General features: G+C 36.5%; 1 pseudogene; it reads left to right on the top strand.

Moving 5' to 3' along the window:
- Positions 1-1611: 1611 nt before the first annotated feature.
- LOC119877892 lies at positions 1612-33919 on the top strand (annotated as a pseudogene).
- The last annotated feature ends 38170 nt before the right edge of the window (positions 33920-72089 follow it).

Below are 72089 nucleotides of genomic sequence, written 5' to 3' on the forward strand. Positions count from 1 at the left end.
GCGTAAGTAAAGAGTTAGGATCAAGCTAATACTAGAGACTGGCTAGGTTTTTCCCCCCTTTGTTGTGGGTGGAAAAAGTCAATTCATCATTTAGGACCAGGTGGCCTAATTTGTAGTAGTATTTTTTTGCCTCTGACTTGAGATACAAATCATTGTGAAAGTTACCAGCAGGGAAGAGAGGACAGCAGAAATTTTAACGGGAACTCAGAGAACAGCAGTCATTAATTATAGAATATCATGTTTAAGAGAGGGGAACAATCAAGTTAGAATGTGATTTCCACACTTTTCTCCCGCCCCTCTAGCTGATCCCAAAGGTGTTCATTTTTCCAAGCTAGAATTGTAATTTTGAATCATGTGATAGAATCTGGGTTATAAAAAGACTTTGCTTAATAAGTTCATTAAAGTGTAAAACTGCTTGTTTGCTGGCGTCTTCTCCAGTTTTCATGTGGGAAGTCTAAAGGGCAAGATCCTACCCTAAGAAAAATGAGTAAGTTACTGATTGAAATTTGGGCACATGGTTCCTGGACAGAGGAGGAGTCTGTAGATGGCATCCAAATGAGCACAAAATGCCTACACTAGGGCTCTTTATCACCTACCCTTCTGACCTATGCCATTCTCTCGCTCCTTCCAGTGCTTTTTGCACGTAACAGTTGTGTTCAAGTTGAGGCATAACCTTAGAGAACGTTCTACTATGAGAAAGTTATGATTCTATAAAGAGCTTAGATACGTTGGCAGAAAGACCTAACAAGGAATTGTAATTTAGTCAGGCCTCCGGATAGTCCTTTGACAAATGTAGATTCTTATGTCATCTCTACATTTCATGATTTGTAAATAATGTTTTTTACTGCTTATGGAGGTCCTGCCCAAGTACGTCAGACACTATTCCAAGTGCCCTGTATTGAATCATTTACTCAATGCTCACAGTCCTTCTGCAAGTACAATGATATTACTTTCCCTCCTTGTACCAATAATGAATATTTCTGAGGCACAGAAATGTTAAATAGTTTCCAGGGAGCACAGAATTAGTACGTGGCGGGGCAGAGATTCAAGGGACAGCCTGTGGCAGCTGGCTGTAGGCCCTGCGGCCGTGACCACTTGGACGATACAAGGAAACGCAAGGAAGCAACCCCCAAAGGGACAATCAAAAAAGTTCCAAGCATTTTTAATTGGTAGTTATTTATAAGTATGACCATCGGCTTTTAGTCGTTGTAAAATTCAAGGCAGTAAGTTGGGGAACTAAATGTTTGCAGGTGCAAAAATCTATAGCTTTGTTTCAGTTTTGGTGGGGATAGTGGTGGGTTTTGTTTTGGGATTTATTTTATTTATTTTTAAATTTTTTTTTATTTATGATAGTCACACACAGAGAGAGAGGAAGAGACATAGGCAGAGGGAGAAGCAGGCTCCATGCACAGGAGCCCGACGTGGGATTCGATCCCGGGTCTCCAGGATCGCGCCCTGGGCCAAAGGCAGGCGCCAAACCGCTGTGCCACCCAGGGATCCCTGTTTTAGGATTTATAGGAGCTGATTAAACACCAGCACCACCAGCACTAGAATCCCAACCAGGCGGGGTAGAGTCTGGTCATTGGAGAGAAGACGGGGGGGCTGGGCCCCATGGAATCCTACCGTGGACCGGGCCTCGCGTATCCCCGGGGGTGTGGGGTCTGGGGCTCTTGTCTGGGGCACGTCCTGTTGCTGACGGACTTCTCCAGATGTCACTGGCTTAATAGAGCGGCAGGTGCCCTGCAGGTCACCGGCTGTGAACCCCAGGTCTGGGCCGAGCCCAGCTGCTCCCCACTCCTTGGGCAGCAGGTGGGGGTGCGTGGCTGTGCTGCTGGGGCAGGTGCAGGAGGACGGGGCCACAGCCCGGGGCCCTGCCAGCGAGGCCGCAAGGTGATGGCCCGCACGTGGCTGCTGAACGCCGGGGACCAGGCGCCGGACCAGGCGGTGCAGGTTGCCAGTGCCTTAGGCTTGGGCTCAAGAGGGGACGAGCATCCCTGTGCAGCCCCGGTGGGTCCCCTCCTAGGATGCCCCCTCTGTTCCCCTCAGGCTGAGGGAGCGGGGTTGGTGGCCCACTGCCCTGCCCCGGTGGGTCCCCTCCTAGGATCTCCTTTTGCTTTTGTTCCCATCACCCAAAAACGACCCTCCCTCGGATCTTTATCTCAGCATCAGCTCTAGGCCAAAACCCCGCTTGAGGAAAGGATTTCATATGTGACCAAAAGAAGAATTTTACAGACAATATTTCTTTTGGTTATTGAAATCCCGTGGTGGGTTTTCTCTTCTGGCCCCTTTCTCGCTGCACAGGTCACGAGTGAGGGATGGTAGCTGGTTGGGCCTAAGGAACGGCGGGGACTCCAATGGGGTTTTGTTTTTCCACCTGTGAGGCTTTTGCCCCTATACTGAAGAATGAAATAAGGAGAATAAACCTAAATAATGAGATTTAAGTAAAAGTAAGACACAACTAGAATGAATGAAATAAGAAAAATAAAATAAGGAAAATAAGGAAATGAAATAAGAAAAATAAACCTAAAATGAAATAAGGAAAATAAACCTAAAAATGAGATTTAAGTAAAAGTAAGACACAACTAGAATGAATAAGAAAAATAAAATAAGGAAAATAAGGAAATGAAATAAGAAAAATAAACCTAAAATGAAATAAGGAAAATAAACCTAAAAATGAGATTTAAGTAAAAGTAAGACACAACTAGAATGAATAAGAAAAATAAAATAAGGAAAATAAGGAAATGAAATAAGAAAAATAAACCTAAAATGAAATAAGGAAAATAAACCTAAAAATGAGATTTAAGTAAAAGTAAGACGGAACTAGAACTGCTTAGCATTTAGAAACAAAAAGAAGACGTCAGCCCCATTACCAAGCCCTGCATTTCTGATGTTTTGTCAGATGACTCCGTCGAGCGACTTGCTAACTGGCTCACTCACCTGCAAGGCAAGGTGGGTAGAGCATCCTTGATGCCCGGGCAGGAGGGAAGGGGGGCGACTTTGGGGACACGGCTCTCCCCTTCCAGGCACGGTGCCATTGATTTTCCCTGCGCTTTTATTTAATTCTCACAACGTAGATCGGGTCTAAGGTTTTAGATGGGGAAAGTGAGGCCGGGAGCAATCGGGGCTCTGATGCCATCTGTGTGGTCCCAGCCGGGCAGGTTCGGCTGCACCTCGCTTCTCCGGGCAGACGAAAGTGTCTAGAGGCTTTCCCCGGGGTGGGGTGGGGGGAGTGGGCTGCAGCCCGGGGGCCCTGAGATTCTTTTATTTTTCCTGGTTTAATTTTTTTTAATACATTTTTTATTGGTGTCCAACTTGTCAACATACAGAATAACACCCAGTGCTCATCCCATCAAGTGCCCCCATCAGTGCCCGTCACCCAGTCACCCCCACCCCCTGCCCTCCTCCCCTTCCACCATCCCTAGTTCGTTTCCCAGAGTTAGGAGTCTCTCACGTTCTGTCTCCCTTTCTGATATTTCCCACTTATTTTTTCTCCTTTCCCCTTTATTCCCTTTCACTATTTTTTATATTCCCCAAATGAATGAGGCCATATAATGTTTGTCCTTCTCCAATTGACTTACTTCACTCAGCATCATACCCTCCAGGTCCCTCCACGTTGAAGCACATGGTGGGTATTTGTCGTTTCTAATGGCTGAGGAACATCCCACTGTATCCATAGACCTCAGCTTCTCTATCCATCATCTGTCGATGGACACCAAGGCTCCTTCCCCAGTGTGGCTATTGTGGACATTGCTGCTAGAAACATCGGGGTGCAGGTGTCCCAGCGTTTCACTGCATCTGCATCTTTGGGGCAAATCCCCAGCAGTGCAATTCCCCCCGGGCAGCTAGCACCTGCCGCGCCCTACCGGGACGCGTGGTGGGTCCCTGCATCTTATTATTATTTTTAAACAGCTGCTATTGAGGCCAAGTGTGACCCGCTCCCGCTGTGATTGCTCCTCTGCTCCGTTGTCCTTTCTGCCTTTATTCTTGCTGGTCTCGTGAACCCCTGGTTTGTGTTTTCTAGTCACTTAAGATCTAGCTGCCCTCGCTGTGCTCCCCAGTTTATTTTCCTTCAGGTGCCACTTGTGACCCTTCACCTTCCACGTGGGTACGGCTGATGAAAGACACTTGTAAGCAGTCGTGCTCACATGATTTTATCCATTTTTGAAATTTGCCAATATTTTGGACCAGAAGTATATCATGGTTTTAAATGCCATTTACTTGGCCCCTGGTGAAACTAAACAACTTTCTTATTTGTTGAAAATTCCCCTTTTGAATCGCATCATTATATTAGTATTCCAGAATTACTTTACCAGCTGTGTATATTAGAGGTCTGTATTTTGTCTGAGACGTATTAGAAATCTTTTCTCATAATTGTAACTTGTCTTTAGCGGATGGCTTAAGATATATTTTATCATTGAGTGATTTAAAATTTGTATACAGTCTGGTTTATCAACATTTTCCTTTATGAGTTTTGGCTTTTCTATATTGTTTAAGAATAACACAATGTAATACAAATATTCTTTTAAAATATTACTGAACTTAAATACCTATATGATAGTATACATATTTTTCCTAACTCATAGCTCTTGTAGGCCATATATATATAATATATATATTTAATTATTTTTTCCTAATAAAATCAAACTTTATTTTAAAGTTCTACCCCTAATTGCCTTGTGTTCATGGGTATATTTCCATATCCATCATTGTATTTCTGATTGTTAGTCTGTCCTACTTATTTGCTTATTCTAATAAGTGTGTGTGTGTGTGTGTGTGTGTGTAGTATGGTAAAGACAGTGGTCTTGTAATATGTTCTTCTTTCTTAAATCTTTTTTTTTTAATTTTTTTATTTATTTATGATAGTCACACAGAGAGAGAGGAAGAGACATAGGCAGAGGGAGAAGCAGGCTCCATGCACAGGAGCCCGACGTGGGATTCGATCCCGGGTCTCCAGGATTGCGCCCTGGGCCAAAGGCAGGCGCCAAACCGCTGCGCCACCCAGGGATCCCTGTTCTTCTTTCTTAAAGGAGATTTTGCAGCTCTAAATCCCACCAGTTATGGCATTTTGTATTTTCATTGTAATTTGGTTCCAAACAGTTAAAAATTTAATTTCTGAATTCTATTGAGTCTATTTGACCAGAGAAATTATTTTGCATGATTTTAATACACTGGTTCTAAGTTGTGTTGCTTGGCATGGACAATGATCTAATCGTAGGTGAAAAGCTGTTAACAACTTCACTTCTCCAGTGTCTTGTAAGACCTGTAATAGCTGGTAGGTGTAGCATCTCTCTTATGTCTGAAAAATTTGACACTTTTCCTATATCATTCCATACAATATTTCAATCATTTAAATCAGTTAATCATTTTAAGCATAACACATTAGATTCAGATAAAAATTGTCTTAATGAAAAATATTATTTGAAGATGGATGTATTTCTGTTTCATGTCAGAGCATGATATCTTCAATCCGTTTTTAAATCTTTGGTATAATTACGTTAATTTAATTTTTTTTTCTTCATATAAGTCCTACCTTAATTGTAAAATTAAATCTTAGATATTTTCATATTTCTGGTTTGCATTGTGAATTTGGGTTTTTGTTTTCTCTTTCTTTTCTTTAGAGTGAGAGAAAGCCCACATAAGCGATAGAGGGTAAGTAGCAGAGAGGGAGAGAGAGAATCTTAGGCTTCACGCCCCTGGAACCCCATGTGGGGGCTCCATCTCAGGACCCTGAGATCATGACTTTCACTGCAATCAAGAGTTGAGAGCTTAACTGACTGAGCCACCCAGAGACCCCATAAATGTTTTTTTTTTTTCTTTTTTTTTCTTTTTATTTATTTTTATTTTTTATTTTATTTTTTATTTTTTATTTTTGGGTTATTTTTTCAATACCATTTTCAATTGGCTTTTGTTAGTGTAATGAAAAATAGCTTATTTTTCCATATTCACTTTATATGCAAACACATTGGCAATTCAGTCAGTCATTCTAATGTTTTTAATAGAATCTCTTGGGGTTGCTAACTATGTAAACTGATGTAATAATATTAAATATTAAAATATTACTTAATCATTTATAGTAATTTATTCTTTTGATGTATTTATTTTGTTGCCTTATTATAATATCTATATCTATCTAATATGTTGAGTATTACTCGAACAAAAAGTGGACATTATATATGGTAATGGTAAAATATCTCATTTTTACAAACATTTAGAAAATATTTGACAATATTTACCAATAATTTTCTTAAACATGTGTATCCTTTGACCCAGAGATTTCACCTTTGAAAATCTTAGAGATCTAAGTATCCTACCACTTAGGTGTGTTTATTGCTGCATTTTTAATGCTAAAAAGATCCACTGGTGAATAATATGAATGTTTATAAATAGGGGAACAATAAAAAAATATGTGATTTAGCCATAGTATAGAAGTATTTTCAGTCATTAAAACAATAGATTGGATCTTTATTTATTGATTATATGGGCAGATTAGATCAGATCTATATTTACCTGGAGTGATGTGCATTTTAAATGCAAAAGCAGCAAGTGGCAGAGCTATGTGTATGTTTTATCTGTGTAGGAAAATATAAAATATATGCATACAGGGCACCTGGGTGGCTCAGTCAGTTAAGCATCTGACTCTTTATCTCAGTGAAGGTATTGATCTCAGGGTCCTTAGTTCTGGCCCTCTGTTGGGTTCCATGCTGGGCTTGGAGCCTACTTAAAAAAAATACACACATATTTTCAAATGTTTATATGTATAGAGAGAAATATACAGAATGTATACCAAACTGTGATGATGGTTACCTTTGATAGGTTACGGAATTTGAAAGGAAGGAAAGAAAATTTATTTTTGTTCCTTAGTGCTGTTGTATTATCTGATCTAAATGTATTATTTTGGTAGTTCGCATGTCAATAAAGCAAGTATAAACATTATAGTTTATTATAGTTATAAAAATTCAATAAATAAAAGCAACCTTATAGTTAGATTGCATCCTTTTTTTTTTATTTTCAGAGTTCCCTTTTTGTGGCTTTTACAAATATGTGTTTCTAATTTAGCTCTGGGTAAAACCCATAATATCCATTTTATTTAAAGGTTAATGTGGATAATATGAATTTTTAAGAACAATAACGAATCTGTAGAAGACCATATTACATTAAAGTGGACTGCATTGGTAAAAAAATTTACATAGGCATACATAAATAGTGTTATTTATTGATTTTTGAGCTTTTGAACGATTAGCTGCTGTTAACTTCACAGATATTTTAATATCTGTCCATAGTATTTGTGAAAAACATTTACAGTCGCCCACAACTCAATGCAAGATTAATTTTGAAACATTTCTTGCAGATGTACAAATGTTCATTATACTTGACTGTTAATTTTGAATATTACTCAGCCAACACTGGCCTTCCCGCTGCTTTTGCAATTAACCTTCAGCCTATTGACAGCAGCACTTTTAATTATTATGCACCATATTTATGAAATAGAGTATGTCCTCTGAAATAATAGGCTATTGATTTGAATAGTCCTTTTTAATGCAATTGAAAATCCAATCATTTTTTATACAGATACTGAATATTCATTTACTATACTTTTGTGTTCCATCCATATAGATCTTGCTTTATTGCAGAAGAGTTTAACAATATTTTATACGATATCCTTTAGGCAACAAACACTTGAGCTTACTGTTTTATTATTTTCAGAGTTGAAAGAGACTACCTTTCTGGAATATTTGATGCATATGGCTTATGTTTCTTTTGGTATAGTGCATCAAATTATATTTAAAAGTGACATTTGGTGGCAGATATATGTCTGCTTAATGACCTAGACTCTCTATACTACTTTAATTCAATAGAGGGCTAGACATTGGTATATTAGAATTATTTCATGTGCTGTATTAAAGATATTTGGATAATTTAGAGAGTGACTGTTTGAAGATAAGTGGTTTCTTGTACATCTCCTCTTTGTTATTGAACTTTAAAAGCAAGCCCTATGATCACATTTTACTTAAAAATAATATGCCTAAATTCAATTAATACTTTAAGAAATTAAAGTTTTTTATGTATCCTTTTTAAATTAAAAAAAAAATTTTATTTATTTATGATAGTCACAGAGAGAGAGAGAGAGAGAGAGAGAGGCAGAGACAAGGCAGAGGGAGAAGCAGGCTCCATGCACTGGGAGCCCAACGTGGGATTCGATCCCGGGTCTCCAGGATCGTGCCCTGGGCCAAAGGCAGGCGCCAAACCGCTGTGCCACCCAGGGATCCCAGTTTTTTATGTATCCTTTTAGATAATTGATATTATCCAACTACATTTGTTTTTAAAGATTCTATTTATATGAAATAGAGAGAGAAAGAGAGAACAAGCAGGGGGAGAGGTAGAAGGAGAAGCAGACTCCCTGATGAGCAGAGAGCGCAATGCAGGGCTCTATCTCAGGACCTCTGGATCGTGACCTTGAGCCTAAGGCAGATACTGAACTGACTAAGCTACCCAGGCACCCCAACTCAGCTACATTTTTTGATAGCTTATTGTGTGCCTGACTTGGTGTCATTATAATAGATTATTTAATCATAATTTATATGTTGATGCTATTTGAATAGACATATTCAATGTTTTTTTACCTAGAATAATTTAAGGAATATACAGTAAAATTAAAATAAAACTCATTATTAAAGACAAGTATTATTTTAAAAAGTGGGAAACAAAATACATTTATATTTATTTATGACAGTGGAACTGACACAGATTCAATTTCTTCCTGCCTATATGTTGAAGTCCAGAACAAATGACACTTCCCTTCCATTCAGTCATCCATTTATTTATGCAATAAATATTTATTGTGTGTTTATTATGGCATTTGTAGGCACAGCCTAAAATAAAGATGAATCTCAGTCCGTGCTTGGAAGGAAGTTTATATCTAGTAACATAAAATAAGAACATTATTACAATTCATTTTGAGAAATGATATAACAGTGATATGTGTAATGGTCATGAAAGAAAGAATATGGAATGTCCGTATGTGATTATGGTCCCTTGTAATGAATGCATTCCTAGGTAAAGAAAAGGACAAAAAAAAACCTTAGATATATGCAACAGTGCATGCAAAGACACTGAATACAGAGAATTTCAAGCAATCCAGTGTGAATGAAGTATCGGATTCAGGGGCAGGAGTGTCAGGCAAGGAATTATGCTAAATGAGTAATAAAGATGAGATCCAGAAATGCTCTGTCTGACAAACCTAGGAACTTAATAGCTTGTAGTTCTTAAGGAACTTCAGTGTTTTGCAGTAGTTAAATGACTAAGATGTGAGTTTGATATTACTCCTTAATATATATTAGAGAGGACAAAGAATGGGCATGAGAGGAAAACTTGGGGCACAATTTTAGTCACCCAAGTGAGATATATTGAAGACTTCTACTAAATCTATCTTAAGTCACTGAAAAAGATGGAAAAGGAGATATTGGGATGTAGTATCAAGGGAGTTTGGTTGTAAACTGGGGGCGAATTTGTAAACTCCAAGATGATTCCTATGTTTCCAGGCTGGGTGTAATTATCACATAGATTGACAGGTGTTACTATCCCATCAGTGACATAGGAAAGCCGAGAGATAGTTGGAGGGATGCAACAAGTTCAGACGTGGACATTTTTATTTTGAGACACCTATATGAAGTAGTAAAAACAGATACATAGAAAAACAGGAATTTAATATTGAAACTGAGGATGGATGTAAGAGTGGGTATCTAGATGTGGAACTGTTGAAATATAAGTGATTAAGGATGGAAGAATTTGTGGTCAATTAGTAAATGTGGGAGAGCAGTGAAGTAATAAAAAATATATAACTACAGCTTTTAATGAACAGGTACAGAAAGTGGAACCAATGGTAGTAAGTTTGCTTCTTAAAAGTATGGCTAAACACACGAGTGAGCCATGTTCTAGAAATTAATGGAAAAGAGTTTCAAATGAGTGGCAGAAAAGCAGAGTGGATAAGAACATGAATCCCAGTGACAAACCGCTTTGATTTAAGAGTTGTCTCCACCACAATTTACTAATAGTGTGATCTTGGGTAAGACAACGTAGCAAATGATTTTCTCTCTGAGTCGCATTTTCCTCAGCTATAAAAGTGAGATAATAATGATTGACATCTCTTACAATTTTTAAGAATTTAGTAAAATAAGACACAATGCCTGATACATGGTAAGCTGCCAACAACTGTTTCTCAATGTTATTATTAGGAATAGCTGGTCATTCATTCCAGTATTTAGAGCAAGCAGGCGAGAGAAGCCTCCATCTGATTTGACATATAAGTGGAGATAGATGGTTATTTTATTATACTTTTTTCTTGCTGATAAAATTCATAGTATAAACTGAAGTTTAAATGTTTAAATTTAGGGCACCTGGGTGGCTCAGTGGTTGAGCGCTTGCCTTTGGCTCAGGGTGTGATCCCAGGGTCGTGGGATCGAGTCCCGCAACAGCTTCCCACAGGAAGCCTGCTTCTCCCTCTGCCTGTGTCTCTCATGAATAAATAAATAAAATCTTTTTAAAAATGTTTAAATCTGGGTTTAAATGGCACAAGGCAAAAATAATAAGGTAGGCTAAGCTTGTTTGATTACTTCACTTCCTTGTAAAGATAATTGTTACTGTAATCACTGTCCAGGACGTAGTTTCTTCCATCGAGGTTTAAAGGACAAGTAGGAGAAGGGACAGTTGCAGTGCTGGCACCATGCAGATGGAAAATAAAGAAGTGAGCTTAGTATCTCTACATAACATTAAAAAATTTTGATGAAGATTGCCTTCAATGTACATAGATTCCCCCAAGGAGTTAAAGTTTAACAAAATTCAGAAAATATAAAATATGTGCTCTGTGATGTTAATGTTACAAACCTGATAAGACAGCATTCTAAAACCAGTAGTACTGGGGGCAGCCCGGGTGGCTCAGCGGGTTAGCACGCCTTCAGCACAGGGTGTGACCCTGGAGACCCGAGATCGAGTCCCACGTCAGGCTCCCTGCGTGGAACCTGCTTCTCCCTCTGCCTGTGTCTCTGCCTCTCTCTCTCTCTCTCTCATGAATAAATAAATAAAATCTTTAAAAAAATAATTAAAAAAAATAAAACCGGTAGTACTTATCTCTGAATTCTGTATACCAGAATTTTGAAGATGAGTAAATCGGAGTTCTTCAGATCCAGATAGCTATATGAAATCTTACCATTAATTCAGGACATTTCAAATTAACAAAGAGATTAATGGAATGGATAAACCAACTGTAAAGAATGAGAAGAGTATACCATTATTTAACACAATTTATCTGACAAATTATAAATAGTATACCCGGGATTCTTATATTTATTTCTCATGTTTTCTTTATATATGGGTAAAAATGTGCCATCTGTTCGTATCAATCTCCTTTCTTCGTTGTTGGGATTTTGGTGATTTTGTTTTGTTTTGGTAGCCCATAGTATTCTACGGTAAAATAGTGCTTCTGTTGCTTAGTGATTTAAGAGCACTGGCTATGGTGTTAGCTGCGTTCCTAGTACTGACTCTTTCCTTAATGATTCGGTGGTCTTGAGCAAGCCACCCGTCTCCTGTAAGCCACGGTGTCTGCAGGATGGGACGGTAGAATGGGATTAAATATTTGAAGACTGAAATGATGATATCTGCGAGTTGCCTACTACAACGTCTGACATATTATAAAGCATTTATCATTAGTAATGTCATCACCATCTTAGTTGTTTTCCCAGATTGCACAGCAGTGTTAATCCCGGCATCAGTATATGCTCAGAATTCATATTTTTATATAATAATATCTTAATTCTGTGAATGATCAGAGTTCCTCTACTGCTTTCTCAAAATGCCTAATGCCAATTACTTGTTATTTATCAATGATTTCATCTTAAATTAAGGTCTAGTCCTTTAGCCTTTTGTCTTTCTTCTGATCTTTTTTGTTTGTTTCTTCTATGCCAGTTTCCTCAATGCTATGTCCCCTCTGGAGTGGTTCCCTGAAGACTTTCTTTTGGATGGAAAAAATAAGTGTGCCTGTTCTTAAAGTGAACACTCTTATGTTGGGGAATCATGGGTATCTCTAATACCCCTTGTGTTTCAACACCACAACATTTTACTGTTTAATCATTTCATAATTATAGAAAATAATCTGCATGAGCAGATCGTGTAAAATATGCGTCATCAACTGTTTTTCTTCATTTTAAGATTTTAGCTTTTGTTTGTTTTTCAGAAACAAAATAGAAAGAAGATGTAGAAGCAAGGAGAAGAGCTCACAGTGAGTCAAAAGCAATGTTTTCTTTCTTTGTCATCTGTATGTGGCAATATTGTTTTAAGGGGACAGTGTTTTTTTTTTTTTTTAATTCTGGATTTTTCTGGCAATGATACTGCTTTAGACTCTCTTGGGAGAAAGGGCTATTTTATAAAGGTGGCGCTTTAACTGTAGCGAAAGAATGCCTAGAGCCTTACTCTGGACATGATTGATGATAGTCTTTCAAGGAGGAACCCAAATTATCTGGGAGAAAGACAAAAGGTGTGACTTTTCTCTAGCTGCTGTAGTTAGATCAGCAAATTACTTGACAGGAAACATTGTTACAAGTTGCTGATTCACATGTGTAACAAAGATGGAGTTTTGGCTCTTTCAGTGTCAGGTAAGTAAATTGGACATGTGAAATTGTAAAACTAAACAAGGTTTTTTTAAGATTGGGAAATGGAGATTAAATTGAAGTTTGAATGGTCAACTTGTTTAATATTAACAAACTGATTGTATTCATTTGTGTGGACATAGGTTGAGTTTCACCTATTACAGATAGCACTTCGTTAACAATATCATATTTCTTATATATCCCATGGGACAGTATTTAATAGGGGCACTGAAAAGAAATTTTAGTCAAATATAACTTTTTATAGGTGATTCTTTTAAAAATATGCTTTCTTCCATGTAAGTTTTCTCATTTACTGATTCTCCATTGTTATTAAAATGGGTTATTGCAAACAGAAACATACCTCAACAATTTATACAAGCAACGTACTTCACTTGATTAACATATATATTTAATAATAATTTTTTATCTGTTGACATTATAGTTCTCTATACTAGCAATCCAAGGCCAGCTACTAATAAATGGATTTTCACTTCTATGAAACGTTAATTACTTGGACTTATCATCTATTAATTATTAATATAAATACACTTTCATTCTTGGCCTTTTTCATAGTCATTGCGTAATGTTTTGCAAAGGAAGTAATGTCTTGAACAAATTGCATTGTCTCAATGCAAAGAATTGTTAGGAAGATTAGTCAGTAAAAGCGATGTAAGATTTTTGTATCTTACATATGTCTTAATTTTCTGTATAGTTTTATTTTTAACTGCAAAGATATGTTCACATACATATTGCCTTAAAACTATAATTACAATACTGTAGAACATATGTTTGTTAATAAATATTTTCATAATTCATATCATGTTCCAGATACTAGTCTTTACAAATGTTTTAAGTATTTGTTAAAATACAAACATTAACTCTTTTAATCAAAAGAATAAACCTAAGAGGCAGTAAGTATTAATTTATAGGTGAGGAGACTGAGGTAGATAGAGGTGAAATAATTGCTCGAGTCACCCGCCTTGTAAGTAGTAGACCCAGGAAGCAAATCCTGTCATTTTGGCTGTAGACTCTCTGTTCTTTACCACTATGCTCTCTTGCTACTATATCATACAAGGCTGACGCAAGTTTTTGGAAAATAGACTTAGAAATCTGGTGTTGCATTCAGTTGTTTCTCTGTTGAGGCTTTTGTTGTCACCTCTCTGAATTGATGGGAAAAAATAGTGTTTATATCTCTCCAAACTATTGTAGGACACTGGAGGCTAATAGTCCACAGAAAAATAGAGGCTGAATTTGTGATTTCTGTATTTCTTAATGAACCAATAGGACACTTCCACCAATTTTCGTAGTACATATTTCTGACTTACTGAAATGAAATGTTTTTCCTGTGTTCCATTGGCTCATTCTGAATTCACATTAGGGCCTTGTATTATTATGAGAAAAACTTAAATCTGAAGATATCTCACACACTGATGCACTTTGTGCTTGAACTCTCCTAACTAATAATATATTACTTTTTATTGTCGGATTCACTGATATCTACTGAAGGTACTTTCTGCTTCACAAACTGTGTAATGCACCTCCAGACTCTCTCGAGGGTTCCTTCTCAGGACTTCTACACAGGCCAAATCTTACCTTCCCAATGACCTTGTGTGTAGACTTCCACTGAGTGATTGAAAAATGCTTTTAAAAACAGATTATTACTTAAGGGTAGTAGCTCTTTTTCTTTTTAAACATTGATATGTGATAATTCCTTAAACTAAAAGAGCAGATAGATGATGCTACAGGGTGAAGGAGGGAGATAATATGCAAAGTGTTATCAAAATTTTCAGTGAATCAGAATCAGTAGGAGAATTTGTTAAAATATAGATTGCTTTTTCCCCCGAAATGAGTTCTAATTAGTTGTCAGTGGATACTTATGCTGCTCCTTTGGGGAATTACATATAGAGAGCTCCTGACCTAGAGCTTCATATATTATCAGGACATAAAATGAGGCCTGCACCTCCCTATTACTGTTTTCTTGTAATTCAGGAGGATTCATAATTGTATAGCATCCCGGTTTTGTTTTGTGGTAACATAGGCAAAATTCAAACTTCTCCAACTATGAATTCTTGTCTGCTATTTAGCTATTTAAAAAGAAAAGAAAATTAAGCTTTTGGGTTTGGGCAGAAGTGAGTCAGAGGTGAAATGATGTATGGTGATATGTCTTACAGGTCTTTAGAAGTTCACTGAATTAAAATGTATTCAATAAGTAGGAGGTTTATAGGAAGTGGAAAAGGTGACTTCTCAAGATTGCTTCATTAATATAATTTCCTGTAAGGGATGGTAGAGTAAAAGCTAGCAAATATATAGCTATGGATTTCCAAAAAGAAATTTTGAGCAAAATAAAATAGGGATGATAATAGTAATTTGATAAAAATCATAAGACTTATTTTTTTTTTTTGTAAAATAGTTTTGCCATATTTCTAAATCGAAGAGTAGTTCAGAAGGTAAAGGACTTAGTTTACCCTCTCTTGTCTTCAGGAGATATTTTTTTATCAAATTTTGTCAAATTTTAATTTGGATTCATAATATTTATTCAATGAATAATTTTGAACATCCACTCTGTCAGGAATCTGGGCCAATATACTTATGATATTTGGAATCAAACTTATGTATAACAAGCACCTGGAAAAATCAAACTCTTGTATATCAAGCACCTGTGTGTACCATGGAATCCGCTCAGTAAATATGGTTATTTTTATTTAAATTCAATTTGTCAACATATAGTATAACACCCAGTGCTTGTCTTATCAATAAATATATTTTTTTTAGTGAATTAAAGATTAAATGAATAGAACCATTCATTAAAAGAAATACCTGGTCAACTTCATAAAGGCAGCATATTAAAGAGAAATAGTCCTAGAATACATTATTACTTTTCTTGGGTGCAAATATACTGGAGCAGCAGGCTGCCGTCCTGCCTGGCTGGGTAAAGAGCCCTCACTGCTTGCACATTTTACAGAATTAGGTCATCCCCAGGGACAGTGCTCAGCTAGGTCACCACATCTACTTTTGGTGGGTGTCCATGTGAATTCACACCGTTCTGATGGGCTACGCCCAAGCCTAAGCTACGTTCCTGGTCTGTGTCGAGGCAGTCACTTAGGCACCATTTCAAATTGGAAGCTAAGTTTTTCAAGATGCCAACCCACTTACTTTACCATCTTTACGATCACCGGCAATTTGCATTAATTCAGTGGCTTCACAGCTGGAGTACTGTGTAAAATTATTCCTTGAGAACCTATATTCTAAGGAAGACCTATCCACCTCATCTTTAAGGCAGCTACAGAGAACTGGCAAATATAACTGGACAAACGTTGCAGTCTGTCTTTCAACGTGCCTCTCCCCTGGGGACGGAAGCATTCTGACGTTTTATGTTGATAAGTGAGTCTTCCAGAATGACTGTCTACTGCAAGTTAATTGCAAACATATGGAGAGTTGACATTGATGGAAGCCGGTATGTGCATGTCTTCCTAAATCCATACTCTTAAAACGGAGGGCCCCCCGCCAAGAGTGATAGAAGAAAGCTGGAGGATCTAGTTTCTAGAAAACTTTACAGAACGTGGCCATGTAATCCAATTAATGTCTCCTGAATTATGCTAGCTTAGACATTTGACTTGTAATCGTATAAATGTTGGAAAGCTAAACTACATCGGTTCACTCAGACAGAAAGTTCATAAATAAGACATTAGTGGCTTAAAAAATGAGTATCTCAGTTTCCCAAAGTGTTCAGTTAGGCATTGCGAGTCTTTGTATCACTGAAAGCCATACAATAATAATATATGAGACTCCTCTTTAAGACATCTCTTCAAAAATTTTAAGAAATGTTCTAAGAATGGGGGATCCCTGGGTGGCTCAGCAGTTTAGTTCCTGCCTTCAGCCCAGGGCGTGATCCTGGAGACCCTGGATCAAGTCTCATGTCGAGCTCCCTGCATGGAGCCTGCTTCTCCCTCTGCCTGTGTCTCTGCCTCTCTCTCTGTGTCTCAAAAAAATAAATAAATACATACATACATACTTTTTTTAAAGATTTTATTTATTTATTCATGAGAGACACGGAGAGAGAGAGAGAGAGAGAGGCAGAGACACCGGCAGAGGGAGAAGCAGGCTCCATGCAGGGAGCCTGATGTGCGACTTGATCCTGGGTCTCCAGGATCACGCCCTGGGCTGAAGGTGGCGCTAAACCGCTGAGCTACCCGGGCTTCCCTACATACACACTTTAAAAAAAAGTGTTCTGAGAATGGGATTTCAATTATATTCTTGTTTTTATGTCCATAAGAAACTTGGATTCTTTTTTATCTCTTTGATTTGAGGATAGAGTTTATTGGGCAGTGTGGCAGAGGCCATGTACTTGGCCTCAATTCAAGATCCTATTTGATTAGATTCAGAATAGCCAGCTCTCATAGCCGAATTGGTTTATGATTACACACTATTTGCTCACCCCAAGATACTCTTCTTTAGTCCTAAGGAAAGTGTAGATTATATATAAAAAGCAAAACAATATAACTGCTGGTGGGGTATGGCCCTCTGCTCCTAAGGTGCATCATAACATAGCTGTTGACTTTGTTAGACTGGTTACTCCAGTTCTAGCCGAGGAGAAATAACTGTGGTACCACAATAATGATGCCATGGAGAGTCTTTTCTATACCCTGTCGACTGTCACACGCACTTTAAGGACCATGGTGGCATCAATTTTACAAAACTTTTACAAAATTGCCATAGCTATGTGGTACAGATAGCTTCTTTCTTATCTTCTTCTCCCTTGGATTTTGATATACAAAATGCTTTTAAAAAATAAAGATAACTACGTAGGTGATCATGCAGTCTGCAAGGCGGCCTAGAAAATGTACAGTCCCTTTCACTTTTCCAGAAAGAATAATATACAAGATGACCTTTAACCATTTTGCAAGTGATTAACAAAAGAGGATAATTCATGAAGTTATTTGCATATTTTGCATAAACTGAAAAAAAGGAATGAAAGATCATTACATAATGTCCAGCCTAGGAGAATATAAATTTGGTTCCTAAGAGCAGATGCTGCTATAGGTTTAACACTGTCACATCCTCATATTTCCAAGAGATCTGCAATCATCAATCTTTACTATTTTACTTCATTGATTAACAAATTGATTATGCTAAATTTTACCGTAATTAGTTACAGAGTTTTAACTGGAAATATTGTTCTCATTTCAAATGTAGCCCCAATAGATTACATAATTTTTTAAATTAACTTCTCTGATCTCAGAGATCTTTTGCCTTTAGTTGATGTATTAAGGTTTGTTAGTGTCTATACCTAATGAATGTTCTAAATTAAATTATTAATTGAGTCTAATATAGACTTATGGATTATTATAATTGAAAGTCTATATAGACTTTTTATCTAGTTATTATATTTTAGAAACATAATAATATTTGGTCTATTTGTCTGTATCTCATCTATTTATTACCTATTTCAATAAAATACATGGGACTCGACTATTAGACTGTATTATAGTTAGCTTTTCCATTAGGATAACTGTTTTTAACTCCATGGAAAGTAAACAGTTTTTCTTCCTCCCAATACATAGCATAGATGTTACACATGTTTCTAGAGCACCGTTGACTTAATGGGTTGAGATAGAAGGAAGAGGCTTTAAAAATATGTTTATTATTACTCTCTGAGAAGCTGCCTTGAGACACACGCACACACACACACACACACACACACTGACTAGAGACTGTAGGAAACAGGAAGGATCCTCTACTCCCCATTTTATATAAAATTATCTCTAAATTATCTTTAAGCCACGGTTATCTCATAGACTTTATCTCATAGACTTTTTTCATCTGACACCAAATGAAAACCCACTTTTAGCATTAGAACAATTCACCTTCTAACTTGATAAAGTAGCATACCAGAAAAACTGTTTCAAACTCATGGAGGAAATTGTGGCATATATCAATTTTTATCTGATATTCATAAGGTAGCTGGGTTCGCTACCCATGAGTTAAGCATGGAGGAATTTAGGAATGTTGGGTGGCACATGATTCACAATTTTTTAAAAAAAGACACAAAAGACTTTGATTACACTTGGTTTGTTTTTGCTGTTTTTGATGTGAATACAATAAATTGTAATGCTTCTCTGTAAAAGTAATATAATCTTATATAAAAGCCAGTGCATTTGAGCTGGACAGCCCCATGGGCAATTTCTTGTAACATATGCATCTGTATATCCATCTGTGAAATACATGGCATTTCCTAGCAACTACCAACTTCAGAACAATACTGCCATCAGTTTGGGCTCACAGTGAAAATCTGAAATGAAGCAATATTCAAGATCACGTTTCACTTGATCTTTACTAAAATATTCCCTTTCCTTTTTAACCTACATCAAGAGATATATGGATGATTATCTAGATAAGAATCCTCCCTCAGAAGTCATATAAAGAAACGAGTTGGAAAGCTATTCTTGTAATCACCTTATTGCCAGAAGTCTTACTGAGATGGTGTTTGAGGACATGATGTGTTCCTCTTGTGAGAACTAAAAATGATCTGCAAGCCTGGCTTTCACCTAGATGGGCCTATGGGGGCCATGCCTTTGAACATTAATATATCATTAATGCTCAATAGCAATTACCGTGCTGAAAAATAATTGGAAAAATGGAACTATCCAAAATTGTTTTCCCTGTGATTAAGCAGAACTTTTTAGCCTTCCAAATCCATACCAATAAACATGAATATCATGCTCTCATTAGGTTTAAAGCCTATGTTCTGACAAGATACATTATTTCATAACTGACATTATTGGCTAGTAGTCAGATAAAATGCTTGAGAACTTTTAAGATTAGAAAAAAATGAACAGTTACACGGTAACAGATCTATTACAAAGCGGTGACAATAGAAGAGCAGAGCCTGTTTTTCAATTGGGAGATTATTCTAATCTTCAGTTTGAACTCTGGGCCTAAATTTTAAAATGATTCTTCTTGATGTATATGTACCCCAGACATGTCCATTTCTGGAGTTTTGAATGTAAATACCCAAACAAAATACCCTATACTATAGAGAATCATGCAGGTACAGAGGGATGAGTGATTTCAGGTACATTGTGCCACAAAACTCTATTGACTATATTTCCTTGTACAGGGAATTAAATTTGAAAGAGGTGAAGACTAATGGTGAAAGCTGGAGAAAGCTATGAAAAATTGTTCTATGTTTTCAATTTCATCTCGTTCTCCACTCTTGGACTATGAAGTGATTTATTCGTGTGAAAAAAAAAAAAAGCCCTCAGATTCACATTTACTGATGCCCAGTTGAATTTTAGGGACTGCTTTTTTTCCAAATTCCAACCACTGAAAGCAGATCAGGACACCAGACTTTAACAAAATCAAATACAGCAAGTATTTGAGATTCAGTTATTTTACCCATAAGGTTACATTCTTTTATTAATCATATTATCTATAGAGTTTTAAGAATATGGCATTTTATTTTTTTATTTTATTTTTTTAATTTTTTTTTAATTTTTATTTATTTATGATAGTCACAGAGAGAGAGAGAGAGGCAGAGACATAGTCAGAGGGAGAAGCAGGCTCCATGCACCGGGAGCCCGATGTGGGATTCGATCCCGGGTCTCCAGGATCGCCCCCTGGGCCAAAGGCAGGCGCCAAACCGCTGCGCCACCCAGGGATCCCCTATGGCATTTTATTTTTAAAGCAAAACTCCAACTTGTTTTTACTTGGGAACACTTTTTAAAGCAACTTTATAGTATTATTGACTACAGTCGTCAATACAGGTAAGTAGCTAAATAGTGGGGACACTTCTAAAAAATGTTTTGTGTTCACTGATGTTGTGGTAGGGCCACATCATTTATGTGCTCATGATAACCTTCCTCTTGATTTGCCTCTGCTGTAGTTATGTAATAAGAAATCGGAGGGGAGGGTTCAGATTGCCATCACAATTTGCATTAATGAAACAGATGTGTTGAGTGACATTGCTTGACATTGGTGTTTAAGTCATTGTTTATCAGTGGAAGACACAAGGTGTGTAGCCAGGTATGGTAAACATTGATTGCTCTCAGGGGAAAAAATAACTGTCAGTGAAGTTGAAAGGAACAGTGGGAACTCACAAAGGACAGAGAGTCTATGACAATAATGTAGAATAAAATAGAGAATAACAAAAGCCAAGCCAAAGTGGATAGCTGTTACATATAGGTGGATATACATATGTTTATGGTTTTCTATGGTCCCCTAAGAGGAGAATAATTTCATTTGCATTTATGAAATCTAGCTATAAAATGACTCTCTGATTAGAAAGCATTTTCTAGGAGAATGCAAAAGCCTTGAAATGATTCTTATCAGTTGCATTCTTTTTGAGCAACATTCCAAATATCAAATACCACTGTGATGCTTCAATGATGGGATACAATTATATTTAAGCCTCAAGGCGCAATGAAAGTGCTGAATGGTTTAATCAAGTAGACAGTATTAGAGCATGTTTCTCAGCAATGTCGCCCTTTAAAACCTCTTCTACTTGCGTAGATCCCTACTGTGGTGTTTATCGGACTCTTCTCCATCTCTGAAAAACCCAGTGATTTTCCCAGAGTGATCTTATTTAGGTTGATACTCTTCGGAGGCTGATTCTGCTCTCAGCTGGATGTTGTCAGGAGTGTCTACTAGTGAGCCTGGTTTATTTTCATTTGACTTTACTTGCTTGATTAAAATAATTTATATTTTCTGTTCCTTAGCCTCTTGCTACTCACAGCTCTAGAAGATGGTAGCCATAGTCTCTTCTCTCAAGGTCTCACACACGCTTAGGGACTTGGGGAAAAAAAGAAGAAATCATTACTATTTAATGATAATTATTTAAAATAAGTGGTATATTTGTGATACCTTTCATTAATGAAGGAAAATTTTTTGGAGGTTTTAAAAGCACTTTTAGGATCAATGTAATTCAGGTTATTTTCTTAACACTAAAATATGTAAAATCCTTATGAAAAACATATATGATTGGGACTAAAACAGGTTGGATAGAAATGTATTTGCTGACCAATACTTCTAATTTCAACATTACTCAACATTTGATGGAATATATCTATGGATATTATAAGATTAGAATACAGTACTATCTATTTACTAAACTTTCTAAGATATTTATAAGTTTCTACCACGTATATGTCATCCTAATAAAGGTAATAAAGAGGACAAAAAGTAAAAGAATTTTAAAGGAAGGCAACATTTGAAATTACATGGTTGTTCTGACACTTTACCCCATGCAATTTTATGGGAATCAGCATGCAGCCTGTAATTACATACCCTTAAAATCAAGTATAACAAGAAATAATTGCCACACAAGGTCATTTCTTGTCATGAGGAAGGTTGAGTAAAAAATAACGTATTACTTGTGAAGTTTATAAGGAGTAGTCAAAAAACAAGATCCAAATACATATAGAAAGCACAATAAATTAATTAGCAGTTGCCAAAAAGTGATGTGAATTTTATTCAAATTCATTTTTCTTTGTTTCATAATGAAGAATGATCAAGTAACTAATCAGGTATCAAACTGCTTTTAGTAATTACCACCTTGATAATTTCTGTGTAATGCTAGTGGGTCAGCTAATTCTAGGTCATAGTAATCTTAGCAGTGGATTATGGTACATTGCTATTATTTCTTCAGGACTACAAATGGTTGATTTAGTATAATAAAAGACTACGTTCGCTGAGCAAGGATTATAGTGAAAGAATCAGGTTGTACTTCGTTACCTGGAATGTTCCCTGATACACAGCCTGGTAGAAATACCCATTTTTTTCTTGATTTTTCAAAAAAATATGACTTCGACAGAGAAGTGAAATTAGAAGACAATCTATAGAGCTCAATTCCAGACTATACTTTGGCCAGAATTATATTGTATTTTAAAAATGGTAACAAAAGCTATTAGAAGAGGGTTTGAAAATATAAATGGATTAATGTGAAAATAGCTTTTCAAATTTCTGCTTCACTTTAGCTTAGAGATCAGGGCTCAGCTAGTTTGATTATAGCTTCCAGTTTCCCCTCCTAACTTGTATTTGTTGCATATATAACATAAAAAAGAAATATTTTAAAAGTTGAATAAATAATTAAAGCTTTCACTCCCTTAACAAGTCTTTGCTGATTCCCCTGTGAACCGTAACATTTCCAAACATCATATTATATCATTATCTTTATTTTTATTTTCAGACCTCATGATCTAAAATGTAGGGTGTCTCTGACCTTTACAAATAACTGAATTGATGTAGCTATTGCCTTCACTCTATCACCCTGATCTAGTCATTTTCTCCTGTCTCAGCAGCTACTAGTTTTATCCTGGATTGTGCAACCTGTTACCTCAAATATACCAATGACATTACAGATCTTTGTTTTAGGTCATCCTACTATCTGTATTATGCATTGTTGTTCCATATTTCTCTAATAACTTTCTCTGCAACCTTGTTCTTCTCTTCAGAACCATAAGTTGATTCCTGAAATGGTTCTATCTAATAAAAACCTTTGATTCTTTTTAGGTTTGCCTTTAACCTCCAGGCTTATATAGAGATTGTTCCATTAAACAATTAATTTCAATAGGATTAGGTTGCACAGAAATACTTGATTAGGCCTAAGTGGCCTTTCAAGTCATTAGGGTAAAGCTATTTGCAAAATAGACCTCTTTCCTGATCAAAAGCGTTGTTTATCACTGGGACTCATTCTGTACCTGGAGGTCATTACTCATTATTTTTCTAATTACAGCTTCATTGTAGTCTGTTCAACCTTAGTCTACAACCCCATCTTTTCTCTCATCTGAACTTTTATCATAGTCTTTTGTTCTGTAAGTAGTGTCCACACTTTTTCCCCTTTGAAATATTATGAAACCATTTTTCCTCCTAAAGATCTTAAGTTTTCTTCCATTTCTAAGTTTCTTTATGCTACTTAAATTATATTTTCTAGTGTTTACTAATACACATCTTCATACTGATATTTTATTTCAATGTCCCTAAAATCAGAAAGAGGGAAGTGAGCTGATGAAAAGGGACTCACATACTTGTGATAATTGTGATTTATAATAAGAAATAGGTATTTGGTCTTTGTTACAGTAATGTGGCACAGAGCTCCTAAAACCACTGGAACTTCCAGTGATGAGAGTTATATAGGTTTTTTGTTATGTTAATGAGGTGACTTTTGAATCCCATCTAGGCATGGGGCTGCTTGCCAGGTGTGATTAGAGGATTGGAACTTCCAGTCCCATCTCAGGACCTTCTGGGAGGTGGAGAGAGAGGCTAGAGATTGAGTCCAATCAATCATACCTATGTGATGAAACCTCCATTAAAAAAAACAAACAAACCCAAAAGCCTGGTTTGGAGAGCTTCCAGGTTGGTGAATATGTGGAGATTCTGGGAGAGTGGTGCCCTTGGAGAGGGCATAGAAGCTCTATGCCCTTTCCCTGTATCTCGCTCTATGCATTTCTTCCATCTGGCTGTTCCTGACTTATATCCTTTTATAACAAGCAGATTATCTGGAAAGTACTATGTTGTTCCTGAGTTCTTTAATTGCCTTTAGTAGGTCAATTGAACCCAAGGTGAAGGTCTTTGGAACCCCAGCTCTATGCCGATTGGTCATAAGTGCAGATGGCAACCTGGACTTGTGATTGGCATCTGAAGTGGGTGGGGTGTGCAGGACCTTTTTTTTGGAACTGAGCTCTTAACCCATGGAACCTAATGCTATCTCCAGGTAGGTAGTGTTATAATTGAGTTGAATTGTGGGATACCCTGCTGGTGTCCAAAATTGCTTGATGGTGTGGGAAAACCTCTCTCTCCTGACATACACTGGAGTTGGGGATCAGAATGGTTGGTTATCAGAAGAGGGATCAGTCAGCATCAGTGATATTTATGTCCTAACTCCCTAGATCTTCAAGACAAGTATGTATTATTCCTATTGTTTAACCGTAAACCAGTGGTTCTTAAACTTTTATTCCATGTAAAAATCCAGGCTTCCAAATAAGGAGGCCTTATTTAAAATGTAGACTCTGTTCCATCTGTTCCATCTTCAGAAAGACTGAGAATTTGTGTATTTAACATCGCTGCAAGTACTTTGGGTTAAGACTACTCTTAGACTCATTCAAGGATGCTTGATGTCTATTGGAGGAAATGAGATTCCAAAAGGAAAGAAACAACTTCAAGTTTAATGTATATAAGGTATTCAAGTGAACATATTAATACATATATGTGTGTGTATATATGTAAATCTATTGACTGCTTATTTTGGTGCATGCTCAGTTTGCCTGCCTCATTTCCTTTTGTAAATTATATTTTCTTCAGAAATAGGGGATATTAAACTCTTTAAAAAGCCTTATGTCACAAAGATATTATATACAATGAGCTTTAAATACTGTAATTATATGGGCGCCTAGATGGTTCAGCTGGTTAAGCATCTGACTCTTGATTTCTGCTCAGGTCATGATCTTGGGATTGTGGAATCCTCACTGAGCATGAGGTCTGCTTCAGATTCTCTCTCTCCCTACCCCTCTGTACCTCCTCCCACTTGCTCATGCTCTCTCTCTCAAAAATAAAATCTTTAAAAAAAATACTGTGATTTTAGTACTGACTTGTGTCTTGCTGAATAACTCTTACCCACCAAACCTATTCAATATTTTTTCAATAAATATTTTGTCTAGTTGACCCAAGAACCTTGTAAAGTAAGTATAACTTCATTCTACTTTTATAAAGAAATTGAAGTCCCTACAAGTTCATGAACATATCCTAAGTAAATAAATCTCCCAAGTAGCTGAGCCAAAATTCAAATTTGGCTCCTAATTCTATACTTTTCTTGTAATGCTGTGTGGTTAGTTGTATTTGATTGACTACTTTGTTATGTAAATTATGAGTTTACCGTAAGCCTTTTTTAGTGATGAAGTTAAGTATTTTTAAAATCATTAAATTGATTTATTTTCAAATTTAGAAAAATATAGACTTAGATAAGCCTCACATATCAAACTGAAGAGAATTCCAAATACATTGAATTTAGTTTTTGTGAGAATCAGACCTTAAGGTGACACCACAATCCCTGTCTCCTGGCATTCATGCTTTTTGTTTGTCAGCTCCTCAACAGTGGGAGTGGAACCGGTGATTCCAACAGGTAGCATGTGCTGGCAATGTGTAGGTGGTTCCATGACATTGTAGTGCCTGATTGCCAGAGTTTCTTTCTGTTCTTGGCTTCGAAAAAGCAACTTTTTGTACCACTGCAAGGGAAAGAATTCTGCTGATACTCTGAGGGAGTTTGGAAGCAGCTCCCTCTGTCCAGCCTCTGATGAGAACCCAGCCCCGGCATGGGGCTAATTGCAGTCTTGTGAATTGTAAGTAGAACACCTATTTAAACTATGACCTTTCACCCACAGCAACTGAGAGAGAAGAAGTGTACATTGTTTTAACCCACCAAGTTTATGGTAATTTGTTATGCAGCAGTGGAAAACTAATACAGTTTTGGTTTGTTTTCATCCTTTGCATCTAATGATTGATTATCTAACCAGACACTGCAGTTTTCTGCTGTAAGCATATATATTGAGAAAGAAGGTTTTTTTTTTCCCCTAAATACTAAAACCATTAATTGAAAGAATATTTCTATGTTATATTTGACTGCCAGTGGGTATCGTAACCAATTAATCTTTTTGTCTTTTTGCTCCTTTAGCCCCCATGAATCCTTCATTAATTGAACAGGTTGAGCATGGCTGTATGCCTCAGTGAGCCTATTTTACATTAGCTTTTTATTTACTTTATATTTCCCTACAGTGATTTTTTAAAATGGTTTTTCCAACTTCTAGTAATGGTGAATATATTACAGTTTTTTTTTCTGTTATTTAAGCTGACAAGCATTTCCTTGTATTCAATAAACTAGAGCTCGGGAGAGCTCTCATTTTTATGGCAGCTTTATAATTATACTTTTGAAATGACTGAGAGAGAAGATGCTCTCACCAATGATACTCCTGACCTCTGTCAACCTTTCTCTTGTCCTCAAACAGTTCTCCAACATCTACCCGATGGGATAGGGGATTTAGTATCCAAATAAAATGTGGGTGGGACATGCATGTATTTACTCTACATTAATCCTACAGTCTCTCACACCATCTAGTTTTTGGCCTGGGAAAGACTGTGGGCTAAATTTAAGGTGAAAAAAATAATAAAAAAAAACCGGCATAGAGCACAGTGAGATAAACCCAATAATCCTTCAATGTGGTTTTCCTCCACTACAGTCCTTTTTCTTCTTGAATATCCTCTTTTTATATAACCTCTAAGGCCTATCCTATGCTTCTCAAACATAATATTCATCCCTACCCACATCATGGGCAAAAATGAAATACTAATGCATTAAGGAGGTTTTTTTTTTTTTTTTTTTTTGTAAAAACTAAAATATAAAATCATCAGAGAAAATAAAGGCAAATATTTTGACCCTTCAGGAGTGGGAAAATCATAAGAATGTCTGTACACTCAGAAGACATACAAAAGATATACTAATTTGACTGCTTATTAGGAGAAAAATAGCAAAGGGTTGACAAAGTCAACTAAAGCAAGTCATAAAGGAGAAGGCTAATATCTTTAATAAACAAATTTTATAAATACATTGTTAAAGAGGAATAGGTTTCAATATAAACATAGAAAAGAAGTCTCCATAGATATTCATGGAGGAGAAAAAGCACGTGAGCAATAAATACATAAAAACATGATCAACCTCATAGTAGTCAGGGAAACAAATTTAAGAAAAAGTTTTATCTGGAAGATTGGAAAACTATTAAAATATATGCAAACATAAATACTGATGGACTTAAGAAAAAACAATCTATTGGAGATCTGAATGTGAATTGCTATGACCTTTTTTGGAAGACAACCTGGTAAGATATATCATGATTAAAATTTCATATTCTTTGACTCAAATTTAAGGAGTTGCATCCACAGATTTTTCAGCATATCAGAATGTATACACTTGGCTGCATTTGCTATTTTCCTGATTCCTGCTGATTCATTCCAGCTAAAAATAGGTATTGACATGTTGGTAGGAATATGTCAGTAGCGTAATACATTGGTAGTGTGATCTAAGGATGGAAATGGAGATGCTAGGCGGGGATTTATTTGACCCTCTATGTTTACAGTTTATTAGGACATCTCTTTCACATGCATACCTGTTTTGTTCTGATGTGTTTTCAGGGGTTGGGGATGGAATCCAGTATGGCCTTTCTGCTACACCTGTAACTGTCACACCCTAAGACCTGTAAGACTGGGTTGCCAGTCCTAGGGACTCCCTTTGTAAATAGCAGATTTCTTTTTAGATAACTTGTTTTTCCTTTCTGTACTCTGTTGTCCATAATCTACTTGTTCATTCTTACATAAGAAATTTTATAGGCCATGCCATTTGATTATGATTCTAACAAAACCAAAAACAAAAAATAAAACTATGAATAAAAATATATTTAAGAAAAAAATCTTCTTGAAAGAATGATACCTCTATCATTGATTTCATCCAGTGCTGTCCTAGAGTTCCCAGCCATTAAAGTGAGGCATGACAAAGGAATAAAAAGTTTATAATTTGAAGAAAATGAAAAGAGAAAACTTGTCATCTGCATGTGATGTGATTGCATATGTAAAAATTTCAAAAGACTAGAAAACTATTGCAATTATGAATGTATTAAGTCGATGGATACAAAGACTATATAAAGATCATACTCTTAAATAAGACCAACAAAATAAAGTAAGAAAATAAGGTATTTTTTTTGCCATAGCATCAATATATATATAATACCTAAGAATAAAACTAATTAAACATAGACAATAGCTCTAAACTGAAAACTACAAAACATTTTTTAAGGAGTAAATATAGGAAAGCATCCTGATGATCTTAGGATAAATATATATATATATATATATATATATATATATATTTCTTAAATGGGACAGAAAATCAGTAATCCAGGAGAAAAAATCATAAACCACATGAGAATTCAAAACTTAACACTTATTAAAAGATATTTAAAGAGTGGAAAGGCAAGCCAGCAAGTAAAAGAAGATGTTTATAACATAGATCCAGTGAAGGGAGTTTCGTATCCAATGAATAAAGTATGGATCACTCCCACATATAATTTTTAGAAGACAAGCTAGTAGAAAAAAGCTTTAATAGTGTATAAGATGGCATGGGAAGCACTTCTACTGTGTACCAAATTATCCCTGTTTCAAGGAAAAGCCCTCCAGTGAGGAGTTGTGAGCTGAACTAGTCATTGTTTTAATGAAACACCATCTCATTTGAAAAATGATAAACTATAGCTATTTCAGCTTGGATATTTTTTATTAAATTTCTTGAAAAAAATTGTCATAAGATTTAAGCTTTCAAGAAAAAAATTAAAATTTTGTATAATTTGCATCTTCCAGTGTTAGCTTGAAAGTGTATAATAGTTTAGACTTCACTGATGAGATACTAACAAATGTCTGGTTTTTTAATATTGTATAATAAATGTGCCAAAATTTGGAAGATCTAACTCAGTAAACTGTAAGTTGGGGAGCTGTGAAATGAAGAGGGAATCTGAAAGGTGTACACCATGAAGTCCCGAGACATTAGAAACCAACAGAGAAAAACTTGAGTTCTGAGACTGGCAAAGCACCAGGATGCTGGTGGGCCTTTCAGTCTGGCTTGAGATTTGAACGCCAGTCTGTATGTTTCCATGACTGAGTGTTCTCTGCAGAGATGCTTTTGTGTGTTTCATAAGCAGTGATAAGTAAAAAAAAAAAAAAAAAAAAAAAAAAAGGCAGTGATCATTTACTTAAAGCAACCAACAACTGCTCTAATCATGGAAACTCTTCAACGGCTCCTCGGTCCCTGCTTAATAATGGTATTTCTTGGCATGGCACGAGGGCTTCTTTTTATCTGGACTAGTCACATCTTCTGCCCTTTTATGTGTTATTTTTCATCCATTTATTTCTATTACTCAAATATTTTTCACTTTATCACTTGTTTTTTAGTATGCCTTTTTTCTGCTTGAACTTTCATTCACTGTCATTTTTTTTTTAATGAAAAACTCCAGGTTTACCTAAAGCATCTCTTCTTTCTCTGTCATCTTTGCATATCATGTATTCCCAAAAATAACATTTACCTTAATAAATTTTATTTATCTTCAGTGATGGACTGTAAGAATCACTCAGGGGTAGTTCTTTTTTAGATTAGCATTCCTAGCATTTAGCATTATTTCTTGGTATATATAAGCAATGTACATAAATGAATAAGTCAATGATAGCAGATAAAAGGAGGGACATAGTGACATTAAGCTTTGGGATTCACTGTTGTCCAAAGAGTCTACAAAGGAAAGATGTTGGAAGAGTAGGAATAGAAATTAGAAGTTGAATTTTCTCACCTTTCTACACATCCTCAACAACATCTAGTGGAATCAGGGATAATGGAATACTTGATTTAACAGAGAGATCCTGCTGTCAAGTTAAGATAACAGAGCAAGTTGAATAAAGGAGGGAAAATTGGCTAGTAACAAATTGTTCCATCCGATTTACAAGGTCGGATGAACCTACAAAAAGTAATACAAAGGTCAGCAAAGTGTTTTCTCTAGAATTTAAGTTTTTTTTTATTAAAGATTTTTATTTATTTATTCATGAGAGACACACAGAGAGGCAGAGACACAAGTAGGCTCCATGCAGGGATCCCGAAGTGGGATTCGATCCCGGGTCTCCAGGATCATGCCCTGGGCCATAGGCGGCACTAAACCGCTGAGCCACAGGGGCTGCCCTAGAATTTAAGTTTTATTTGGGATCTTTTTCTCCCCTTTATGAATTTTAGTTGTAAGTATTCATGAAACTAACTCATTTTTTAAACGCTTTGATGTAATAATTACACTGTTTCTATGATTTGTGTTTTGTTTTCACTAGTTTTTCTCTCACTGAATTCCCTCCACCCCTCTCTTGATCTTCTTTTTCCGATTATAGGCCTCTATGCCATTTTTATTCTCATGTGAGCCTCTCTTTTTGGCTACTTCCCTAGCTCTTTTCCATTTGATACCTTTGACAATCTCAGGATTCCACCGATGGGGATATAATTGATATGGAACCAGTCATTATCACCTCTCACTGAGAGTTCTGTGATAGCTTTCCAAATAATCTCCCTTCTTTTCTCTCCCATATTTTGGAGAATTGTATTTTTATTCCAAATATTTGCATGCCTTTCTTGAGGACTTGCCCCTACTTGTGAGGATTATAGATATGTCTTTTGACCCCATGGCTTGCTGTGGCCAATGAAATGTGATTAGAAGTAACTCAGAGCACTTTTGCACAGAAACTTTAAGAGCCAGCTCCTGGTCCAGCCTGTCTTTTTTTTTTCCCCCTTTGATATAAGACCGGTATTGTCTCAGAGGGCAACTGTTATATCAGAGGAAAGTCAACATAGAACAGAGCTATAGCTGACCCACAATGGCTGTGTGATGTGAGAGAACAAACAAACAAAAAAAACCCTTATTTTTCTTTGCTTTTTAAGCCTCTGAAATTGTAGCATTGTCTGCGACTATAGTAGAATTTAGTCAACACTGAGTCATCGTCTCTCGCTACACCCAGTCTTTTCTCAGTGCAGTAGCCAGAGTATTTATTAATTTATTTTTAAAGATTTATTTATTTGAAAAAAAAATTGAGAGAGCATGTACACACAAGAGTCTCGGAGGGGAGAAGCAGACTCCCCGCTGAGCAGGGAGCCCAGGTGAGCTTGATCCCAGGACTCCAGGATCATGACCTGAGCCAAAGGCAGGCCCTTAACTGACTGAACCCCCTCAGGCGCCCAGCGAGAGTGAGTTTTTAAGACTGAATCAGTTTGTCCAATTTACCTCATTTAAACTCTGACACACTTCTCCATTCCACATGAGTAAAAGACAAAGTTTTGCATTGACGGAGTAGACCCCTCTGATGGGCCTCCTCCCTTTCAGCCTTAGCTCTGTGGCTGTAGCATTTATTTCTCCCCTCTCTCAGGGAGCATCAAGCCACCAGGCCCTCTGGTTCCTCCTTGAATAAGCCCCAACTTCAGGAATTTTGCATAGAACGTTCCCTCTGCCTTCTGGCTGGCTCCCTCACCTGCTTCCTGCCTTTGCTCAGATGCTACTTTCTCAACGAGGCCAAGGGGGAATCATCCCACTTAAAATTGCAACCTGTCAACTAATCCCTCTCCCCACCAACTGCACGTGCCGTCTCCTCTTTAGCCTGATTGATGTTTGTTTTCTATTATTATTTATTATTTACTGTCTGTTACCAGTCTACAGAATGTAAGTTTTGTGAGATCAGGACTGTTGCTCTCTTGTTCACACAACAGTGAATAGAATATCCCCTGATACCATGGTAGGCGCTTTTTGGTGATAAGCATGGGGCAGAGGAAAAAAAAAACACTAGCTACTCACTACTTATTTCACGTTGATCTCAGTTGATCTGTGAAGTCCTAATCTATCTGTCTTTATTAAAACCAATTTGCCAGAGAGAAGACTGTGTGTGTAAGGCCAGAATATATCACACACACACACACACACACACACACACACATACACACACTCGGTGATCTGAAGCCTGCTGTTATGACAAGAGCCCTAGAAAAAAAATGCCAGATTAGTGAAATGTGCATTTGGCTTTTCACTGCCTTCTAGGGACTCATTATTTTTTTTTTTTTGAATAAAAGAGGGAAGAATTGTAATTATTCAGGTGACCAAATGTAATTTTTTGATATGTTTTATATATGAAAAAATAAAGGGACTAGAAACACTAAGTGACTTTCATATTGCTCTTCTTTCCTTCACTCTAACCCAAAAGTCAAACAAATGAGTCAGGGAGCAGGGTGAGAAGAACAGAGTGGGGAAACTGGAAATCCAGTCATGGCCCTCTCACATTGAAGATTTCCCATCCTAACACAGGCCCCAAGTGGAGAGAGCAAGAAAGCTTAGAAGTAAATGAAAAATTAAAACCTTGATATTTGTTCGATCAGACTGGATTTTTATTACCAGAAAATAAATAATTTGGTGGAGCTAGTTAGAAGGGCTATGATTAAAAAAAAAAGAAAAAAAGGTTAAATTGTTGTCCTTGAATGCTGTTGATGCCAGCTTTCACTAATGCAGTTTTATTATTTTAGAAAAGTATATTTAAAATTTTATTCTATTTAACGATGACTTTTGAATTGGTCTTTGCAAGTTAGTCATTGAACCTTCCTTTTTACAGACCCTCTTAAAACCAAATGTATCTGTAGAGGCTGCTTTTAGGTGACCCGCTTGAACAACGGAACCCCGAGTGGGGTAGAAGGGCCCACGGTGACCCACCTGGAATACAAACAGACCCATTAGGGCACCCACCTCCATTATCCATAAGCTCTAGCTGACCAACGAGTTATTTATACCCAAACACAGTTATCAAGAAAGGAAAATTCCCTAGGTTTCCCTACTTCCTCACCTTCCCCCTTAACTGTAGCCTCCCGACGGTCTCCTGGCAGGCAAGGTCTCCTCTGCTGTCCTGCCTGCTGCTCTCTGCAGTGTATTCAGTAAACTTCTATCTCCTTTGCCTCAGGTGAATTCTCTCACCACCCAGGCCACTGGCTTTCACCACATAGGGTCACCCCACAGTACCCTGTTTTAATTAATACCTTGTATAATTATAGGGTTGTATTAATTTTGCTTGATTTTGGTAATCCTCTGGGAATCCTTAGAGACTATCTTCTTGCTTTTGGCTTTTGGCTCGGAGGAGGCAAAGGGGCAACTGTCTTGGGTCATCCTGCACCCGGGTTCATCCGACAGCAGCTGCCTCCACCATGCTGCCTAGGTCCAAGCTCCATGAGATCGAAGCATGTACCTGAGACACTGGTGGCAGTGCCGGTGCCACATGTTTCCTGGCCCCAAAGATCGGCCAACTGCGTCTGCCTCCAAAAAAGGTTGGTTTGACTTCACCAAGGCAACCAGCGATTGGAAGGGTCTGAGGAGTACAGTGAAACAGACTCTTCATAACAGGCAGGCCCAGATTGAAGTGGGTCCTTTTGCTTCTACCCTGATTATCAAAGCCCTCAAGGACCTGCCAAGAGACAGGAAGAAGCAAAAACAAAACAAAGACATTAAGCACAGTGGGAATATCACTTTTGATGAGATTGTCAACATTGCCTGACAAATGTGGCCCCACTCCTTACCCTGAGAACTTTCTGGCACCATTAAAGAGATCCTGGGGACTGCCCAGTCTGTGGGCTGCATGTTGATGGCCACCACCCTCATGACGTCATAGGTGGCCTTAATAGTGGTGCAGTAGAATGCCCAGCTAGTTAAGAACTACAAAGCAAAGCATTTCAGTAAAGGATCATTAAACAAAAAAAAAAGTAAAGAAAATATCTTAATTTTCTTTCTTTCATCATGTTCCATTTCACAGTTATTTTTGGTGTGTAATCTCTCAATCAGATTATTTGAAATCCTGACGCTTGTTACGTGTTACACTTTCCTTCACACAGAGGATGTATTTCACAGTATCCATTGCCACAGTAGTGCCCAGTGCCTTTAAGAGACCTTTTTTTTTTTTTTTTTTTTTTTTTTTAAGATTAAGGAAATGTCTCTGAGAAGATAAAGTTTGATTGAGAAGGATGAATATGGGATTATAAAAGCAATTATAGGGGTATCTGGGTGACTTAGTGAGGCAGCCCATTCTTGATTTTGGCTCAGGTCATGATCTCTGGGTGTTAGATCAAGCCCTGCAATGGGCTCTATACTCAGCAGGGAGTCTGCTTGAGACCCTTCTCCCTTTGTCCCTCCCCTTGCTTCCATGCTCATTCTCTCTAATGTAAATACATCTTTTTTTTTTTTTTTTTTTTTTAAGAGTAATTATAAAGATTTCTGACCGGATATAGAAGGAAAGTATTATTTAGCTAGTTTCACTTAGGTCTTTCTACAATGCACTTCAAGGCCCTTGGGAAAACCTAGTCATAGAGGATATAAAAATTCAGAGATTTAATATTTTAAGAGAAGCTAAGGAGTTAGTTTGCTAAGCCAATCTCTTGCATAAAATCAGGAACTCTTCACATTTAAACATTTTTAATTTTATTTTAAAAATAAGAATGCTCTTAGTCTGGTTAATGATGACCTCTTCTATTTGTCAAGAATTTTATGATGGAAGGAACAATCTTACATTCGTTTCTGGGATTTATTTCATGACAACCAGATGGAGAATGGTTGTTTTGAAATTTACCTAAGGTCTAACAGGAACTTCAGGCTTTGTTTTTGCCACACTTACTACTTTCTTACCATGGGAAAGGAAAGTGGTGATCCCATGTCTTGCATTTGGGGAAAAAAAAAAAAAAAACACCACAAAATTTGACTCTCTCAGCCATGAAATTTGAGGGCATCTTAAAGATTAAAGTATACTGTGCCTTAGAAATTCTAATACCAATCTGATACCAGGCCGAAGGACATAAAACATGATTTGAATATTACAATAACCTCAGGCCATTGGCTGATACAAAATGTTGAACTGTATTTGATTTCTAAAATATCTTCAACACAAAGTCATCTGTTTAGGTCTTTCCTTCCATAAAGTTATAAATTAGGTGAAATTTGTCTTTAGTGCACTCAATCTCCTTTTACTCATTTTTTTATTCTAGCTAGACAATTTTTTTTTTAAGATTGCTATTCAGGGATCCCTGGGTGGCGCAGTGGTTTAGCGCCTGCCTTTGGCCCAGGGCGCGATCCTGGAGACCCGGGATCGAATCCCACGTCAGGCTCCCGGTGCATGGAGCCTGCTTCTCCCTCTGCCTGTGTCTCTGCCTCTCTCTCTCTCTCTCTGTGACTATCATAAATAAATAAAAATTAAAAAAAAATTTTAAAAAAAAAAAAAAAAAAAAGATTGCTATTCAATTCGTTTTTCTCATATAAAAACTTACTCTGGCAAGATTTGACAAAAGTATTAAAAATGATATGTAAAAGCCTAATGAGACTTAATGCGTTAGCTCTCCGTGATATCTGCAATTATTTTAAGACAAAGAAATGTCAGGTATTAGCAAGCCAGTTAAGAGAGATCTGAGGTGAAAATCAAGTCTTTATTCTCTGAATTTGGAAAACAAAGTAGTTGCCTATTCTGCTTAATATTCCTGGCCCATGGGCAGCATGCATTCATCTGGTCCCAGGGCAGTCTGGAAGTTCAGAAACAGTAAAGGAAAAGAATTTAAAAAGAAAGATCAAAGATCCGGACAGAATCATACATGTACATATTATGAAAGACCATATATGGTAATTGTATGGTCAACTCAACGATTGGTTCTCTTTTCCCTGTAATGGAGCACCTCTTAACTCATTGACTTTGCTTTGCCATGTAATGGTAAAGTAAGCAAGCAAACAACAAAAAAAGAAATAAGCATTAAGAAGGATTGGTTGAAGAATTTTTGATAAATATATAACATGGCATATTATATAACTAGTTTTAATGAAAGCTAGATTTAATTAGATTTAATGAAAATTAGATTAGACATATTTCCATGAAGAGATGTCATTCGTCTATTATATGTGGGAAAAGAACCCATATTAGATGAAACTACATAATAGAATTCATTTTATAGAAGAATAGAAAATCATGATGTATTTATATGGATAAATATTTCAAACAGAAGACACTATAGGGGACACTGATTACTTCAGGAATAGTGAGATTGGAGGAGGAAAGTTAAGATTACTAACATTTTCTTTTTACAACTCTGCACTGTTCACTTTCTTAAAACCATATTTCTTTAATTAAAAAAATTAATAAAAACAGGAACACACAAATAATAACTTGAAAAACTTTAAGCTGATATTTGCTGACTGACATGAACAGAATCAGGGGAGCAAATATGACCACATACCAGTCACTTCTTCCCATGTTGTTCCCAAGGAAAGCACTGGGGAAAATCTGGACGAAGACGGAAAATTCCATTCTGACCTAGTAACTCCCACCTAGTTCTGCAGGAAAATTCTTGTTTGCCAAAACGGTTCTTTGTTCTGTCAGTTAAATTAGGAAAAAGAAAAAACAAGAGCGTAGCATAGGATTAAAGGCTGTAGGTTAAGGCGAAGTATGTGGGTTTGCAGGGAAGGATATTTGGTGTGAGCAGTAGTAAGGCCAGCTTACCATGCGTGGAGAGAAGACGGAAGAAAGAGGATACATTATTAAAATCCTTGCATTGATGAACATATCAGCCTCAAAGTGTTGGAGACGTACAAATAAAGATCCATAGTTTGATTCTTTGGCTTTCGGACTTCATGTTTTTTCTTTAATACCAAGACTGTACTCTGAAGAGACCATCTGAGTCATGGCCCTGATGTTTTAAAAATAACACTTTTCTTAGATTTGTGTCTAGTCAAAAACCATAATGCAGACAACTGTGTAATATGTTGTTTTAGTGAGTTTTGCACGATAAACCTGCCTAACAAACAGCCCAGCCGGGCCAGTGATTTACGGTGAGAGACGTGGTCTTGATGTCTGGGAGGTGGGCGGGGATGGCTGTTCTTCATTCAGCAAGTCAGCTTCACATCTGCTCTGCAGATCTTTCATTCTGAGGCCCAGGTGAGATCTTCCGATGGCAGATGGCAGAAGCACAAAGGCACAAACCAGGCCACGCCAGCTGGTGTGACACTCTTGTTAGATGCGGCGCATGTTATATTCACATGGCTCTGGTCGGATCCTAGAGATAAACCCAAAGTGGGAGTGACAGAGGAGTATGCTCCACCCCAAGAGGAAAGCACTGCAGAGGCAAATGGAAAAGGATATGAAGTCCCTAATTCTATTACAGGGAGAGAGTGGAGAGCTGATAGCAGCAATCCAAGCTGGGGCTGGATCACACGAGTGTTCTTTCTTCTTAAACTAATTAGGCTTAAAAGGCTTCAGTCCTAACTCTATGGCAAAGATTGCTCTTTTCCCAAATTCCCCGTCCACTACAACCTCAAAGCCTTGGCTAGGCTCTCACCCACCATGATTTAAGGTCGCACAGGAGAAGCCGAATAGAGAAACATGAGAAATCCTGAGAAGTCCAGTTTTTCCTGGACTTGCTGCCACTTACTATTTCTGTCCTGTGGACAGAGAGACAGAGTGGGAGTTGGAGAGAGAACCTTGTCCATGTAAAATGTAGAACCGCGTTGTGATAGGATGTGCTCCTGTCAATGTATTAGAAGATAATCCGTAGCAACTATTTCTGGGATAAATTGGAGGGTAAAGAAAGTTTGGAGGCCCGAAACTTTTCTCTCTGCTTATGCTTAACCAGTGCACTAGAGCACTAGAGGACATCTGTCCTTTTTTTTTTTTTTTTTTTGGCTTGCCCGGCACTTATTTTCACATTTTCTGGCAAAACCATTATTTCCCCATTTGTATTCTATGTGTTTTGAGTGAGATTGATTCAAACTCTGTGGCCATGTGACCCAGGCTTGAGTAATCAAAACATTGTATCCCAGTGATTAATTCAGGGGTGAGAAGGTGAATCAGAGCCCTGGAAACTCTATTCTAGAACTTTTGTTGGAACAAGTGGAAAGAAAGCGTCCTCTCTACCTGCCTTACTGGGGTTGGTGTTAGGATGATATATACGTCGACGAGTATAGGCAGCCATTGTTCCATTGTGTGGAGGGGAGTTGAGAATTTAACCAGGCCCAGCTATATAGAAAATGGAATGGTGAAAGTGGAGAGTCCTTGTGTCATTATTTTATTCTCTGTATCCAAACAAGCCCGAAAATACCCCAAGGCTTTCAAATTAGATGAGTCAAGAAATTCATGGTTTTGGTTGGGTGATTTTGTTGGTTTTTTTTTTTTTTTTTGCTTGTCATTTTACTACAAAATGGCTTCTTGACTAGTTAGTATTAGTGTCTTCATTTTATGTAGTTATCATTAGTATCTAGCAAAACTTTATAAAGCCTATGCCTATTAAAAAAGAAAAAAGAAGGTGCACACAATTGGGAAGGAATTACCACAAAGTAGTTTTTTTTTTTCTTTTTAAAACGCAGTTTATCCTGATTCTAAATGAAAAGGAAAGAGAATGACAGTAACAAACAAAATTTCACTCCTGGATATTGTGATGTGACTAACGTGGTCTTAGATTTGAAATTCAGGAAGGAGACAACTGCATTTCAAAACAGTTAAATACGCAGATCCAAAAAACAGAGGAAGCTTTTTACACTGCCACATTCACTCCAAAGCTCATTCATCTCCTTCAGCGTCCCGAAGATTAAGCATATGTTCTGCTTAGCTGTATAATAAAGTGGCCAAAATGGTGTACCACTCCCGTCATAGGACAGCTGCCTATAAATCTAGACTTCAGACCCTGGGCTCCAGCTGTAACTTTCTTATAGGTTGTCATCTGGGTGAGCAGTTGTCTGAGCAACCTCTAGATTGTGCTCATCCTGTGTTGGCAAAGCTGAGTCCAGACAACGTCTGGTGGGGCAAGAGCAGTCATGGCAACCGACTCCAAGTTAGAGTCTCCAAATGGTTTTCTAGAAAGACAGAGGAAGGGCTTTTCAAAGTTGTAGTTACTTCTGGCAGAAATGTTCTAGTATTATTGAAGGTTCTTCTTTGGGTGGAAGACAATAGATTTGGCCTTACCTGTCTTGTGCTTATTGTCCGCTTTGTGGCCACACAGCACAGAAGGGATTTTCCACGTACTCACACCAGATCTCTCTGTCTCTATGCACATTCTGGTAAGCAACCCTTGCTGTTACATCAAGAGTTAGGATGGCACACTGGGCTCGGAGGTGGTACCTACCACCCGTCAGCCTAGCACATTTCTCCTGACCAGCCATATCCCATACATTGAACTTAGTATAATGTAAATGTGATTATATAACAAATATTTTCTGTGATTGAAAGTTATAAAAGCATTTTTCTCAAAGAGAGATTGATAATTTACCTGCAGATTTGGGCCATTAGAGGGCCTGAGTTCTAGCTTAATTCCATGCTTTGTGATTTTAGAGAAGATTACCTAGCTTTTTGGCTAACAGCAACAACTACAGAATAAGGGGGCCAAATTAAATCACTTCTAAAGACGTTTCCATCTTTAAAATGCTATCATCTCTGCCATATTGCTTCTATTAGTTTCACTTTAAATATCATGCTTTCCTAAATAAATGGAATATTACCTTCATATTTTCATGAATGCTCATATACCCATAGAGCAAAATCTGTCATTTATTTCAGTTTTTCAGAAATAACTATATTCTTAGGCAGATAGAACTGAGTAAGGGAATCAAAACATGACAAAGTGGTTTAATTTACGTAATGTCAACTTTTGTCTCCTAAGCAGAACAGAATGAAGATAATGCTGACCAAATTGCTCTGCATAATGCATTGTGTAACTCTATGGCTCATGCTGACACACTTATTTATCTGAGGGAGAGAAAACTTATGCAATGTGTTGATGGCTTGAGAAGTATATTCTCAAACATTTTAAGTGCTTAATTATAAGTTAAACACTGAAATCATGGCACAGAGAGGTGACTTACTCTGGGACCATTGTAAACTTGAATTATTATTGAACAAACTGGAGAGGTTTGAAAGTGGATTACCGAGAGATTTCTTAAGACCTAATTTTCTATACTGGATTAGTGAAAGTTCTTATGGTTTATTAATTTGTATCCCCTTTAGAAATCTTTTTATTTATCTATTTCTTACATTTGCTTGAAAAAATCCTTATGAGTATTTGAGTTAGAAGAAAAATAAAAGGGCTTTTAACGTTTTTCTTGTTGCCTAGTTCAATAGAAATTGCAGATAAGGAGAATGCTATTAAAATAGTTTTAAGTGTGTCTTTATTCCTGTACAAACTCATTGGGTATTAAAATTCACACATGCACATACGTATCATTAAAGTATTTAGATAAAAGTAGATAAAATAGGAACAAAGTTTCCTTTAAAAACGTTGTCTGATAATATAAATAACACTAATTTATACTTGTTTAACAAAGGAATTGAAGCTGCTTAAAATAATGGGTACCATGAAAATGATTAAAATAAATAGTTGAGGGCAGCCCGGGTGGCTCAGCGGTTTAGCACCTCCTTCAGCCCAGGGTGTGATCCTGGAGACCCGGGATCGAGTCCCACGTCGGGCTCCCTGCATGGAGCCTGCTTCTCCCTCTACCTGTGTCTCTGCCTCTCTCTCTCTCTCTCTCTCTCTCTGTGTCTCTCATGAATAATAAATAAATGAGAAATTAGGTAAATGAAAAATAATGTTAGGGAGAAAACAAAAGCAGGGATTCAAAGAACACAGGTAGAAATGCACATCATAGGCCTTACATAGTTATTGGCGGTGGGGCACACATTTAACCCTGTTTTACTGAAAGCAAGATAAAAATACAAAATATGTTATTAGCAAGATAAATTTAAACCTACTGTTAATGAGAAAACAGGTGTTTATGGAACTGAGACTCATGAGTAATACGTTTCTTTCGTGAAATCTTCTAGACAATGCACAAAATTAAAAGATGCTTTGTGACATAATGGACAATATACTCAATGGAGCCTTATAAGTATGATCAGGCATTTTGGTGTTTGTTTTGAGAGAGGGAGAGAGAGCATAAGCAGGGGGGAGGGGCAGAGGGAGAGGGAAAATTTTAAAATTAATCTTCATCTTAATCTTAAAATCACTAAGCCTGGAGCCCGACATGGTACTTGATTCCCATGACTCTGAGATCATAATCTGAAATCAAAGAGTCAGACTTAACCCCCTGAGCCACCCAGGCATCCCAATAAAATAATGAATTTAATACAACTTTAAAAAAGTTAATGTTCTTTTGGATTGGTTGATGACAAGACATTGTAGTGAAGTCCAGTAAGAGTGATTTTTTTATGTTGAGCAGAAATAGGGCAGCCTGTTTGCATTGACTTCAAGCTATTAAACACTGAATATTTAACCTATTATCATAGTCTTTTGGACAAGGAGCTGTATTTCTGTAGATTATGAGTCAAACAGCATTCTGCTTCCTTCGTTGTAGTACGTGCAGTTTGATTTTTACCCCTGAGTGAGCTGGATGCTATCTTGAATACAATTAATTTCATAAGACACAAACCTTGCTAACCTGTTAGGTAGTTGGTTATAAAGATGGAAACTCCTAGATGCTTTCCTCGTGCTTTGCAGGTGCTTGAGCTCTGGTATTGAACAGAAAGCTCTCAGAAGCTTGAAGGACGTGGTTGCCAATATGGGCTCATTGGCCATTTTGTGTGAGGTGGTGCATAAAACAATCCAGAGGAAACTCCGTTCTTCACGGCTGTCTTCCTAAGAGCTGCATTGGAAGCTTTAGTCACTGGGAATTAAATTATACTCACACACACAATCTAATAATAAGAATATCTTTGAAAGATTTAGATAAAAATGGAGACATGAAGTTTCTTCTGCAGTATAAATTAATCCAAGTGTACTATGAAAGAAATATAGTGTTCCTTACAAACTTCACAGAGGTAAAAAGTGGAAATGTAGCAGGAATGATGACGTATATATAACTGGTCTATGAGTTTGTCTTATTGAAAATATACGTGCTTAGAAGGAGTGGAAAAAAAGTGGGCTGACAATGTTTGCAGTTGTTGTCATTTGCAGGATTGGAGGATTTGGACTATTTTTGTTATTGTTCATTTACATTTTTGGTGTTTTTTTCCCATATGTTCTATATATTTTTTGAGTTTTCTATGATGAACATGTGTTCTGCAATCAGGGAAATTAATGATGACTCTTTTTTTTTTATGACTCTTACTTCAAATTGATCATCCTGAAAAATATTCACAGCAACCAGATTTAGTGAAGTCACTATTAAATTTATGATGGTCTTTGGATCTTTTAGCTGGAATGCTCTAGAATTAGAGTATGCTTTTTTACATCAAATCAAAGTTATGATTTTCTAAGTTGAAAGTAATGAAGTAAAAGAAATAATTCCATTATTTATTTAGTGGGAGATAAATGCAGTGCAAGCCATAAAACTTGTTAATGAATCTATTTCTGGTTCTCTTACACTAGGTCAGGGAGGAAGATCCCTAATGTTCGGTTGAGGAATGTTAATTTCATAGGAAGTAGAACTTTCATGAGGCCCAACAAAATGGGTTAGAATTAAGAATCGTTCCTAAGATCTGCCTCACCTTTGGGAGCAAAAGCCCTTTGTGATCTAAGTGTCAAGCCCGTATTTCTATTTTGGCACAGTCTAGATTTCACCTGAAATAATTAGGGATACTGTTTAGTAACTTCATTAATTCTAATGATGGTGTTTCAAGATAGTGTTCCAACCCTCTTTCTGTTGGTGTCATCACAAGAAGGATGAGACGTGATAAATAAGTATCATTAACTAAATGTGGTGCCTCCATATAATTCTTCAATTGCATTGATCATTAAATATGAAATTTTCATTTTAATTTTGTGTTATTAAGACCCTGTTAAGTTAACCAGTTCATGTGAAGGTAAAATTTTGTTTTTAAAATATTTATTTTTCTGAGTCTACTAATTATCATCTCTGAAGTCTATTATTATTATTATTTAGATTTTTATTTATTAGAGGATAAGTAGGGGGAGCAGTAGGCAGAGAGAGAGGGGGAAGCAGGATCCCAGCTAAGCAGAGAACCCGATGTGGGATTGATCCCAGGATCGTAACCTGAGCTGAAGGCAGACACTTTAACCAATTAAGCCACCCCAGTGCCCCAATTATTATTATTATTATTATTTTTAGGATTTATTATATTTTGAGAGAAAGAGAGTGAGCAGAGTGAGGAGCAGAGAGACAGACTCTTAAGCAGACTCCCCACTGAGCTCAGAGTCCAATGTGAGTCTCGATCCCATGACCCTGAGATCCTGACCTGAGCCAAAATCAAGAGCCAGCCACTTAACCAACTAAGCATACCTCACCCCCACCAGGCACTCCTGAAATCTATTATTTTTTTAAAAATATTTTATTTATTTATTTATGAGAGACACAGAGAGAGAGGCAGAGACACAGGCAGAGGGAGAAGCAGGGATCCCAATGCAGGACTCGATTCCAGGACCCCAGGATCAGCCCTGGGCCAAAGGCAGGTGCTAAACCGCCAAGCCACCCAAGGATCCCCAAAATCTATTATTTTTAAGGCATAAATAAGCAGGTGTGTTTTCTTTAGAAAGCTCATAATCTAATTGGCCAATCTATTTATAATTAGTTACTATTTGAGGGGGAGAAGTCACTGTGCCACAAATGCAACATAAAACCCGTAAGTTATTTTAATTAGAAATTTATATTGTCCAGGGGCGCCTGGGTGGCTCAGTCTGTTAAGCCTCCGACTCCTGATTTTGGCTCAGGTCATGATCTCAGGGTCCTGGGACTGAACCCTGCTTCTAGCTCTGTGCCTAGTGGGGAGTCTGATTGAGAGTTCTCTCTCTCTCTCTCTGTCACCGCCCTCCTCCCAATAAATAAATTAGTCTTAAAACACAACAAAGAAATTTGGATTGTCCAGAAGTCATTGGGAAAAGATCTTTGGAGTTTATTTCAAGTGCTCCACTTGAATAAAAAGTGAGAAGAACCAGGAGGCTTCTTACCATACTAGATTTCTCTTGGTCACAGATTGTTTAAATCTTTAGCAACATTTATTAGAATCCTAGTGCCTCTAACTTGCAAGGAATATGGGAAGGTTTTGTTTTTGTAGGTTTTTTTTTTTTTTTTGTAAAATAATGTGAATCAAAAGAAAAGTAAAAACACTCTCCATATTTATAATTAACATTTCCATACTACAAATAAGGCATATTTCACAATTATATAGTTGCCGTTCATTACCTCCTACTCACCAAGTTAAATAGTTTATTAATTCCTGGCTCTTAGATTTGATTTTTGAGATTTGATGCAGAATTGATGCAAAAAAAAAATGGTTTGGCAAATCTCTATTCTATGTAGTGTGATATAGCTAAGAGCCAGGTCTTCGTCCTGTTAAGTATGTTTTTCAAAATCTTGCCTCAATACACGGACCTTACTTCTGGCGAGTGTAATTCATCAATAATGTAAGCTTGGGAGATACACGCGTACCTTAGGCAGGGTATTTGATATAAACAAGTATGAGAGGGTGATGCAGATGAATTCTATCTGGAAATTAACCTCTTTAGACATCTTTTTTTTTTTTTTTTAGGACATCTTTTTTTATATAAAAGCAATGGATTTGTAAAACAAGAAATCCCTAAAGCTCATGAGGATTCACATTTTGGAGAATATTTTTGGCTTATGTTAATTGCTCTATCTTTTTCTGTCTCCATGCTTAATGTTTTATGGAGAAGTTTTAAGTGATTGTTTTTAATATCTAAGAAATACTTCTGTAAAATTGTTTTTTATTGAATTGATTGCAGTCAACTCAACTCTACTACTACTACTTCTCTCGTCATTATGCACTCTACCTCTTTAAAAAGCATTTTGTTGTCTTCAGGATCACAGATATTTAGTAAATTGACATGCATTGAATTTTTACCGTTCAGGTTACTGCTGTACAGGGAATTGAAACAAAGCTAAGAAGAGACTTTGTTCTGCCTTTAAAAACTCATTACCTAATGGGGATGATGGGACAAAAACAATTAGGAAACATAAACCATTCATGAGGATAATGGACAGAACCTTATATGAGACTCAGGAGGCTAGAGTGTCAAATTTCCCACTAATTAGAGAGGTATAATGAAACAAGTCAATAAACTTTCTGATTCTCAGTTTCCTCCTCTGAAAGGTAAAAGAGAAAAGATATACATATTATTTCAGTGGTTCCTTTGGTCTCTGGTAATTTTATGATTTTATTGTAATTATTATCTGTTCATATTTTCTGATTTGAATTGTACTTGTAAATACCTATAATTTCAGAATAAGACTCTTCCAATTATAGAAAGAAGAAAGGCTTAAAATGTTAAATATTTAGATGATTTTTTCCCAAAAATATTCTAAAAACACAATGCATATTCATGTAGAAAACTTAGATTCATTCAAAAGGCAACAAAACCCAGAGAAGCATTGCTAGACTATGGGTGTAACAATATGATAAATTTTGCCTTAAGACACTGGTATTTTGCTTTTTTAGTTCATCTAAAATATTTTCGTCAAAAATTTATCCTGCTGTTTGACTTGAAACAGAACATTCCGTGAATTTTAAAAATCCAGGACTACATTCTAGGAAGCAATACCAGAGCCGATGTAAAAAAAATAAACCACTGTGAGCAGAGATCTTAAATAAGCACAATAATTGCATTAGGGGAGAGCAATGTTGGGTGTTATTAACCATTGACATGCACTTATAAACAAACAAGTAAAATACTAGAAAAGAGAGGTGAGGTAATATTCTTAGAATTAACAACACTGTTCTTAGGAAAAAAGTGAACTTCTTGGTCCTGGGCCGGGGCCTATTTTCCTGGATACTTTTAAAGTAAGTATATAGTTACAGCCTGGATTATGCTATATACTGACCAAGGGAAGTCCTTGAAAAAGCTCAGGCTAAAAGAATAGTAGACTCCAGGAGGATTTTAAAGTTGTTAATAAGCCAAGTTAGCAGAATTTCTTGATCAATTTCCAATGTATTAGTTTCCGACCGCATTTACCAAAAATATTTATCTTGCTCAGACCAAAGAATACTTCTAAGTAGCTATTATTATTAATCATGAGCAAACACTGTGGAATAGGAAAATGCGAGTTGACAACATAACCTTTGCTCACATGCCATTGGCTTCAGACTTGGTTGTCATGGGAACTACGTTAAAGGGTAATGTTGGTTTTATTGCATCATGGAGAACATTTTCGAAGGAGACCATTCCCGTGTAGGCCAAGGGCAAGGTTCCATGGAGATGGTTGTCAATAAATCTGAGTGTTGTCAGAATTGTGTATCGCCTCCTGGATGTGGGGAGGCAGTGGAGGAGGGTCTGTTTTCCTCTGCTTTACCCAGGAGTTCTCAATACTCAAAAGAGAAGCCCACATGGAGTCAAGGAATTAAAGGTTTTTTTTTTTTTTTTTTTTTTTTTTGCCTCAAGTGAGCGAGGGGACCTATGGGAAGGAAGAGGGAATTTGAGAAAGACCTGATTAGAAATTATACCAGTGATTTCTAGAGTTAAAAACAGTATTCCTAATGTCTCCATATATCATTTGACCATACCTAATTTCACATGCCTTTACTAATATTTATAATTGTGCAGTCAGTCTCTCTCATGTTTTCCTTCTTGATAGTATCTACTAAAGTTCTAGCTATTACTAGGTAGTCTACGTCCCCTCCAAAAAGAGCTATTTTATTTTTAAAATATTTTTATTCTACTGACTTAATTATGTTATTTCTTTTTCTCCTGTTTCCTCTGGGGTTGTTATGTTTCTGACTCTTTAATTTTATCTAAAAACCCAATCTCATTTATTTCTTCTTTAATAAATACATCCAGTACCACACGATTGTATTCTGAAACTTTAGTTTTTCATACATAGTTCATTCAGGTCTACATTCTTTATAATTCAATTTTGATGTCCTTGTTATCACCCGTGTGATTTGTTAACATATGGTTGATTTCTAGACTCAAGGTTCGGGCATTGGTGGAGCTTTCTTTTTTTGGTCTTCATTTTCTAAATGTATTGCATTGTAGTTAATGAGTGAGGTCAGTTATAATTCAGAAACTTTGGATTTGGGATCCCTGGGTGGCGCAGTGGTTTGGCGCCTGCCTTTGGCCCAGGGCACGATCCTGGAGACTCAGGATCGAATCCCATGTCAGGCTCCTGGTGCATGGAGCCTGCTTTTCCCTCTGCCTGTGTCTCTGCCTCTCTCTCTCTCTCTGTGTGTGTGCCTATCATAAATAAAATTAAAAAAAAAAAAAAGAAACTTTGGATTTGTTGAGATTTCTTCTGCGGTCTAATCAATGGTCAATATTGCTAGTATGTTACTTGGTTTAAGATAAAATGTCAGAAAAAAAATAAAAAAATAAAAATAAAAATAAAACAGGCACATGAATTCATATGATAAAAATCAAGCTACCGTTAATTATGCTATTCAAAACACGTAACAATTTTTCTACTGAAATTTTGGGTTTTAAGGTATTCGTTTATTTTTTATCACCACATGCTTATTGAGCATCTGTGATGTTCTGCTTTCCTCTTTCCTTGTTTGCTTGTCCCTTTCTTGACTTCTTGCTCCTTGCTATCTTTCTTCGTGGTGGGTTCTCTGGTCTCACATAGTAAATTCATTTTCACGTGCCCACCTTCTTGGGCCTTCGGACCCCTTTCGCAGGTCCTCTCCGAAAGCATTTGGGGCATCACTACCTAATTTGCTGAGGAGTATCTCTGTGTCTGAGTTTGAAAAGCCTCCTGAAAGCATACCAAGATTGGCTCCATGTGACCTTTTATAGGAAATGATATTCTGGGTCATATTGACAAACTCCTATTGAGTATTTTATTTTTTTCTCCTCCATTCTAACATTCAAGCTCCACCCCCATATGTACTCCCCAGGCCCTGCTGAAATTTATGAGTCAGTTCCTATAGCTCTTTTTTTTTTTTTAATATCAGGACTCAGTTCTGATAAGAAGGGTGAATATAATTTCATGATAGGTTTGCCCAAGGGGTGTCCTTTTGTCATCTCTCTGCAACAGCAGAAACGGTACTTTATAGCGCAGGGAGCAGGTTACTTCTGCTCACCTGGAATCTAAAGATTTACTTGTCTCAGGCACACGTACCCAAATATTGCCAGATCTCGGGGCCCTGGATGTAGCAGAGGCGAGCTGCCGGGCTGTGTCTTCACAGTCCCTCCATCTGTCTGGTCTGTACAAAATCCTGTGTCTGTTTTCAGCAAAGCTGCCCTGTTATTGCAGAAGGCAAGGGTTCTTTAGGTATTATCATTAGGGTTTCCTGGCCTTTGTCACCATGCCCTGCATTTGTCTTTGGCTACCTCAGCTCTGTTATTCTCTCCTACAAGGCTTCTGAAGCTGCCACCCCAACTCCACAATCTTTATAATTACGTCCGCTCCCACATGTTGTAAGTATGTGCACTCCATCTCCCATACCTCACCCCACCCCACCACCAGTGAAAGTCTTGGTGTTTGGAGTGTTAGGTCGCGTGAGAGGTTACCATCACCCCAGCTCTGGTAACGACGGTCTCATTTTGGGTTGCCCTAAAAGCAGACCCCAAGACAAGGGGTCAGTGCTGAGAAGTTTATTTAGGAAGTGATCCCAGGGAGCCCAAGCAGCACGTGAGCTAACTCACACAGGGAAAGAGAACGATTCAATAAAGGGTGTATCAAGGAGTGGTTTACCACTGTGGGCTCCTCAATCCCCTAAGGAACCTCAGACTCCTCCCAGAGGGGGATGAAAGGTTGGGTCTATTTATCCACAAAATCCAGTCCCATATTTTTGAGGGTCATTCCTGGAAATGCGAAATCCTCTGGTCTTTGGGGCTCCCCTGGATGTAGTCTGAGCAAGCTCCAGGGGTGGTGGAGAAAAACTCTGGGGACAGAGGAGAAAGTTCCAGGCACTTGGTAAGAGAGAGCGTCCATCAGATATGAGAACAGCCCACTTCAGCTTCAGGAAAACTTAGAGGTGGCCCCAAATTAGAGGCCGTGGGAACATCGGAGCGTCTGGTATAAGGTGTCATTTGTTTTTTAATACACTCCTAGTATATAGCACATAGCTGGGTTTTTATTTACACTTTTAAAATAAGTGAATTATGTCCCCACCTATTTACTGGTTTCCTTTCTTGCCCTTTATTCTTGCCTTTTATTTACTTTTCATGGTCTCCATGGGTGGGAAGTTATGCATTCCTTCTCTCTAGATGTTCTGAAGCTAAATATTTTGCACCCAGTTTTTTATTGCTTGTTCTTAAATGGCTAACGTACTTAACATTTTTCCTCAAGAACTCCGAATTAACCAGCGTTTATATTCATCCTCTTATGCAAATATGAGAAAATAGTTTTTCATGTATTGATCCCGTGTGGGTTATCCCCTGAAATTTTATTTATAGGCTGATATTAAAAATTGACAGTCAAAACTTGTTCTTATAGTGTAATCTTGAATTATTTGATTGCATGTGAATCCTACACTGTCTCTTGAATCCAATTTTTTTTTTTTTCTTCACTTGATAGGTTACATCCAGTACTGGTTTTTCAGAAGATATCTATGAATAATATATGTTTGAATAACCAAATGTTTTAATTTGCTCTATCCCTTGAATTCCATTTTGGTCAAGCATTAAATTCTGGGCTGGAACATATTTTTTTTTTTCATGCACGTGCACATGTGTGCAAATATTTGTATGTATTTGTAGGATCTTTCAATGAACTGCCTGAGCACCTTTGTCTTCAGTTGTTGGAAATTTTTTAATGCTTATTTTTGTTATTGCCTTGCCTTCATTCTCCTTATTTTCTCCTTTGGACTTTCTCTTGGGTATCTTTAGGACCCTTCAGGTACCCTTTATAATTCTTACTCTCCTTTTTATGTTCCATCTCTTCTGTTGTTTTTAATTCTCAGAGAATGTTTTGGCTTTACTCCTCTCTGTGGCTTTGGTCCAGCTGCTGTTTATTCTATAAATTGCGGGTTGTCTTTTTGTTTTAACTTCAGTGATTATTTTCTTAATATTATGATTTCTAGTTGATTCCCATTTTTAAATTCATTTTTTTTCACAACCTTGTCAGAAAAATAATTATACTAACTAACTTCCTGTCCTTCTTCCTGTGTTAAATCTTTGCCCCGCAGGTATCATTTCTGCTTCTTGAATTGCTTTCCCCTAAAGGTCCTGAGTTTCTATAAATATTTTCTGATTTTTGATTTGGGACTCTATTTGTATTTGAGATTTCTTACTAGTTTTTTTTTTACCTGGTATGCTTGTCCCTGTTGTTTTGGAGATAAATGACGTGGACTTTCAGTGATGTATAGTCCTTTTCCCTTCCCTTCCCTTCCCTTCCCTTCCCTTCCCTTCCCTTCCCTTCCCTTCCCTCTTTCCCTCTTTCCCTCTTTCCCTCTTTCCCTCCTCTTTTTGATTTTATTCATTTGTTTAAGGGAAGGAGAGCATGCATGAACAGGGAGAAGGTCAGGGGAGAGAGACAAGCAGACTCTTCTCTGAGCGGGAAGCCTGACAATGCTGGGCCATATCCCAGGACCCTGAGATCATGACCTGACCCCAAGGCAGATGCTTAACCGACTAAGCCACCCAGGTGCCCCCCAGTGTTCCAGTTCTTAAGTGAGAACGAAAGGTATGCAGAAGTTTTGTGTAACCTTGCCTTTGTTACCCACCTCCTACCTCCCCTGCTGTCATCTTAGGGCATACAATCAACCTACTTGACAAAGCCAGTGGAGAGAGGGATGCAATAAAAGACAACCATCTGTATACCCTGTTGCTGTACCTCGATAGTCCCCTAGAAGTTACTTCTGGGTTACTTTCCTGTCCCTGGCATATACCATCTCTCGAGAACCAGCATGGCAGTATAGATAATACCTTTTATATGAGTCTCCCCATGTTGGTGTCCCTATGGAAGTTTTATCCAGTCTTATTTTCTTTTTAATACCCCATTTTGTTTGCCAGATTTAGTAAATATACTCTAAAGATTAAAAATAGACTAAATCATTAAATATACTAAATATTAAATGCTGATAGTAATTCTTCTGTCCAGGTATGTCCTAAATATTCCGTGAAGCTTGGTTAGACTAAAAAAGACATTTGTTGTTTATCTGAAATTCACATTTAACTGGGCATCCTGTCTCTTATCTGGCAACTCGATATGTATTTTTTTTATTTAAATGAACGTGTTTTTTCCTCACTTTCAGAATATTTATTCTATTCTAAATATTTATTAAATATTTATATTTATATATTATATATATATAATATTTATATTTATTTATCTTTCCTTTTTTTTTTCTATCATTTATAGGCATTTGGAGTATGTGGCAGGGTGTGTGTGTGTGTTAATGTGTGTTTATGAGGGAGAGAGAGAGAAAGGTTACTCAAAATTTCTAAATGTTATCTTCCATTTTTAATGTTTAGGTATTTAACTCTACATGAAATTAATTTGTATGTTATGAGACAGGGATTTACTTCAATTTTGTTTCCCAAGGGATAGCTAACTATTCTTTTTAAAAATCATTTCTTTAAAAATAAGCTTTTTAGTTTACCTCCAGTGTAAACATAAAATTTTATAGTAGTTTCAGGTGTACAGTGCAGTGATTCAACAATTCTATACTGTATCAGTGCTCATCGTGGTAAGTGTACATTTAATCCTCTTCACCTATTTCACCCACTTCCCTCTGGTAATCATCAATTTCTTCTCTACAGTTAGGAGTTTTTTATTTGGTTCATTTCTTTTCCTTTGTTTTGTTTCTTAAATTCCACATATGAGTGAAATCATACATTATTTATGTTTCTCTGAATGACTTACTTCATTTAGCATTGTATTCTCCATATCCATCCGTGTTGGTGCAAATGGCAAGATTTCATTCTTTTTATGGCTGAGTAATATCCCTTTGTGTGTGTGTGTGAGTGTGTGCGCACGCATGCGTGTGAGCATGTATATATATACAAACACACATACTTCTTATCACTTCTTCATCCATTTATCGATGGACACTTGGGCTACTTCCATAATTTGGCTATTATTAATAATGCTGCAGTAGAATTAGGGGTGCATATATCTTTTTGAATTTGTTTTTATTTTCTTTGGGTGATTGCACTCTGTAGTGGAATTACTGCATCAAATAGTAATTCTATTTTTAATTTTTTGAGAAATCCCTATTTTTTTTTTTTTCACAGTGACTGCACCAGTTTGCATTCCTACCAACAGTGCATGAGGGTTCCTTTTCTCCACATTCTCATTCACACTTGCTTCTTGTATTTTTGATCTTGGCCATTCTGATAGGGGTAAAGTAGATTTGATTTGCATTTCTCTGATGATGAGTGATGTTGAACATCTTTTCATGTGCCTGTTGGCCATCTGCATATCTTCTTTGGAGAAATATCTGTTCATGCTTTTTGTCCAGTTTTAATGGGATTATCTTTTTTTTTTTTTTTTTTTTTTTGCTGTTGGGTTGTATAAGTTCTTAGTATACTGTGAATATAACCCCCTATCTATCATTTGCAAATATCTTCTATTTGGTATTTTGTCCCATAGTTTCGTTGATTGTTTCCTTTGCTGTGCAGAAGCTTTTTATTTTGATGTTGCCCTGATAGTTTATTTTTGCTTTTGTTTCCCTTGTCTCAGGAGACACATCTAGAAAAATGTTGCTAGGGCCAATGTTAGAGAAATTACTACCTGTGCTCCCTTCTAGGATTTTCATGGTTTCGAGTCTTACATTTAGGTCTTTAATCCATTTTAAGTTTACTTTTGTGTGTTGTCTAAGAGAGTGGTCCAGTCTCATTCTTCTGCATGTTGCTGTCCAGTTCTCCCAACACCATTCATTGAAGAGACAGTCTTTTTCCCATTGCATATTCTTTCTTGATTCATTAAAGATTAATTGGCCATATACTTGTGGGTTCATTTCTAGATTTTCTATTTTGTTCTGTTGATCTATGTGTCTTTTTTTTTTCTGCCAGTGCCATACTGTTTTGATAATTACAGCTTTGTAATATAACTTGAAGTCCAGAATTATGATGCCTCTGCTTTTCTTTTTCAAGATTGCTTTGACTGTTTGGAGTCTTTTGTGGTTCCACACAAATTTTAGGATTATTTATTACAGTTCTATGAGAAATGCTTTTGGCATTTTGGTAGGGATTGCATTAAATCTGTAGATTGCTTTGGGTAGTATGGACATTTTAACAATATTGGGTTTCTCAATTCTTAAGCATGGACTATGTTTCCGTATGTTTGTGCTCTCCTTAATTTCTTTCATCTGTTTTATAATTTTCAGAGTGCAGGTCTTTCACTTACATCTCTGGTTAAGTTTATTCCTAGGTATTTGTGTGTGTGTTTGTGTGTGTGATAGTAAGTGAGATTGTTTTCTTAAGTTCTCTTTCTGCATCATTAGTAGTGCATAGAAATGCAATGGATTACTATATATTGATTTTTGAATCTTGTAACCTTGCTGAATTCATTTATCAGTTCTAGAATTTTTTTAGTGGAGTCTTTGAGATTTCTATGTATTAGTATCATGTCATCTGCAAATAGTGAAAGTTGTACTTCTTCCTTATAATTTGGATGCCTTTTGTTTCTTTTTGTTGTTTGATACCTGTGGCTATGGCTTCTAGAACTGTGAAATAAAAGTGGTAAGAGTGGATATCCTTGTCTTATTCCTGATCTTAGGGGAAAAGCTCTTAGCTTTTCACCCTTGATTATGATGTTATCTGTGTTTGTCATTTATGGCCTTTAGTTTGTTGAGATATGTTCCCTCTAACCCAAATGTATTGAGGGTTTTTATCATGAATGAATGTTGTACTTCACAAATGCTTTTTCTCCATCTATTGAAATGATCGTATAATTTTTATTCTTTCTCATATTGATGTTATGTGTCACACTGATTGATTTGTGAATATTGAACCAGACTTGCATCCCTGGAATAAATCCCTCTTGTTCATGTTGAATGATTTTTTTAAAATATATACTGGATTTGGTTTGCTAATATTTTGTTGAGGATTTTTGCATCATCACAGGCCTGTGGTTCTCCTTTTTTGGTTCTATCTTTATCTAGTTTTGATATCAGTGTAAACCTGGCCTCATAGAAGGAATTTGAAAGTGTTCCTTTCTCTCTCTCTCTCTCTCTCTCTCTCTCTCTTTTTCTAGAATAGTTTGAAAAGAATAGGCATTAACTCCTCTTTAAATGTTTGGTAGAATTCCCTGTGAGGCTCTTTGGTCCTGGACTTTTCGTTTATTGGGAGTTTTTTGGTAATTGATTTAGTTTCATTGATGGTAATCAGTCTGTTTAAATTTTCTGTTTCTTGATGATTCAGTTTGGGAGGTTATATGTTTCTAGGTAATTTATTAATTTCTTCTCAGTTGTCCAGTTTGTGGCATATAATTTTTCATAATATTCTCTTATAATTCTTTGTATTTTTGTGGTGTTGGTTGCTGTTTCTACTCTTCCTTTCTTGACTTTGTTCATTTAAGTCATTTTTTTTCTTCTTTAGATGAGTCTAAGGATTTACCCATTCTGTTGATCTTTTTGAAGAACCACCTGCTGGGTTCGTTGATGTGTTTTTTTTTGTGTTTCTTTTTGTGTGTGTGTTTTTTTTTTTTTTTAGTTCATTTATTTCTCCTCTTACCTTGTTCCCTTCAATCTACTGATTTTGAATTTTGTCTGTTCTTTTTCTAACTTTTTTAGGTGAAAGCTAGAAAGCTTGTTTGAGATTTTTCCTACTTATGGAAATAGGCCTTTACTGCTTTAAACTTCCCTCTTAGAACAGCTTTTGCTACCTTCCAGAGAATTTAAACCACTGTTTTTTTCATTTTTCATTGTTTCCATGTATTTTTTTAAATTTCCTCTTTGATTTCTTGGTTGACCCATTCATTGTTTAGTAGTATGTTATTAAACCTCCATGTATTTGTATTCTTTCTAGATTTTTTTTCTTGAGGTTGTTTTCCAGTTTTATAATATTGTAGACCAAAAAAATGCATAATATGACTTCAAATTTTTGAATTTGTTGAGACTTATTTTGTGGCCCCAAATGGTATCCTGGAGAATGTCTGATGTGTACTCAAAATGAAAGTGTATTCTGCTGTTTTAGAATGGGATGTTTTAAATATATCTGTTAGATTCATGTGGTCCAATATATCAAAGCCAGTGTTTCATTGTGGATTTTCTGTTTAAATGATCTATGCATTGATGTAATTGGGGTGTTAAAGTCCCCTACTATGATTGTATTAGTATCAATTACTTTCTTTATGTTTGTTATTAGCTGCTTTATATATTTGGGTACTCTTATGTTGGGTAGCATACATATTTATAATTGTTATAATTTCCTATTGTGGTTTTTTCCCTGTATGATTATATACTGTCCCTTCTTTGATTATATTTGACAGGTTATATACTGTCTTTCTTGTCCCTTGTTATAGTCTTTGTTTTAAAGTCTATTTTGTCTGATTTATTGCTACCACAGCTTTCTTTGCATTTCCATTTGCATGATAAATGCTTTTCCATCCCTTCATTTCAATCTGCATGTGTCTTTAGGTCTGAAATGAATGAGTCTCTTGTAGAAAGCATATAGATAGGTCTTGCTTTTTTATCCATTCTGTTACCCTACATCTTTTGATTGGAACATTTATTACACTTGCCTTCAAGGTAATTATTAGTAGCTATGTACCTGTTTTCATTTTCTTACTTGTTTTATGATCGTTTTTGTAATTCTCTGTACTTTCTCTTTTCTTCTGTCATGGTTTGCTGGCTTTCTTTAGTCATATATTTGGATTCCTTTCTCTCTCTTTTTTTTTTTTTGCATATGTATTACTGATTTTTGATTTGTAGTTACAATTTGGATTATATTTACCGTGCATAGAAGTCTCTATGAGGTTGATGGTTGCTTAAGTTTGAACCCATTCTTTACTCCTTTCCCCACCATGTTTTAGGTATATGGTGTTATAGTACACATCCTTCTATTTCATGAATCTCTTAACTGATTTTTATAGATGTACTTAATTATACTGCTTTTGTGCTTCCTACTTTTATTATTACTGCTTATGATCTTTGTTTTCCACTCAAAAAGGCCGATTTAGTATTTCTTGTAGGGCTGGTTTAGTGGCCATGAATTCTTTGAACTTCTTTTTGTCTGGGAAACTTTTTATCTCTCCTCCTATTCTGAATAATAACCTTGATGGATAAAGCGTCCTTGGTTGCAGGGTTTTTTTGTTTTTTTTTTGTTTTGTTTTTGTTTTTTTTTTGTTTTTGTTTTTTTTTTGGTTGCAGGGTTTTTTGTTTTTGTTTTTCTTTTTCCAGAACTTTGAATAGATAATGCCACTCCCTTCTGACCTGGAAAAGGCCAATTTCTGCTGAAATTTAGCTGATAGCCTTATGGGATTTCCCTATTTACTCTTGTTAAAATCTCTGACATTAATTTTTGCCCTTTTAATTACAATGTGACTTGGTGTGGATCTCCTTGGGTCGCTTTTGTTGTGAGCTCTCTATGCCTTTTGAATCTGGATAACTGTTTCCTTACCCATATTCAGGAAGTTCTCAGCTATTATTTTCTCAAAAAAAATTTCTGTCCTCTTTTTCCCTTTTCTCCTTCTGGTATCCTTATTAACACAAATGTTATTATGCTTGATGGTATCTCTGAGTTCCCTAAGTCTATTCTCATTTTGTATTATATTTTTTCTCTTACCTGTTCAGCTTGATTGCTTTCCATTACTCTGTTCTCCAGGTCACTGATCTGTTCTTCTGCTTTCTCTAGTGTACTATTTATTCCATCTAGTATAGTTTTAATTTCAGTTAATGAGTTTTTCATCTCTGGTTGGTCCTTTTTTATGTTTTCTATCTCATTGTTGAGAGTCTACTGAGGTCTTCCAATCTTTTCTCAAGTACAGGGAGTATCTTTATGACCATTTCTTTAAGTTTTCAATCAGGCATATTACTTAGTTTCTTTTTTTTATTTATTTTATTTTATTTTATTTTATTTTATTTTATTTTATTTTATTTATTATTATTTTATTTTATTTTATTTTATTTTATTTTATTTTATTTTATTTTTTTAAAGATTTTGTTTATTTATTCATGAGAGACACAGAGAGAAGCAGAGACACAGGCAGAGGGAGAAGCAGGCTCCATGCACCGAGAGCCCGATGTGGGATTTGAATCCGGGTCTCCAGGATCGCGCCCTGGGCCAAAGGCAGGCGCTAAACCGCTGCGCCACCCAGGGATCCCATTACTTAGTTTCATTTCATTTAGCTCTCTTACTGTGATTCTGTCCTGTTCTTTCATTTGGGACATAGTCCTCTGTTTCTTCATTTTGTCAAACTTTCTGTGTCTGTTTCTCTGTGTTAGGAAAGTCAGCTATGTCCTCTGCTCTTGAAAATAGTGGCATTATGAAGAAAAGGTCCTGTAGTGACCTGCAGTACAAAGTCCCCTGAATCTGGTGCTTCAGGGTGTCTCCTATGTGTGTTGCATTCATCCTACAGTTGTAGCTGAGTGCATTTGCCTTCAGTCCAGTAGTCTGCAGTGGCTTTCTTTGCTTGCTTTGGGGGCAGGGTTTGATACCTGTGTTGTTCGTGGGCTGCCTTGGACTTGAGGTAGGTCAGGGCAGGCATTTGCCAGACATGCAGTAGCACTAACATGCAGCACAGTTTTCCTGTGTTGTCCACTGAGAAGCTTTCATTGGTTGGCAGGGTCAGACCTGATGTCTGCCCCAGTCCATTGCTGGGGCCACAGTCATATTGGTGTATGTGGTTATCTTCCCCCTCTTGGGGCAGGAGTCACTTTGGAGTGGTGCTGGCCACTGTTGGGGCTGCTTGTGCTCAGCTGGGCTGGCGGCACTTCTTTGGAGGGCCTCAGGTCAAGTGCATTATTGGAGGGGGCCTGCCTGTAGACGAACTCCAGGGCAGAGTTAACTGGACTGTTAGCTAGTTAGTTGGAGAATGTTGGAACTGAGCTGGTTCTGGCATGTACCTGTGTGTCTAAGATGGGGGTTGGGGGAGGGAAATAGCAACTGCCAGATCCTTCATTTCCGGAGAAGTCTCCTAAAGATCCCTACCCCTCTAGCACATGCTGTGAGATTTGTAAATAAATCTCCTTCCTGTATAGCCCAGGCATTGTTCAAACTGCTACTTCTGTGCTGTATCTCACTGGGGCTGTGTATTGTGCTGTTTAAGGGCAGGGACTCAGTTTCCTGTCATCCTCCTGGCTGTCCCAGAGCTAAGCCCACTGATTTTTTTAAAGCTCCAGGTGTTAAACCCTGACAATTGTAAGAAATCGCAAAATTTAGCCCCTCTGTTTTTCAAAGTCTAATGTTATGGGAATTTATCTTCTTATGGATTCCCCAGGCCCGGGTTGCTGGGTGTAAGGGTCTGTTTCTCACCATCCTCTACGCCCACAGCTTCTCTGCCTCCTGTGGGTCCATTTAGCTCTGGACCACATCTCTGCCCTTTTTTGTTGTTGCTTCTTCTCTACATTTAGCTGTGGATCATCAGTTCTGCCTGTCTCTGGGTTATTTACACTGTTGTAGGTGTTATCTAGTTTTCTCGTGGGTGAGATGAGGTTAGGATCTTCCTTCTCTTCCTTTTCCCCCAGAAGTTTGGGGTAGCTAATTATTCTAACACCACTGGTTGAATAATCTTTCATGTCCTCTTTCATTAGCATTTTTCAGTTAAAAATATTGATGTTATCTTTGAGATTCCTCTTTTCCTTACCCCTTCATCCAGTTAATCACAAAGCCCTGTAGAATTTAAGCATTGACTTGAAAAGGTAATGAAGTTCTTTTTCACAATGTCTCCTCTCTCTGCTCCCAAAAGAGCTTTCGTATACTTCCTTGAATGAGTTATGATCAAGGGCAAACACAGACAGGTTGAGCTCGATTGTTTAGGAAATAGAACTTTCAAAAGGGATAGAGTTTAATGTGCACCGGGCATAGTATTTCATCTCTGTCTTCTGTCTAAGCAGCGAGAGTGGTAAATTGATCCTATATCTTATTTTGATGGGGGCGCTAAGCTGGACTTCTATTCTCTTATGTGTCATGGAATGGGCATTAGGGCAAATATATTCTCTCTTGCTTCATCATTCTGTGCTTTGGCACTCTGGATATTGCTTTCAAGTGGTACACTTGTATATTCTTACTTTCAGGGTTGCAGTTAGTGTTCAGGAGGCCATTTAGGTTAGGGTAGTGCTCCAAGCATCATCTTGTATGAACAATGTGATGGATTGCCTGTGTCCTCCTTTAGAAATCAAAGAGTAATTACTCCATTTCCTGGGAGTATTGCTGGCAGATAGCCCTCAGCTATTAGTCCCCTTGGGTCATTGCTTCAGTCTTGCTCAATATCATGCCTACTTCCTGGGATAGCCCATTCCCAGTGGATAATCATTATAGGGTTATAATGACTTGGCTGTCTCCACTCAACTCAGGACGGCTTTGAGAGGTCACCACATCTTTAACATTCTCCATATGATTGGTTGTCTTAACCTGAGAATGAATCACAGTCAAGTTCTTCATCTGCCCAACACTCCTTCTTTCCCTTTCTCTTCCTTTCCTTTATTGTTGCTTCCCCTAGTTTTAATCCTGAGAGGATTCCCTGACAAATCTCTTTAATGTGATCTCTGTCTCAGGGGCTGCTTCTTCGGAATCCTAACCTGTGTAGTAGAGTTTTGTTTTGGGAACATTATGACATGACCAAGAATTATAATAAAGTGATATATCGCTTGTACTGATTATTTGCCTGGACATGTATCTCCTTTGGGTACCTCTATGGAAGTACTGATATAGAGTAGAACTAGTATATAATCGGCCCTGAGCTCACATGCTATCTTCTAAAATCATAGTTCTGTTTTCTATTATTTATTTTTAATATTTTTAAAATTACAAAGGTAATTTTGGTATATTATGGAAACTTAAAAATTAGACAAAAGAGTAAAATGAAATGAAAATATAATATGCCACAACTCATAGATGACCCCGTTAACACTTGAAGTTATACTCTTCTAGATCTTCTCTGTGTATCTATGTAAATATATGTGTATTATTTATTATAAAGATGACATTTGTATCTGCTTTTTTATGGGCCGCCCTTTCCAGATAATGATCCCCACTGTTAACATGTTTTCTTAGAATACCCAGTCTGTATGCACATTTCCCCTGTTGCCAACATGGCCTTTAGTATTGGTTTGATTAAATCAGGGCCGTAACTTATATCTGGCTATTTCATCTGTAAATATTTTTAAATCAACTTTGGTAAGATTCTCCGTCTCCTCATCCAATTATAGTCCTGATTTATCTGTCTTAAAACTGCATAACACATCATTATTGTCCTACTAATATTAAGTTTTAGTATCTTTACTGTAATTATTACCTCCCTCACCCCTCAGTCCTAGCTTGTGAATTGCTCTCTAGCCCCTCCATTATGTAATCTCACTATCAGTGCTTGCCTCTCTAATGGGGGCAATAGCAGTGGCTTCAGAAGTGAAAATCGTATCTAGTAGTTTCCTTTTCCAAACGGTTTCCATTTTGCAGGCACAATGATTTTATTAGTTGTGATGTGATGATGACATTTGATGGATTATACTGTAATCTTTATAATCCAAGTTCTGTGCAATATTGTATAGAACTAATGTTCTAATCCTTCCATATTTCTAGCATCTCTTCACTCCCTTCTCAAAACTTTTCCAGTTCCATAGATATTTCTATACTCTCTCTTGCTTTTGGGCCTTTACAGATGCTTCCTTTCTTTCTTGCTGATCTTTGCCTGAATAATAGCTCTAGTCTCAGCTAGAATGTTAATACCATTGTAAGACTTTCTCTTTACTCCCTAGGCCTGTTTGGGTGTGCCCACAGTGCTCTGCATTGAGTCTTCTTTCTATGTCATCTTCTTCTTCTTTACCTCATTGTATTTGCTTAATTATTATTATTTTTTATTTTTTTATTTTTTTTTAATTTTTATTTATTTATGATAGTCACAGAGAGAGAGAGGTGCAGAGACACAGGCAGAGGGAGAAGCAGGCTCCATGCACTGGGAGCCCGATGTGGGATTCGATCCCAGGTCTCCAGGATCGCACCCTGGGCCAAAGGCAGGCGCCAAACCGCTGCGCCACCCAGGGATCCCTGTATTTGCTTAATTAATCTTTTGTCTTTACTTTTTTAAGAGTATTGGAAATATATCTGTGTACACTTCATTGTTTCCCCAGTGTCTATGATAGTTCCAAGGCACAGTATATGCTCACTAAACACTTGTTATATAAATGAATGGATAAGTTATAGTTTTATTGATCTTTCTTTGGGCTTGATTTATTCTTGTTTTTCTCTTTTCTTGAAGTATAAGGTAAGTTGCTTATTTGCCATCTTTCTTTATTCTTAATGTAGGCATTTATGACCATGAACTTGAGAAGGAGAAAATATTTGCAAGCCATATAGTTGATGAGAGGTTAATATCCAAAATGTAAGGAATTAAAATAACCCAAGAGCCAAAAAAACAGAAAACAAACAACAACAACAAAAACCCAACAAAAAAACCAAAAAATTGATTATACAATGGGTAGCAGACCTGAGTATCTAAATAGATATTTTCCTGTCTGAATGCATGTGGTAAATAGGTACATGAAAAGGTATATTCAACATCACTAAGCATCAGGGAAATATAAATTAAAACTATAATGAGAAACCATCTCAAGTCTGTTAGAATCCTGTTATCAAAAGTGAAACAAACCGAAGACAGATACTATATGGTATCCCTTTTATGCGGAATAAATATATATATATATAAATATATATATATATATTTATTTATTTATTTAAAGCTGACCATACAGAAACAGAGAATAGAATGGTGGTTACCAGAGGCTGAGTGATGGGAGGTGTAGGCCAAATAGTACAAACTCAGTTTTAGGATGAATGAGTTATGAGGATCTAATGTATAGCTTGGTGATTGTAGTTAATACAATATTGTATACTTGATATTTGCTAAAAGTATATTTTAAGCATTCTCAACCACCCCCTCCCAATAACTATGTGAGGTGATAGTTATGTTAATTAACTTGATCTTGGTAATTATTTCACAATGTAGATGTATATTAAATCATAATTTGTATAATTTAAAACTATATAGTTTTATCAACTATTCCTCAGTAAAATTGGAAAAAATAAAACACATATTGCTAGGACACATCCCCCCCATTTGTTTTAACTTTAAAATTAATTTTCACCTTTATGATTACATTTAAAAACTTCTATCTTTAATGTTTCTGGCACATACTTAGGTGTATTATGACAACAGTAGTCTATTATTTCTCTACACTATTTAGCCCTGTGGCCCAGTGCAACTTATTTATTCTAAACTTTTCAATAATTATGAAGATAATAATGATAATAGTAATTTAAATTTTTTTCTAAAATTTTATATTTTCATCAATCTTAGTACCATGGAGTGTGCCCCATCAAGCCATAAAGCTGAATTTTAATATTCTTGGTAATTGTTTGAATCTGTATTCAAATAACAAGAGAAGTAGGAAATATTTTAACTCTCCTAAATTTATTTCATATAAAATTTTATAGAAAATTTTTTGACAAAGTCGTGGAGTAGAATTTTCACTTCTCTGTATGCACATCTTTATACTTTTTGAGGAAAATCAGAAAAGTCTCCTGCCAGAAAGACAGAAAGGAAGAGAGAAAGCAGGAAGAATAAGCATTTATAAATTCAAATTTGAATCTTCAAGAAAGAGGCTTCACCATCTTGTTAATTTTGATTCAAATACCTGGGAAGATTCTGATAAGACATCATCCACATGCAATGATTATTTTTCTCCATGAATTTTTAAAGAGGCTACACTATATAGTGATGGTCCAGAGGCTATGTACCAGTGTCTCCTTCCTTTGTAGGGTTATTACCACTGTCAGATGAACTGATCAGATTGTTCCAATTTTAAACATTTACCTTCAGGGAAAAAGAAACCTGCAGATAACTGAATTTGTGGCTTTGCTCTGGAATGTATATATTAATAAGTAAAGAATCTCTGAACTATAGACAAAATGCATTTAACCAGTTATTTTGAGGGCTGCTCTATAAAGCTTTGTCACTTTGATGAAGTCTGTTTTTCATTTTTCTCTACAGAATCATAAAGTAGTTGGTATAATTATTCTCATCCTCAGCTTTCTTACAGAAACTCAATTCTGCTTTGTGCACTATCTTTGCTGGTATTTCAGTTTTAAGTCAGAATTAATAAACAATTCGCCACCTTCCCTGAAACATTAGAATTGAATGACTGAAATAATTGAAGGAGCAATGAAGAAGTTAGGATAGTCATTAGCCTAGAAAGAGAAGGAACTGATCATTAAAAAATTATAGTCATAGGAGACCGTTCTTGGAAAGATGATTAAAAGCCAGCCACTCATCTGCTAGTTTGTTCCTTTATCTCAATCCCATGAAATGATTGCCCAATCTCTGTTCTTCCATGGCAGAGAACTTGCCATTCGTTGTGAAATAATTCATAAAATTTTTAAGGCTCTGAGTTTTATAAGCTTTTTCATCTTGAGCTGAAATGAAATTCTTCTGTATATGGTTCTTGAACACTTGCCAAATTTCTGACCCACAGGCTCTACTGATAATCTACTCTGGCCCTGTAAGATATTATGGCATAATGGAAGAGACAGATGAATATGTACCAATACTGTCTATCTTATGTGAAAAATGAGAGAGTCCTGGAGAATGCTATAAGGGATTTCTCTTCATTCGAGACCTCTTCTTCACTCTTTCTCATACGCTAGAGGATGACATCATTTTTCTGCCTACACGTTGGACAAATGTTTTTCTTTTTCTTTTTTTAAAGATTTTATTTATTTATTTATTTATTAGAGAAAGCGAGCATGCACATGAGCAGGAGTAGGGACAGAGTAAGAAGGAGATGCTGACTCCCCACTGAGCAGAGAGCCCAGTGAGGGGTCTCAATCCCAGGATCTGAGCCTAAGGCAGATGCTTGAATGACTGAGCCACCCAGGCACCTTGGACAAGTATTTTTCAATAGGCTTTTACAGTTGCACTTGTGGCTTGAGATTTACCCTCATCTATGAGATTTTAGGGAATCAATAAATAGTACCCATCACCCCTAGTGAATTCAGAACCAGATGAGAGTCAGCCAGGTACGTCAGCTTTATTGCTAACAACACTAACTTCCAGGATTGAGGGAATATATCGTTTTAAATGTGTAGCTAACGGCCTTGTTGTGTCTTATTACAGACTACCTAAAGTGGAAGTTTGGGTCTATGATTACTGCATCACAGTAGCCCAGCACACAGGATGGGAAGCAAAGACTGCATATCTAACCGCGTAAAACTAAGAAATGGGGTTAGTCCACAATTGAGAAATGTCAGAAGGAAGAGTGAGGAAAAGGTTGGGCAAGAGCTTAGATATTAGTTATTCCATTAAAATAGAAAAGATGAGATTCTTTCTGTTCCCCGATGTCAAAGGGGTTTGGTACTGGGCATTTATTTTAATAGAAATTTCATTATTCTCGTGGATATGTGTCAACAGTTCTTTTATTTTTACAACTTTGAAAGTTACTTATGATCACTTGTGAAAAGGAAACTTTTTATCCACTAACGCTGTAATAAGAGTATGTGATGAGTACAAGATAAATGTGTCAAGAAGATTCAACCACTGTCTGTTGATTGTCATCTGGGTGCCAGACACCATGCATATTGCTTTCACATTTAATTTAACTATCATAGTTTAGAGATGTAGGTATGATTTAGCAACTATTTCAGAAAAAAATAACCATTTTTTTCCCTAAGTTTGCACAAATATTAAAACCAGGATTTGAACAGATAATATTGGGCATATTTTCCCATATTCACTGCTCCCTTTTCCTTTCCTGTTTATAAAAGGTCTAACAATTAGTATCCTGCTGTCTCCAAGGACTGAAATAATTATTCCTGTTTGTATTTGGGGGCAGATTTTAACTATTGATGAACAAAAGGCCAATTACTGCCAAGACAACTCTTTGTCCTTTCAACTGCTGTAGTTTTAATGCTCTAAAATGTGTAAAGCAAGGTCACCCATTCACTTGACTTAGGGATGACTTTCAGGGTAAATGATAATTCTGTATTTTTAAAGAGTGCGTGCAGATTGAGAGGCTTCCAAAAAATTCCTCGCAAAAGTGCTTTAGAATGAATCTTAACGTGTTGTATACATATATTTTGGGTTCTTTCTGGAATGTATCTAAAATGAAGTTCTCATATAGCGCTTTATACTTCAAATGAAAAGATGCTGTAGATACTTTACGATTTCAATCCAGTGCAACCCCCTAAAACACTTAGCTGCCTTTAAAGAAAATCAGCCTTTCTGTTAGGGTTTGGCAGTTAAGCTGTAGTCTGCTGAGGCGGCAGTATTAACATCCTGCATCCTGCTCGGCAGCAGGCATTAAGCTTTGGCTGTGACCATGCAATCCCATTTTAAACTCTTGCCTCTAGATGTGTCAGCTATGACTTGGCAGCTGGCTGGAACAAACACTTAAATCTTTAGATCTGTGGATTTAATTAAAGTACTCTATAATAAAATGAAACCCTGGATTCCATGGTTTGTAAATATTCATTCAAAGATAAATAACATGCAAACATCTAAAATGATGGTATGTTTCCTTTGCTGTTCTGAATTGGAGATTGGAGTGCTTTTATATTGTAAAAACCTCACAGAAATTTTTATGGTATTTAATACTCGAAGTCTGTGCTCTTAAGTGGCCTCCAGCTTTCTTCAGTAAGGTCATTTGGTAGAGAACAAATGTGCAGCTCAGAAGAACTAGTTCACAGCTCGGTCTCCCTCCTGGACCCAGAGTTATAGCTCAGTCCTTTGCTGCTTGCTGGCTGGCTCAGCTTTGACATCTCACACTCTTCCAGTCTCTTAGAAATCACTCTCATGAGAATGGAATAAAAATTTACTGTTTCGCAGTTTAAGGAACCAGGTGTTCTGTGACCTCATGCTTTTAAGAACTTGCTTTTGTAAAGGTGCTATAGGCTTAGTATGAGTTTGCAAAAGGCCTTCTTGGGACATTCTAGAAAAATTTGTTGGAAAATGTTCCTCTGTAGTGTCAGTTTTTTTGGGAAAATGACTATTCTTGCTTAATTTTGGAACTATGGAGTATCAAATTGGGGACAGATGCAAGAGATCATCCATCTATTTTTGAGGAAGCAGGAAAAAGAAGAGAATCAACTTGGCGCATCATGACAAAACTGCTTTCAGGACCCAACCCTCCAGTCCCTAGTTCAGTTCCTCACCAACTCATAGCTCAGTGCATTCAGAAAGAGCGACTATTGTTTAGAAAATGACTTTGTTGTTCATTTCAGCTGATTGGAGACAGTAAGTTCCATGTCCTTGTGGCTCATCATGATTTTAGTGTTTTTTTACAGAATTTATACCAATGAAGGTAATTTTCGAGTGTTTACATTTCAGCGTATAAGTAAGGCACACTGCCGAAGAAAAGCCTGGGCTTTAGTAGTAATACCTAGATAATAGCAAAGTGGTTAAGAATATGTACTGTAGAGCCAGATTTCCAAGGTTTGAAACCTTAGTTTGCCACTTTTCGAGCTTGGGCCCGGGGCACATCACAGCTTTATGGTGCTCTGTTTCCTCTGTGCGAAATTGAAAAAGTAATAGTAGCCACCTCATAGGATAGTTTAGATAGTAAAATAGTGTGTGTTAAGTGTTCCTATTATTAATTGAACAAACCTAGATAATATATTACTTAATATCACTGATACCCAGTTATTTGACTTATACACCATTGATATCTTAAAGTTTTTATTAACATTTAAGTTATATATAATATAAATCATTGTATATAATACACACAGCCTGGTAAAATGGTGGACAAAAACCAAGTAAATTGATAATTGAATAAATTGATAATCAATAAACTATAGTTCACTTTCAATAAAGGGATATATATATATATTTCTTTTTACTTTTTTATATATATATTTCTTTTTACTTTTGAAGATAATGAATTTACATGGGTCAAGAATCATAGCTCCAAAGCTACACAGTAGAAAGTCTAATACCTTAACTTCTTCCTAAAATATCATGGTTAATGATTTTTATTGGTTACAAAGGTGTCTTTCTCAGATTGTTTTATGCAAATATAAATACATAGTTTTATTTTCTTTTACTCACATATATAGCATATTACACGAACTGTTCTGTATTTCTACTTGTATTTGTTTTCAAAATAAAGCACAGAATTATTGAGTGTTAACACTATTATAGGCACTGTGTAAAACTTTGGTACACATACTCAAATTTCTTACAGTAATACCATCATCGTTACTGTTTCATAAATAGCAGAATTGCAGTGTTGAATGTTTTAGCTTAGGAATATGAAGGCTCTTCCCCAAAGCCCCAGATATGCTATTGATGGAGGCAGACTTTGAACCCACTAGTCCAAATCCAGGGTCTGAGGCACTGCTACAGTGCCTCTCTCCTGACCTTTATGAGGTCTCCTCATTCTAAGGCAACTACTGACCAGAAACATGTGGAACTCAAGACAAAAGAAAAAGGCAGGCGCCAAACCGCTGCGCCACCCAGGGATCCCTGTATTTGCTTAATTAATCTTTTGTCTTTACTTTTTTAAGAGTATTGGAAATATATCTGTGTACACTTCATTGTTTCCCCAGTGTCTATGATAGTTCCAAGGCACAGTATATGCTCACTAAACACTTGTTATATAAATGAATGGATAAGTTATAGTTTTATTGATCTTTCTTTGGGCTTGATTTATTCTTGTTTTTCTCTTTTCTTGAAGTATAAGGTAAGTTGCTTATTTGCCATCTTTCTTTATTCTTAATGTAGGCATTTATGACCATGAACTTGAGAAGGAGAAAATATTTGCAAGCCATATAGTTGATGAGAGGTTAATATCCAAAATGTAAGGAATTAAAATAACCCAAGAGCCAAAAAAACAGAAAACAAACAACAACAACAAAAACCCAACAAAAAAACCAAAAAATTGATTATACAATGGGTAGCAGACCTGAGTATCTAAATAGATATTTTCCTGTCTGAATGCATGTGGTAAATAGGTACATGAAAAGGTATATTCAACATCACTAAGCATCAGGGAAATATAAATTAAAACTATAATGAGAAACCATCTCAAGTCTGTTAGAATCCTGTTATCAAAAGTGAAACAAACCGAAGACAGATACTATATGGTATCCCTTTTATGCGGAATAAATATATATATATATAAATATATATATATATATTTATTTATTTATTTAAAGCTGACCATACAGAAACAGAGAATAGAATGGTGGTTACCAGAGGCTGAGTGATGGGAGGTGTAGGCCAAATAGTACAAACTCAGTTTTAGGATGAATGAGTTATGAGGATCTAATGTATAGCTTGGTGATTGTAGTTAATACAATATTGTATACTTGATATTTGCTAAAAGTATATTTTAAGCATTCTCAACCACCCCCTCCCAATAACTATGTGAGGTGATAGTTATGTTAATTAACTTGATCTTGGTAATTATTTCACAATGTAGATGTATATTAAATCATAATTTGTATAATTTAAAACTATATAGTTTTATCAACTATTCCTCAGTAAAATTGGAAAAAATAAAACACATATTGCTAGGACACATCCCCCCCATTTGTTTTAACTTTAAAATTAATTTTCACCTTTATGATTACATTTAAAAACTTCTATCTTTAATGTTTCTGGCACATACTTAGGTGTATTATGACAACAGTAGTCTATTATTTCTCTACACTATTTAGCCCTGTGGCCCAGTGCAACTTATTTATTCTAAACTTTTCAATAATTATGAAGATAATAATGATAATAGTAATTTAAATTTTTTTCTAAAATTTTATATTTTCATCAATCTTAGTACCATGGAGTGTGCCCCATCAAGCCATAAAGCTGAATTTTAATATTCTTGGTAATTGTTTGAATCTGTATTCAAATAACAAGAGAAGTAGGAAATATTTTAACTCTCCTAAATTTATTTCATATAAAATTTTATAGAAAATTTTTTGACAAAGTCGTGGAGTAGAATTTTCACTTCTCTGTATGCACATCTTTATACTTTTTGAGGAAAATCAGAAAAGTCTCCTGCCAGAAAGACAGAAAGGAAGAGAGAAAGCAGGAAGAATAAGCATTTATAAATTCAAATTTGAATCTTCAAGAAAGAGGCTTCACCATCTTGTTAATTTTGATTCAAATACCTGGGAAGATTCTGATAAGACATCATCCACATGCAATGATTATTTTTCTCCATGAATTTTTAAAGAGGCTACACTATATAGTGATGGTCCAGAGGCTATGTACCAGTGTCTCCTTCCTTTGTAGGGTTATTACCACTGTCAGATGAACTGATCAGATTGTTCCAATTTTAAACATTTACCTTCAGGGAAAAAGAAACCTGCAGATAACTGAATTTGTGGCTTTGCTCTGGAATGTATATATTAATAAGTAAAGAATCTCTGAACTATAGACAAAATGCATTTAACCAGTTATTTTGAGGGCTGCTCTATAAAGCTTTGTCACTTTGATGAAGTCTGTTTTTCATTTTTCTCTACAGAATCATAAAGTAGTTGGTATAATTATTCTCATCCTCAGCTTTCTTACAGAAACTCAATTCTGCTTTGTGCACTATCTTTGCTGGTATTTCAGTTTTAAGTCAGAATTAATAAACAATTCGCCACCTTCCCTGAAACATTAGAATTGAATGACTGAAATAATTGAAGGAGCAATGAAGAAGTTAGGATAGTCATTAGCCTAGAAAGAGAAGGAACTGATCATTAAAAAATTATAGTCATAGGAGACCGTTCTTGGAAAGATGATTAAAAGCCAGCCACTCATCTGCTAGTTTGTTCCTTTATCTCAATCCCATGAAATGATTGCCCAATCTCTGTTCTTCCATGGCAGAGAACTTGCCATTCGTTGTGAAATAATTCATAAAATTTTTAAGGCTCTGAGTTTTATAAGCTTTTTCATCTTGAGCTGAAATGAAATTCTTCTGTATATGGTTCTTGAACACTTGCCAAATTTCTGACCCACAGGCTCTACTGATAATCTACTCTGGCCCTGTAAGATATTATGGCATAATGGAAGAGACAGATGAATATGTACCAATACTGTCTATCTTATGTGAAAAATGAGAGAGTCCTGGAGAATGCTATAAGGGATTTCTCTTCATTCGAGACCTCTTCTTCACTCTTTCTCATACGCTAGAGGATGACATCATTTTTCTGCCTACACGTTGGACAAATGTTTTTCTTTTTCTTTTTTTAAAGATTTTATTTATTTATTTATTTATTAGAGAAAGCGAGCATGCACATGAGCAGGAGTAGGGACAGAGTAAGAAGGAGATGCTGACTCCCCACTGAGCAGAGAGCCCAGTGAGGGGTCTCAATCCCAGGATCTGAGCCTAAGGCAGATGCTTGAATGACTGAGCCACCCAGGCACCTTGGACAAGTATTTTTCAATAGGCTTTTACAGTTGCACTTGTGGCTTGAGATTTACCCTCATCTATGAGATTTTAGGGAATCAATAAATAGTACCCATCACCCCTAGTGAATTCAGAACCAGATGAGAGTCAGCCAGGTACGTCAGCTTTATTGCTAACAACACTAACTTCCAGGATTGAGGGAATATATCGTTTTAAATGTGTAGCTAACGGCCTTGTTGTGTCTTATTACAGACTACCTAAAGTGGAAGTTTGGGTCTATGATTACTGCATCACAGTAGCCCAGCACACAGGATGGGAAGCAAAGACTGCATATCTAACCGCGTAAAACTAAGAAATGGGGTTAGTCCACAATTGAGAAATGTCAGAAGGAAGAGTGAGGAAAAGGTTGGGCAAGAGCTTAGATATTAGTTATTCCATTAAAATAGAAAAGATGAGATTCTTTCTGTTCCCCGATGTCAAAGGGGTTTGGTACTGGGCATTTATTTTAATAGAAATTTCATTATTCTCGTGGATATGTGTCAACAGTTCTTTTATTTTTACAACTTTGAAAGTTACTTATGATCACTTGTGAAAAGGAAACTTTTTATCCACTAACGCTGTAATAAGAGTATGTGATGAGTACAAGATAAATGTGTCAAGAAGATTCAACCACTGTCTGTTGATTGTCATCTGGGTGCCAGACACCATGCATATTGCTTTCACATTTAATTTAACTATCATAGTTTAGAGATGTAGGTATGATTTAGCAACTATTTCAGAAAAAAATAACCATTTTTTTCCCTAAGTTTGCACAAATATTAAAACCAGGATTTGAACAGATAATATTGGGCATATTTTCCCATATTCACTGCTCCCTTTTCCTTTCCTGTTTATAAAAGGTCTAACAATTAGTATCCTGCTGTCTCCAAGGACTGAAATAATTATTCCTGTTTGTATTTGGGGGCAGATTTTAACTATTGATGAACAAAAGGCCAATTACTGCCAAGACAACTCTTTGTCCTTTCAACTGCTGTAGTTTTAATGCTCTAAAATGTGTAAAGCAAGGTCACCCATTCACTTGACTTAGGGATGACTTTCAGGGTAAATGATAATTCTGTATTTTTAAAGAGTGCGTGCAGATTGAGAGGCTTCCAAAAAATTCCTCGCAAAAGTGCTTTAGAATGAATCTTAACGTGTTGTATACATATATTTTGGGTTCTTTCTGGAATGTATCTAAAATGAAGTTCTCATATAGCGCTTTATACTTCAAATGAAAAGATGCTGTAGATACTTTACGATTTCAATCCAGTGCAACCCCCTAAAACACTTAGCTGCCTTTAAAGAAAATCAGCCTTTCTGTTAGGGTTTGGCAGTTAAGCTGTAGTCTGCTGAGGCGGCAGTATTAACATCCTGCATCCTGCTCGGCAGCAGGCATTAAGCTTTGGCTGTGACCATGCAATCCCATTTTAAACTCTTGCCTCTAGATGTGTCAGCTATGACTTGGCAGCTGGCTGGAACAAACACTTAAAT

Source organism: Canis lupus, chromosome 36 (genome assembly GCF_011100685.1).
Source record: "Canis lupus familiaris isolate Mischka breed German Shepherd chromosome 36, alternate assembly UU_Cfam_GSD_1.0, whole genome shotgun sequence".
Classification (NCBI taxonomy): Eukaryota; Metazoa; Chordata; class Mammalia; order Carnivora; family Canidae; genus Canis; species Canis lupus.